This window comes from Spermophilus citellus, assembly GCF_964194105.1.
Source record: "Spermophilus citellus genome assembly, chromosome: 2".
NCBI classification, from domain to species: domain Eukaryota; kingdom Metazoa; phylum Chordata; class Mammalia; order Rodentia; family Sciuridae; genus Spermophilus; species Spermophilus citellus.
The window spans coordinates 140,907,143-140,978,265 of NC_138183.1; the positions used below are offsets into that span (position 1 = coordinate 140,907,143).

The window sequence follows — 71,123 nt, forward strand, 5'->3', positions numbered from 1 at the left end:
TGGTTTTCAGATGGTCTTTGGAACCACGCAGGGTGTGCTGAGCACGCTTATTTTCAACCCAGCCTCAGAGGATCTTGGTGATTGACATGGTTTGTCTGGCAGGGTCTGTGTTTAGGTCACTGTCCGTTGCTATAACAGAATGCCTGAGACTGGGTGATTTATAAGGAAAACTTGGGCTCACAGTCCTGGAGGTGGAGAGGTCCGAGAGGCAGCAGCTGCTTGGCTTCTGGCGGGGTCTCTTGCTGCTTCAACTCATGGCAGAGAGCAGGAGGGGGAACAAGGGCTTGCACAAGAGGGGACACGAGGGGCAGCCTTGCGTCATCACACCCAGATCTTGCACATTCAAACCACACAAGGAACCCTGGGCCGGACTCGGCTCTGACGCCCACCTGGCGCTTTCTTGGAGACACTGCGCCAGGAGTTAAGATGGGGACCTTCACAGCAGAGCAGGGCTCTCAGCCATCTTTTCCCCTTAAAGGGCCAGGAGGAGATCTCAGGCTTGCTGGCCACACTAGCTGTTGCAGATACCGGAAAGCAGCCGCGACCTGTTAGTGAACGGGCATCGTGTGTTCCAATAAAACTTCATTGATGGATGTGGAAATTTGAATTTCATATACTTTTCATGAATCTTGAAATGCTCTTCTGTTGATTCACTTTTTCCAATCATTTAAAGGTGTAAAATCTATTCGCAGCTCCTGGGCCATACAGACGGCGGCTGGTTGGATCTCGCCCATGCCTTGCCGACCCTTCTTTAGAGCCGGATCCGCCCTCTGCGGAGTGTGTAATCCAGCGGGTTACCTGCATGACCACGCTGGGGGCAGCCAGAGCCTCCTGCAGCGGGGACCTGGCATGCAGTGAGGTGACTGTCGCATTGCAGCCCTCAGGAGAAGGGAGGGTGGCGATTAGATGATGCTGAGTCCCGGGAAGTTGTTGGTCCTCCCCAAACACACCCCTGGGGCTCTAGGCTCTCCATCACCTCCCCAGCCTTACGTGCACCTCCTGAGGACGAGGACTGGGAACTGGGAAATCCTCCATCCCCAGCACCCCAAGGACTCAGTCCCAGGCCAAGACTCAAGTTCAGGGGGCTCAGACGGGCCTCGGGGGAGCCTGGGTGGGGAGCTGGGCGGTGCAGGTGCACAGGGAGCCGCCAGGAGTCCCGAGTGTGCCCACTCAGCATGGAGCCAGGCAGCGTGCCCACACCTGGCTGGTGGTGCTCCCCTCTCTGAAGCAGGAACGTGTGACGGTCACCTGTTCCTGACCCAATACCCAACCCCCTCAAGGTCCCACACCTGGAGCCCTGCAGCTTGCAGGCCCCGGTGAGAGGGGCTCTCAGGACCCAGAGACTGTCCCCCCTCCCGGCCTGCAGTTTCCTGCGGTCAGCTGAACCTTTGCACCTGCCCAGGGCACTGCTGGCGTCCTGAAGGGAGTGCTGAGTGCTGGGAGCCGAGGGTCGGCCTGGTCCTTGACCACCCCTCGGGACAGCCTCGGTGCCTGCCCACCTCCTCCTGGGCCCTGACGCTGCTCCCTCGCAGGCATGTGACCAGAAGCTGGGACACAGAGGACAGCAGACCGGCTCCTCCTGTTGTCCCGCCCCCTCTCCTGGGCCAGCCCTCGGGCTCCCAACCAGTCAGTCCAGCAGCAGCCCCCGCCCACTAAGCAAAGCTGCACAAACCACAGGTCAACCATGGTTTAACTTGCCGGGCAGTGGGACCCCCATGGCATGGTTGGAAGGTGGAGTCCGACTGAGGTTTACTGAGCCTGGCCAAGGGACTCCTAGTTTCTTATCAATATTCCCCTCTCTCCCTGAGAACGCCAGTTTTAACTGGAAATAATGCCACCCTTCCAATGGATTAAACTTCCCAACTGGCATAACCATGTGAGATAGGGTCAGGCCAGTGAGATGTTAGCTGAATCACTGAATAGGACTGTGGGAAAGGTTTTTTTTTTTTTTTTTTGAGTGTCCTTAACAAAGAATTCACATGTGATGACTGGAGCTCAAGCCACCATCTTGGACCATGAAGTGGGCACACGAAGCCTGGTGGGGTAGTGAGGTGGAAGTAGATGGGGGCTCTGATGATGGATGAAAGGTCCACGACCCCCCCCCCCGCCCCAGGGTCACACCCTCCCGACATGGTCTGGAAGAGGAAGATACGCGGCTATACACTAAACCATGGTTTTGAGTTTATCTGATCCAAAGGATTCAAGTCTCATCCAAGGGGTGACAGACAGTCTCGAGGATGGCCATGTGGTCCCTGCCCCTTTACACTCATGTTCTATGGGTTCCTGGAATAAGTGGTGGCACGAAGTCAAGAAAGGTGAGACCTGAGAGCCGTGGTCCGAAGATGTCTCCTGCAGTGACATGTTCATGCACTCTGTGACTTTATCGTCCCCTACTGCAGACGGGGAGATGGAGGGTCACGCTGCCTGCAGAGGGACATGCAGGGTGGGGTGGCTTGAGAATCCCGGCCCTGGCCTCCTCCCTGTAGCCCTGCACAGCAGTCCCACAGTGCACAGCAAGGCAGCACGCAGAGGGACTGCCACCCAACCGCAGGGCCCTCCGTTCCCAGCCAGGGTCTGTGCAGCAGTGCTGCCTCTCTTCACATGTGACCTTCATGTGGGGCGGGGCTCTGCAGGAGGCTTCCCAGTAGTGCTGTCCTGAGGGACAAGAGCACTGCAGGAAGCGGCAGGTCTCTCCACCTGCATTTCATTGGTAACATTTCCTTGGCCATAAGACTGGCCAAGATCCAGGGAGAGGGGACACAGACTCCCACCTTTGTAGGAGTGTCAGAATTTGTAGATGTGCTTAAAACCAGTCCCCATATCAGCCAGGCATGTATTCAGTAATGATCATCCAGCTGGTAGGGCTCCTGGGAAGAGATGGGACACAGACATGATGGCTGGAGCTCATGCAACCATCTTAGACCATGAAGAATCCACAGAGAGACACCAGGAGCCAACATCACGGCACCTATAACAGGGAACAGGTAAGTCCATCTTTCCAGACCTAACTGGTTGAATTCTGGAATCTGGGAAGCTCAGGAGGCCTGTGTTGCCCTGTGTGTAAGTACCAGTCATCAGAGCTGGCCGGGTCCCCTCCCTGTCTCTGAGGACCCTGTGGCTGCCAACATTGAGCCCCCTGACTTGGGAAGAGTGGAGGACGTGGCCCAGGGCAGGGGTCCCCAGGCACAGGGGTGAGGTCAGCCGTGGAGGCCCAGTGCCCCAGGGAGGAAAGCCATTAACCCAGGCGCTGCTGGGAGCTTTGGCACTGACCTCTGGGAAGGGAAGGCTTTCCGGCCGACTCGCCTTTCCAGGGTCCAGCCCACTGTCTGGAGGGAGTCCTGGAGGTCCCAAGAGCTGTGGGACAGCCTGGGTTCGGGGGACACAGGGCAGTGAGGCCGAGCTCCCAAGTCCCCCAGTGCTCCCTCCACCACTGCCCACCTCCCACGTCCCTCCCGGGACAGGAGCCATGGCCCAAGAAGGGTCAACGAATGGTCCAGGGGACAGTAAACGGGAGCACTGGGAGCATGTTCAGGGCCAGGAGGGCCAGGCGGTGTCACGTGGAACTGTTGAAGCGCCACGCCCACCTGCAGGGAAACAGTCTCCTCCTGCCTGGACATGAGGCAGTGGGTAGGACCGGAGTCCCCCTCCTCTCATCCTCTTGGTGAGGAGGGAGCCTTGGGCTGGAGGCTCTAGGACCCTGAGCGACAGCAGAGATCCCTTCTTGGCTGCCTTGCCCTTGAGGATCAGAGGCCAGGGACCCCAGGAGGGCGAGCTCCCAGGGCCACCTGCCCGCCCCTTGCTCCCCAGACCTGCCCTGGCCTTCCGGGCAGCGGGAAGGTGGCCCTAGAACCACGGAAGTGGGCGGTGAGTGCAGCTCCTCTCGTCTCTGCTTCTCCCACTGGCTTTAAACCGAGGACAAAGCGCTTTTCCTACGTTGAGCAAATGGTTGGTCCTTAATGGTTTCTTGGGGACCCTTAACCCCAAACTCACCCTGTGACCCGAGGACACGGCGGGGAGAGGTGGTCTGCCCCGGCCAGTTCCCTAACTAGGAAGGAGACCGACGGGCAGAGGCGCTACCTCCGCTGGGCTTTGCCCCAGGGCCCTGGCACCCAGCCCCGTGCCACTAAAAGCCACAGTCGGAGGGACCCCAACCTGACTTGAACCCCTGACTTGAACCCCGCGAGGCTCCTTGCAGCCTCCGCTGACCCCATTTGTGTGAATGATCATGTTTCTCTGCAGGAGCATCCACAGGTGCCCCAGGATGCTGTCCCCAGGGGGCTGCGTCCTGCTGTCCCTTCATCAAAACCCCCAAATCCAGAACGAGTATCAGACAGGGGAACCGCAGGCCGGCAGGAAGCACAGAGGTGACCCAGGGGCATGTCCTGGGCTCAGTCCCAGGATAAGGGCATGGGGGGGGGGGAGTGACAGGGAAGGGAGGGGCTCGGGAGGGGCCACGGGAGGGACAGGTGGGAGGAGCGCTCAGGCTGGACTCCAGACCCTTTCAGAGTCACACTCTGGCCACCCACAGGCGTCACCAACTCTAGGGTGCCATGGCAGCAACACCATCCCCCCGGCTTCTCTCCTGCCCAGGGTCAGGGGCTGGAGAGGGTCCCCAAGGGCAGGGCAGGGCTGGGGGAGCCGCTGACTGGACTTGGCTCCCTCCTCTGTGGTTGACATCTGTGTCTGTTTCTTGGGCTGAGTGACCAAGCTGCACACTCGGGGAATTCAGGGTCCTGGGGCTGGAGGCTCAGGCCAAGGTCAGCGGCTGCTTCCTTCCAGAGCTGCAAGAGCCTCTCCAGGCCCTCCCTCCCAGCGCCCTGTGGCCACAGCACCAGCTCCCGGGCCTCGACGCCCCCTCCCACAGCCGGCGTCTGTGCCCCAGTCTCCCTGTCTAGGAGGACATCAGTTGTTCTGGTCACCAGCGTGACCTCATCCTGATGATGACATCCGCAGTGACCCCACTTCCAAATCAGGCCACACTCGGGGGTCCCGAGGGTCAGGGCTTCCTCGTGTCCCGAGTGGGGGACCTAGTTCCACCCAGGCTCCAGTCTTCCCTCTGGTGACTCTGCCCGGGCAGCCGTGGTCAGGCCTGTGGTTCTGGAAGGGCAGATGGGGACAGAGTTCAGAGGAGGGAGGGCCAGGGTGACCTCCAGGTGAGGAGTGGCAAGGGCAGTGTCCCTGCCGTGGTGACAGGAGAAGGGATGAGGAGCCCACCAGAGCCTGGGGTCGGAAGTGCCTGGTGGGAGGGCGGCTGGGGCTCAGAAAGCCGGGCGGGGCCACCTGCAGGGGCTTTACCAACAACTGGACCACCTGCTGCAAAAAACTGAAACCAAAATGATTTCCCATCCTCCCATCATCAAGGAGTTTTGCATCTCATCTGAGTTGTTAATCTCAGGAAAAGTGACAGAGGACAGACAGACCCCGTCGCAGTGTGGATTAAGGTGTGGGTGTGAATGCTACCTTGGCCCCTTCTTACTGCGTGACCTTGGAGAAGTGACCTGCCTTCCTGGGCATCAGAGTCCTCTGCCCGAGAGGGTTGATAGCAAGCTGCGTCACCCGGCTGTGGAAGGACCCCGTGTGAGCCCAGAGGAAGGCCCTTGGCCCAGTGCCCGGCACCCGCGTGCTCCTGGGTCCACGTGGCTGTGTTCTGTGGAACGTGAGTGAGTGGGGAAGCCCAGAACAGGCCCTGGCCCCGGGCTTCTGGCTTCTCAGGCTCACCTTTGAGCAGGTGTCCAGGGACCTGGCTGGTGATCCTCAAGACCAAGAGGACGGAGTGTCTGGAGAGTTTAAACTAGTGCCACCCGGGGCTCAGCCAGCTTGCACCCGGGACACTGAAAAGCTGGCTGAGGGGCCACAGAACCACTGCCTGTGTCCCCTGAGGAACGTGAGCTGCCTGAGGGGGGAGGGCGCCAGGAACAGTGTCTTCCTCATTCTTTAGGGAAAAGGGTGAACTGCAGCATTCCCGGACGGGCATGTAACCATCCCTCAGGGAACGATCCCACGGCTTGGGCCCGTGTGGGAGAGAGGGGCAAGGACCCGCGCTCTAGGGGTCACTAGGAACCAGCCATCCCAAGCCGCTTCCCTCCCGTGATAGGGAGCAGATGCCAAAGACCCAGGGGAGGGCTGGGGATGTGGCTCCAGCGGTAGCGCGCTCACCTGGCATGTGGGTGGCCCAGGTTCGATCCTCAGCACCACATACAAAGATGTTGTGTCCGCTGAGAACTAAAAAATAAATATGAAAAAAAAAAATTCTCTCTCGCTCACTCTCTCTTTAAAAAAAAAAGACCTAGGGAACTTAATCGTGGGAGATGTTACTAGAGACCCTCACAACAGCCTTTGGGACAAAAAACAGCAATGTGATCTTCTCAGCTGGGCCATTCCCTCTTGGGTTGTAGCCAAAGAGTCTCACATGACAATCAGCCCGAGGGGAAGGTCCCCAGAGCTGACTCCCAGGCGCCAACTCTCCACTCACTGGGACACAGGCTCGCCTCCGCTGAATCGAAGATTCTCTTTCTCCGCTGCTCTGAATGCAGTTTCAAAGATTTTCCTGTTTGTTTTTGAAGCAGATTGAAATATTTACAACACATTTAGGATTGTTTCATATTTGCATTTAAAAAAATTTTCCCCCCGAGTGGTGACATATTTAATCAAAATTCGTTGGATGCTTCATGTCATACAGAAGCCTTCCTGGGCCTTGCTGATGAGGGGGGAAGCTAGCGGGCCACCAGGCATTATTTTCTGCTCTTGTTGTTTTAATAAATAAATAAACACTGCACATGTTAACTGCCCATGCGTGTGCACACACACACACACACACACACACGTTTTCTTGGTACCACCTATGTGTCAGGCAGTGTGCTAGGCACAAGGGGATTCACAGTCATGACATTGGACGGAAGCGACTTCTTGAGCCCAAGTGCAGAGGCATTTCCCGATAGCCCAGGAGCTGCGGGAGCATTTTCGTGCCAGCTCTTGCTATACATCCTCCAAGGTTTGCAGCCACCTTACCCTTTGTGCTGGGTTTCACTTTTGAAATAAAAGCTGATCTCCTGAGAGAGGCCATAAAGGCAAAATTGCAGTCCAGACACTTTTTTTTTTAAAGCAAGGAAGGATGTTCACAAAGGAAGTCCCGAAAGATCACATTGGGCCAAACACTGGGAAAAATCCAAATAACCTTCTCCCCTGCCCCCAACCACTGAAATGCCACCCGGCCCCCAGACAGGGCGTGCCAGCTCTCGCCCACCTGAGCCGGGCTGCTCCTGGCCCTTGCCACGGGGTGAGCTTGTGGGACCAGCTGGGTACCCTGTCCCTGAACATCACCAGGATGTTTGTTCTACATTGTAAGTGGAGTGAAACGGAGCACAGATCATGGCTGTTACAGGCTCAGCGCGGTTGTCCCACCCCCCCTCCCGAGTTGCCCGGCAGTGCCTCACGGCTCTCTAAAGGGTGTTTTCTGGACAGACAGACTGCATAAAACAGAGAGAGGAACCTCCTCTTCTTCCAGTCTGGCAGCTCGGCCCCCTCTCAGTCCACACCGCCATCCTCCAAGTCAGCCGCGGTCCCATCCGTCAGGGGTGACCAGAGTCACTCAAGTAATCCACGGAGGGTGTTCACGGAAACACAGGGTCGCTCTGAGCTGCCGGGAGTGTTTGGGAGGTCAGTGCCATGTGATTTTTGTACAATGGGTGAAACGACTGTCTAGAAATAAGAACCTCGCCCCCTGACCTGGCGCAGTGGACCTTGATCCTGGCAGCCTATTAGGAGGGAGCACCCTGAGATCTTTGAGAAGACACCAATGCGGGACCCCATGCACGACGGGTGACCCAAATCTCCAGGGGCTGGCCTGGGTCTCTGTGGTTCCTTAAAATCTTTCCGGGTGTTTCTGAACCATTGGGGTGTCAAGAGCTAGGGGTCCCACATCAGAGACCTGGGTATGCAAGTTGGTTGTACCACAGAGTTTTGAGGGAGCCCTGGGGGCACTGATTAAATTCTTTGAGTGGGGGTTAGAAACTACCTAAGTCAGATACCATCCATTAGTGCTTGGAATATAGTAGGTGCTCAGCAAATCCATCCATCCACAATTGTAGTCAATTCCTGGATGCTCTCTACACAGATTCTGTGTCTCTCTCCCTCTGCTTTCTCATCATGATGCCATGTGTCCCCTGTGTGCCCAGTGAGTCTCACCCCCCCTCCAGGTGACATTTCAAGAGCCCTCAAGAAAGCCTTCTGTGAACACCTGCTCCTCCTAATGCTAAAGGAGATGCATGCAGGTTGATAGCACCGTCAGGCGTCTCTTCCCTCGGGTGTCACCCCCTCCTGCACTATGATTGGGTTTCATACCATCGCTTCCACTTATTAACCCATGACCACCTACAGGGCAGGGCCTTCAGCTTCCATGTCTACATGAAGGTGGTGGTGAATTCATGTGTCATTTTGGCTGGGCCACGGTGCCCAGAAATTCGGTCAGACATCATTTTGAATATCTCTGCGGGTTATTTTTGTTTGAGATGAACTTGGATGTCAGCAGACTTCGAATCAAGCAAATTGTCCTCCATAGTAGGGGAGGGCCTTACCCAATCAGTCGAAGGCCTAACTAGAAGAGAAGCAACAAAAAAATTCTGACCTCCCCCAAACAAGAGGGAATCCTGCCAGCAGGTGGCCTTTGGACTCAAATGTGGCCTTAGCTCTTCCTGGGCCTCAGGTTGGCTTTATCCACCCCACAGTTTTGGGCTTGCTAACCTCTATAACTGAGTGCATCTCTTAAAGTAAACCTTTGCCTTTATATGAACACATTCTGTTGCTCTGTTTCCCTGGAGAACCGCAGCTAGTGCAGTCACCCCGCAGAGTGGCCGCAAGTCTTGTGAGGACATGAATGGTGCGGTCCGTCCTTTCCCGGGAGCTCCTGGAAGGATGTCTGGGTTCGTGCCTTGCAGAGAGCAAAGCTCTGCCCACATCATTGCTAGAAGTGCTCGCCCCCCCTCCCCCTGCATCGCCACCATGGTGGCAGCTGGTTCCAGGGCTTGTGCCACCGCTGGTCTGAAAGTGGCCTGCAGCTCTTCCTCCATGACTGCCTCTTCCCCGACCACCGAGTGCTGAGCTGACCCCTGCTGTCCGGGGCAGCCTCTGGGCCACGTGGTTTGCAGTCGTGCCTCATTGGGTGGAAGGAAGCCGTGGGGACGGGGACCAGGTGTTCCCTCTTCTTTTCTGTGAGCCCATCATGCAGCCACTCAGAAATGGCAGGCATTAGCAGGTCGAGGGGGTCTTTTTTTGCCCAGGTGCCGGGTGGTAGGAGAAAGCCAGTTTTCCAAATTAATGATGTTGCCAAGACATGTCCCCGTCTCTATGAGAGGCTCTGCTGAATGAGGACAGTTTCTGAACCAGTGACAAGCCCCAGAGGAGAAACTGCCCCGATTTACTGCAAGTCCAAACAGCTTGGCTTCCGCCAGAAGGTTGGCGCTGCATTTGAAGAACAGCTGGAGCTCAGTTTGGGTTTGGGTTATTAGTCATGAGTCGGGCTGGGAAGGGTGTCTTTGGGGAGATGGGGTCTTGGGCAGGGGACCCAAACTATGGTGAATAACCCTGACAGCCACGAGCATTGCTCAGCAGATTTAACTGCCTCAGCTGGGCCTGTCAGTCAGCCAGGGCTGTGCAGCCTCGGGAGACAAGAAGCACCGGCCAGCCCAGGGCCAGCAGCCAAGTCCCAGGCTGACATTGGGCCTGGATTGAGCTTCCTTGTTCCCTGGTGCCAGGCCATTCTCAGAGGCTCAGAGCTGGGCCAAGCAGGGAAGGCCACGGAGTCCTGCCGTGGTCAGAGCAGAGGAAGCCCAGGAGTCCTTCAGAGGGACAGCGTGGGCATCAGCACACCGCAGCAGCCATCGCAAATGACCCACAGGCCTCAGAGGCTCGCCATGGGCCAGCCCAGGCCCTCCACGAGCTCCGGTCCTCCTGGGCAGAGTCAGTAAAGCACCAGGGCTTCCCGAGGGCTGTTCTGCTTCCCAGGCCAGCGGCTGCTCGGGTGGGTCTTGATACGGTTTTGCTTTCCCCTCTTCTTCTCGGCCTCCAATCCCTCTGCAGACGAAGATGGGGTCTGGGAACTGGGGTCATGTCTTTCAGTACAGAAAGGTCCAAAGAAGATCAAACTCTCCATCCACCAGAAACGAGTCCTCTGAGCATCGTGACAGTGACACTCAGGAGAGCTGGCTCTACGTAGGTACTGTGTAGACGCTCTGGTGTAGTTCTACAGAATGAGGATTTTGCTGTTTCCCAATTTGCACTGTTTCGGAAAAAAAAAAAAATGTCCTTACTGATAAAGGTCACGGAAAAGCTGACAAGGGAAGAGAAGCACTAAACGTGGAGCTTGTTGTGTGATCGGCACGGGTTACCCATCCTGCCACCATCGCACCTGGCACAGAACAGGCAGTGGGTAGGCTGCAGAGAGGGGATCAGACGGCTCCTGGGTGCTCCACCTCGGGTGAATGTCCCGCCACGGCTCCGCGGAGTCCAGATGCTCCCTTTTCCCTTCAAATTTTAATGTTTCTGAAAGCCAAGTTCATCTTACAGCGAGCTGTACACTTAGTGAAGTGTATTTTTGTTGTTGTTGTTGTTGGTCCCTGAAAAGCGGTTAGGGGATCAATGGCGAGTCCTGCAATCAATGGCGTTTGCAATCGAGGGAATTGCATGTGTGGCCTGGGGTAAATCCTTTGCTTTCCTGAATCCTAACTTCCTTATCTACCAAAGGGGCAGGGGTGTTGTAAATATTGAGGATGTCCATGTGGCCTTAGCGTCGTGACAGGTACCTTGAATTTCTCCAGGGAAAGTCTGAGTTTCATAAAATATGAGTCAGATGGGTGTTTTGCTGGAATCGTCCCCACACCGTGTCCGCAGGGTCAGTCCCACATTTGGCTACTCATCCTTTCAGAGGAGAATCGAGAGAGGAGATTGGGGAGGCTCTGTCTTCTTGACATTTTAGTTGATGCTGCAGGAAACCTCTTCTTGTCTCTTGGGAAAAGCCTTCCCCAGCCCGGGGCGACGGGAGAGAGGCGCCTTCTAGCCCCCACCAGGGCGCATCCTGGGGCTCAGACGGCTCCTGCTCCCTTGGTAAAGACTACGAGCTTCTGCATGGGATGTTCCCCCTGCGTTAAAAATAGCAGGGAATTTGACTCATTTATGGAGCATCTGGCTTTTTTTTTTAAACCTAGGGCAGCGACTTGTTCTATTTCGACATCTAATGCTCTTTTTCCTGTTATTCTGGGTGCACATTAGTCAGTGCAGCTACGTTGCACTGAAAGTCTGTATTTGCTCTGAAGCGGTCACTGGGTACCATCTCGGCAAAGCTATCCAGAGCCTTCGCTGGGGTCACTGCCGGCTCCTCCACTGACTTGAGCCAGGGCCTGGGTCATGATGGAAATGATGCCTTCAGATAACACTGTGAAAAATCACGCCTTTATGAACAGCCTCTCTCCCCTTCACAGGCTCAGTGCAAGTCTCAGCCACGTTTAAGTCGGCAGGCTCACGCATACTATGAATAAGCTGGAAAACAGACATTTGGGTTAAAATGGAAAACCACGGCAGAGGTAGGTGCAGAAGTGTCAAGGAGATTGAGACATCTCCCAGGTCACAGGTCCAGGTCCCTTTCCTGCTGACGGGTGGAACACACCACAGCCTGCCTTGTCCAGGGACCAACTTTTGTGGATGTCAGCAAATGGTTTTTCATCTCTGCTTAAGCCACCGCAATAGGCCTTCCGCTATTTGCTGTGGGGCAAATGGCTTGTCTTTTAAGAGTTGATGTGACCTTTGAAAAAGCAAAAACTTGACCACGAGGTTGGGTAAATGAAGTGGGTGATGGAATTTGTGTGTGTGTGTGTGTGTGTGTGTGTGTGAGAGAGAGAGAGAGAGAGAGAGAGAGAGAGAGAGAAAGATTGATTTACTTCCTCTAACCACACACTTCCTGCCTATGGTTACCACCCAGTTAATCCATATCACTGTCTCCAGAGCAAGCAAGTAATTGTAGCAGGTTGGTGCTGTCTCTCTCTCCAAACGGTCTGCCTATGTCTTAGCGAGTGGAATCTGTAAATGGGACCTTATTGGACAAAAGGGGTCTTTGCAGATGTAATTAAGTTAAAGATCTTGAGATGAGTTCCTGCTGGATTACCCTGGTGGCCTTATATCCACCAGTGAGTGTCCCTACAGGAGGAAGGCAGAGGGAGGTTTGAGACCACAAAGAGCAGAAGGTCCTGTGAAGTCGGAAGAGGAGACTGAGGACCCAGCCACCAGCCCAGGAGCACGGGCAGCCGCCAGAGCCAGAGGTGGCGACGGAGGACTCTCCCCTGGAGCAGCCGGAGGGACACAGCCCTGCTGACACCTGGATTTTAGGCTTCTGGCCTACACTTCTGAGAGCATGCATTTCTGTGGTTTGAAGCTGCCACGTTTGTGGTGGTTTATTACAGCGAACACTTTCTTGGTTACTTTATTACAGTTGATTCTTTTTTTGTCTTGAAAACTTGGAACTAAGACAATTCCCAAAGAAACAAGAATTTCAGAACTAATTTCAGTGGTGACAGTTTCATTGAACTCAGTGTCTATTTTTCTCTAAAGCCTACTTAAAATAGTTCCTTATCAACTTCATCAATCAAGGCCCAACTGGGCATGTAGAAGCCACTTGAGGTATTTGTAGAGAGGAAATTTCATGCAGGAATTTGTCACGTTGGTGATGGAGGGGCTGAGAAGTCACTAGGCCACAGAGAGGTCACCCAGAAATTAGCAGCAACAGGAAGCCTTGCCACTCCCAGGGAGGAGGTGCTATTACCCGAGCCCAGGGGTAGGGCCACCTGCAGGGAGCTGGGAGCATGGTGGGCTTACGTGGGGGGACTGTGAAGCTGAGAGGACACCTGAGGTGGACAGGGGACGGGGGGGGGGGGATGCCAAGCTCTTCCTTCCTACACCTTCTGTCCCTTGCTAGTCCCTCTTGCTGTGACCCCAGCCAGCAGCTGCCCGACGAGCAGCCTCAGTCCCCAGAGGACAGAGCAGGGGAAGGTGAGGGGACCTTGGACTGAGCCACCCAGGACCTGGACAGTCTCCTGAGGACGCACTTCCAGAAAAGCTGCCCAGGATGCCAGGGCTGGGGTGGGGGCGGGACAGGGTGCTCTCCGCCTTCCCAGGAGACTCGGTCCCATTCCTCTTCATGTCCCTCATGGCAACAGGGGGATGCTCCCCGAAGAGGTCTGCCGCCCAGTCCCTGGACTCTGTGAGTACGAGGCCTTGATTGTCCAGATGTGATAAGTTAAGGATTCTGAGATGGGAACAAGAATTGCCCATTGTCCCAATGGACCACAGAGGGACCATAAGAGGGAGGCAGGGGCATCCCAGATGAAAAAGGAGAGGGACGACGAAGCAGGGGTTGGAGGTTAGGCTTTGAAGATGGAGGAAGGGGCCCCTGGCCAAGGAATGGGGGGCCCCTAGAAAGACAAGGAAATAGCCCCAGGAAGGAGCTTAGCCCCACCAGCAACCTGAGGCTAGTCCAGGGAGGCTGGCCAAGGGCTTCTGGCTTCCAGATCCCTGAGATGATACACAAGCGTGGGCTTAAAACAGTTTGTGGTGGTTTCAGTAGGAAAACATCCATGGGACCACTTCAAATGTTAGGGTGAAACACCCCGCCCCGTTCTGTGCCCAGCAGAGACTGCGATGGACCCAGTTCCTTTTTCACACGTTCCTCTGAGCCTCTCTTCGCCACGAGTGTTCAGGGCAAAGACAAACAGCCAAGCAGCTACTGGCTGCGGCTTGATGCCATCTGGGGGATTACAAACCACTCTTGGTCCTAAGTGGTGCTTGGATGGTTTGTGTGGAAGTGTGACCCACACCTACGGAGCAGGGGTTGGTCCTACGCCTGCACCAATCAGACAGTCCCACTGAGTCCCCACCACGCCCCTTTCCACCTGCCAGGTGTGATTGCTTGGCTCTGGTAGTTGGTCAGCATTGCTTTGGAGGCTATTGATTGAAGTTGTGAAAGTCTTCTGCTATTCCTGGAGAGTCTTCGTTAAATGAAGCAGGCTTGATTCAGGCAAATGAAGTGGGAAAGAATGTTTTCTAAAATGATAGCTCCTGTTGTTGCAAGATTTCTGTAATCTAATTAATGGCAGAGGCCTCAAGTTCCTGTCTCCATTCTAGATAAAAGGAAATAAAAAGAGGAAAGGAAAAGCACCAGGAACCCATTCCTTTTACTCCTAAAGACAACAGACTAAGAACAACAGCGGTGATAGGGACACAATGATTGATTTCACTGCAGAGAGCTTACCTTGAGAGCGGTCTTGCATATCCTTTTCTCGTCACTTAACGAGAGAGGTTGGATTGGCCAGGTTTTCATAGGAAGCAGTTAGGTGTTGGCAGGTCAAGTTCATGCAGGTGGGAAGCATTGGGCTGGAACTCTTGAATCAAATATTTTAAGTGCTATATTACTGTTGCTTGTATTTGGATCTGAGAGAACACCCAACTCAATAAACTAATTAAAACTAATTAAAATAATAATAGTAATAATAATAATAATAATTTACACCTGGCATACATTTGGTTTTTTTCAGATAATTTTTAATGATATTTATTTATGTATTTTTTTCTTTTTTTTAATCATTATTTTTTTTTATTGGTTGTTCACAACATTACAAAGCTCTTGACATATCATATTGGCATACATTTGTTAATGACTGATCCCAGTCAAATGTCATGAGTGAAAGTGGTCCACCCAGCCACAGCCCACCCCCAGGCTAGTGACTGCCACTCGTATTCCTGAGCGAGTGTTAGTTCCAAGAGGCGAAGCAGCTTCTGGTTTGGGAAAGAGCAAATGTCTTGGGCTCGTGGGTGGTGGGTTCGTTCGATCCTTCAGGCCTTTGCTGAGCAGTCATTGCTGAGGGCTCACCTTGAGCCAAGTACTGCACAGGGCAGAAGGAGTCACAGTCCCCTCTCTTAGCCGAGGTCATTGGCCTCTCCCTAGGGCCTGCCCCCACAGCCCACCCTGACAACTTGGGAAAGACCATAGGCTTACAAAGTCCAGACCCGAAGGGGACCTTGGAGGGTTATCTTTATGTGAAAGGGGGCCCGGCTGACCAGCTGGACTATGGCTAAGAGTCGCAGAGGTCTGAGTTCAAATTCCGGGTCGGTGCCTTCCTAGCCAGGCTCTCCTCGCTGTGCCTGCTGGGTTGGGGATGATACTCGTGTGTACCCCAGAAGGCAGGGGTGAAGTTTAAAGACGAGATAAAGCGATTCACTAAGGATCTGTCCATAGCAAGTGCTCGATACATATTCAAGCTCTGTATCACTGTCACGACCCTGCTCCTCCTCTCCATTACTGAATATTTAATGTTCGTGTGTCCAGTCCACAGGGCAGGTGCCTTCGGGATTGGTGAATATAGAACTGTGGTTGTATGTGCAGATCCCAGTCCTCCCCCTCCTGGTACCACGGCTGTCCAAGCCCCATCATGCCCTCCCAGTGCCCCAAGACCTGGCCTCCCCGCTCCCTGCTTGGTTGTGGGGTCCATCCTGTGAGCAGCATGTCCTGTGGATGCTGTGTGGTGGTCCTGTGACTCCCCCGCCCTGCCCGCTCCTGCTGCCCTGGACATCCAGCCTGCAGGTCCCCGTCTGCACCCCTCCGAGCCACCCCACAGCCTCCTTTCTGCTCCTTGAACACACCGGGTCCTCTCCTGCCCCAGGGCCTTTGGGCCTTCTGTTCCCTCTCTCCAGAATGACCTCCCCACTGTCCCTGGATTTGCCTGTCTCATCAAGGGCCACCTCCCCACATCCTTGCAGAGCACCTCCCGGTGTCTCCTTCTTTAGCAGGGAAGCTCCAAGAACATGCCAGCCCCCGGGGCCCGGAACAGAGCCTGGCGCAGGTCAGGTGCTCCATGAATACCTGGGAAGAAGGAATGAGTCCCTCGCAGCCGTGGTTTTCTAATAGGAGCTTGAAGAGACAAACTTTTATGATTCAATGACGTGGTGGATTCTAATTTTTAAATTGTACCTGCTTGAGCTAGAATCATTTATCCACAAATTTATCCATTGTCTCCAAAAAGCTAGGAGACAATGACCATCGCCCTTCCACAGACACGGGACACAGCAGTCGGAGGACCCTTTATGCCCAGTGGTCCCAATATGCTAGTGAGAAAGGGTCCTGCACCTGCAGCTGCCTTGGCAAGTCCAGGCAGATTGACCAACCCAGGGGGAGGCCAGTGCCAGGAAATTAGATCTCCAGCCAGAGAGGCAGGTTCGGTGACTCTACTAAGAAGTACAGTGTGTGCACATCCAACATGCCTGAGGACATGGCTCTGCAGTCTTCCTATCTGCCCTCCTGTCCCTGCACCCTTGAGGAAGGTGACCTGGGGGAGAGGGACCAGTGTGGCTCTCGGCACCAATGCTTGTGTTGGAAACAGATGGGAACCTGGCTTTGGTGGCTCATGTAGAAAAATGATGCAGATCTCAGTGGGAAAGCTGGTTTGAGGGTGGCAAAAATCCTACTGTTTTATGTATAAAGAACATTTAGATATTTGTACACATTATATGGGGGCAGGACTCAGGAGAAAATAAACATTTAGATGAGGCCTAAAGTTCACCTACCTAACAAACCCTTCGAGGGTGGACTTGGTTCACCACTTCCCAGTCGGGGAAACCGATCCTCCCGACAGGGTAGGCTGCACTCGAGTTCACCCAGCTGTAAGTTGGAGAGCAGAGAATAGAAGTGTCAAAGTTCCACGTAATTCCAGAAAAAAACTATTTCTCATAGAACTGTGGAAGGTGCCCAGGGCCAGTGAGTGCTGCTGGACACCCTGTGCATTAATAGAGAATACAGCAAAACTGGGAGTTCGGGCCTTCCAACTCTCCATCAGGAAGCCTCTGACTCCTGAGGATTCTGACCCCTGTACCTGGGGGAGGGGTCTCATAAACACACCTGAGACCTCCGGTGATGCCCCTACCATTCACCTGTCCTCATGTGAAAGCACAAGGCAACGAGGCAGGAGGAATCAGACAGACATCACCAAGCACTGCGGGGAGATGTGAGGAAAACAGGGAAGAACGCGACTGCAGAGAAACCACCAGGCTTCCAGGACGGGTCTCCATGATGATGAAGGATAATGCTCCAGCTTTGTCCCTTGAACACTGTGTGACCCAGACAAGTTGTCCAACCTCTCTGAGCCCCAGTTCCCTCACCTGGGAGAAGGCTGTGAGAACTAGTGAGATATTCTGAGAATGGGCCTTCCAGCCTCTGTTAACAGAGATGCCAGTGTCTCCATGACCATCCTTCCATACTCTAAGAGAGTTTCCTTCTCCTAAAAGTTCCGTCTTAGTTTGTTTTCTGTTGCTATAGCAAAATACCCGAGACCAGGTGATTTATAAAGAATAGAAGATTATTTGGCTCACGGTCATGGAGGCTGTAAAGTCCAAGAGCAGAGCACTGGGATCTGGTCATGGCCTTCCCGAGGCATCCCAACATGGCGGAGGACATCCCATGGCAAGACAGAGCAAGCCTGACACCTCAGGTCTCTCTTCCTCTTCTTATGAAGCCACTAATGCCACCACAAGGGACCCATCCTCATGACATCATCCAACCCTATTCACCTCCCCAAAGCCCCACCCCCAAAACACAGGAATTACCTTTCTCAGGTGTGGACTTTGAGGGGTGGTGGGGGACACAAACCACGGTGACTTTTCTGCTTCATTACAATGTTTCATTTGTCCCTAATGATGGGGTAGTGGGAGGGGACAGGAGCCCCTGAGCTCAGATGTAAGTGTTCGGATGGATCTGTCCTCTGTGGCCCCAGAGAACCAGCTGGACAAAGACCACGTCCAAAGAGGAGGGAGATGCTGTCAGACATACACTGTGTCAAGTGCCTTGCGGTTCAGCCACTGTGGGTACCTTGGGGTCATCTCTTCCTCCCCACTCCTGGGAGCCCAGCTCTGAAGTGTCTCTCAATGACCCTCTTTGTTTGTTTGTTTGTCTGTTTTTTAGTGGTGCTGGGGATTGAACCCATGGCCTTGTGCATGCGAGGCAAACACTCTACCAACCGAGCCATATCCCCAGCACCTCGACCCTCTTTGAATCTAGCTCTTTTCCCCCCAAGTGTTTGAATGTTCCATTTTTATTTTTTTTTACAGGAAATTAAAACGTCCTGTTACTCACAGTCAGTGTTTGTGGGTTGTCATTCTCTCCTCTGTGCCCTGTCCACAGGAGCCAGCGCAGACATGTGGCAATGCCACCCTCATTGGAGAAAGCAGGAAATGCAGGGGAGTCCCAGAGGCTGATGAACTTGTTACTTAAGTTCTCTGAGCCTCAGTTTCTTTATTGCTAAAACAGAAGCAGTGCTATTGCTTAGATATGAGGGTCCCCCGTCCCCCAAAAGCTCATTGTGAGAAATGCAAGAACATTCAGAGCCTAAGTGATTGGGTTATGAGAGCTTTAACCTAACCAGTGGATTAATCCACGGATATGGATTAACTGGGTGGTAACTGTAGGCAGGAGCGTGTGGTTAGAGGAGGTGAGTCCCTGAGGAAGTGCCTTGGGGTTTATACCTTGTCTCTGGGGAGCCCCCCACCCCACCCCCAGCTTCCTGTTGCCACGTCCTGAGCTGCTTCCCTCCACCATGTCCTTCTGCCACGCCTGACCTTAGGCCTAGAGCAATGGAGTTGGCCGTCTGTGGACTGAGACCTCTGGAACCGTGAGCCCCCAAATAAAACTCTACCTCTGTGTTGTTCTCATCAGGTCTTTTGGTCACAATGATGAAAAGGCTGACTAAACCAAACAGAGATTCCTGATGTGAGAATTAAATGACATTGGGTTTGCATTCTTAATAGTAAGTGGCAAATGGACAAAGTAAATTCTATATCCTGCAAATGTAGAATTCACTGGTTCAAGGAACAGCACAACCCAGGGACACACAACGTCAGATTCCACTGACAATGTCAGCAAAGGATGCTCCTTACACACTCAGGGGACAGAAAGGAGGCCACCCCAACCTGGGTTAGGTGCTGTTCCACCACTTAACTACACGACCCCTTGGAACTGAAGACCCACTGTGTGCTTACATTCCGTGCATATCAAAAGGAAATAATTCATTTAGTACTCATTGTTCCATTGTTGGAAAATTTTAAATGTTTTGAAATTTGGGGGTATATGATTTTTTTTTCCAACTGGAAAATTTATAAGGTACAAGGATAGAAGAAATAGCTATGATGAAAATTTTCTGCTATAAGTATGATTACAAGTATAAAAATATGCCACTCTATATCATGGTATAAGTATAAAATTCACTACCGTATTTCAAAGACGTGGTGTGAAGAAAATAAAATATTTCTGTAGTTTTTACATCAATGACAAGATGCAATGAAAACATCTCGAATCTCTTAGGGGTTGGAATTGTGTCCCCTCCAGGCCACGTGTTGAAGCTCTAACCCCAGCACCTTGGAATGTGACTATTTGGAAACAGTCGCTGTGGATGGAATTCGCTGAGATGAGGTCATTCCCAGCCCAACAGACTGGCGTCCTTATTAAAGAGCACCTAGTGAAGGGGCAGTGACCCACTCTCAGGGAAGACAATGTGAGACCCCATTCCTAAGCCTTGGAATGCCGCAGAGGGCCTGCCACCACAGAGGCTGGGGGAGAGGCCTGGAGCACATTGTCTGTCCCAGCCCTCGGACTGTGGGCAAGACATTTCTGGTGTTTCCACCACTCCGTTTGTGGTTCTCTGTTACAGTCCCCTTAGCAAGCTGACACATCTGGGCTAAATAAAATATATTATTAAGTCCCTTCTTTATTGACTTTCTAAAAATGTTAACAAAAGGTTTGAGATTATACACACATCATCCCATGTTGCTCTTCCATGTTTCTATCCCATGTTGCTTTTCCAGGAGTAAAGTCCAGATACTGTAGGACACAAGACAGGGGACTTGACCCTTGGGAGTGGGGTTGGAGAAGGGAGGCTTAGACTGAGTTGGGAGATTCATGAGGGCTTAATTAATGGAGAGAAGCAGGATGTGGAGGGCACAGAGCTAAGGGATGGTGTCTTCTCCTGAGCCACCTCCCCAGCCCCTCCACCCCAGGAACAATGTGGCCAAAGCTGACCAAACTGAAACACCCTCTGGCACAACGTCAGTGGATACCTGGGGGCAGTCACTGGCTGCATCCCCCTCCCCTGCTGCTGAGGGGCGCTGAGTGCAAGACCATGCTGTGGAGCTGGACAGAGAGAAAGAGGTCCACGGCTTCTGGGGGACGTCCCGTACCACTGAGAGCTTAGAGTTAATAACTCATCTAATTATTTACAGGTGTAAATGGTTCAGGCTCACTTGGAAGATGAGACGAGCTGTCACCACACTCAAAGATTTCAAGTTCCTAAAACATTCCCTGCTCATCGCTCAAGGGAAACAGCTCCACTCTACCCTGGGGAGCCAGTGGTGACTCTCAGGGTGTCCTTTCCTGGCCAAGATGGACCCGTTTTTTTATTGGATTATCAGAGATAGCAACCCCACAGGAAATTTCATACAGGACCCATTAGATTCCCATCTATGGCCAGAAGCGGCCTCCGTCCTCCATCCCAACACAGTGTGGACTGGGCAGTCTGAGACAGGAGCATGGACCCATTGTGCTCAAGAAGATGACCGAATGAGAGCGGGGGTGGTGGAGAGCAGACTCAGGTATTTATTTCCAAGCTAAGCCCTGCCACCTTCAAATATGTCTGATTCTTGTGAAAAAAATTCCCTAGCTGAGTGCAGTGGAGAATGCCTATAATCCCAGCAACCTGGGAGGCTGAGGCAGAAGGATTGCAGGTTCAAAGCCAGCCTCAGCAACTTGATGAGGCTCTGTCTCTAAATAAAAAAATTAACAAAGGGCTGGTGATATGGCTCAGTTGGTTAAGTGCCCCTGGGTTCAATTCCTGGCACAAAAATAAATAAATTCCTTTACATTTTGAAAAATGGACACATGGCTGGTTAACCCTGGAAGGACATCTCTGAGGTCATCTGATTTCCCAGTCATCGAATTCCCCTCCCTCTAGGCTCCATTGGAAGTCCCTACAGCAGGGTGCTCTCGTCCCTGCCTTCACTCCTTCCTGGAGCCATTTGGGGAGCCCAGAGAGCCCCGGAGGTGGTGAGGTTCACAGAGACAGTTAGTGCTGGCGTCTGTTTTGTCTGAAGCCTCCTTTCCTCTGATGGAAGCAGAATTAAACAGCTGACCTTCACAGGCTCCTCTCAGACCAGGGGTCCGAATGGCCCAGGGGCCTGGAGAACCTTCAATCCTCTCTTGTCTCTCTTTGGGTGGCTTCTCCTCTTCATCAGCCCTTGTGCCAGGTGCTCCAAGCCCTGTGGTCTTCAGGACACGTACGTCCTCAGTCCCGCTGGGGGAATGCCAGCCCGGACCTGGGTCCTCCCTTCATTCTTCCTCGTCACCATCCATCAGTCATCCCGGAGGCTGTCACGGGCACCGTGCTGGGCGATGCGGCTGGACCAGAGAACCCAACATGCTGGGCTCTGTGGGGCTCCTTTGGGAACACTGGGTCTCAGTGCCACCATCCTCCAACAGGGGCCATTTGAGGCTTTCAGGATTCAGCAGAGAGCAGGGTTCTGCCTCCAGGAGGCCACACCCTGGTGAGGAGCATGCATTCAACAAGCCAGGAAATGGACCCACACGAAGTGAAGCAGTGGGGACCCTCCCTAAGGAAACTGCATGAAGGGGGGTGGGGTGGGGGTGGGGGTGGGGGGTGACGGAGGGACCCTTGAGAGGGGTGGGCAGGGAAGGCCTGTCAGAGGATGAGACCTGCACCAAGCAGGGTAGGTGCTGCTGAGGGGGGACGGGCCGTGGGCATCACTCCTGCAGGGGGAAGCCCCGCGGAAGGAAGGCCTCTGTCCTCGGCCCTGTGTAGGGAGGGTTTGTCGGCAGGTGGGAGTCTTCCCGCTCGGTGTCCTGAGGCCCTGCCTGCGGGAGCTCAGGCTCCTCTGGGACGGCAGGCAGAGCGGTCTGCAGACTGCAGAGAGCCAGCTGAAGGAGGAGGCCCAGCACACAGCCCCCTCCATCTCACCTCCTGCAAGTCCTCCATCTGATCAGGAGGGGGAGTCGCACCGACCAGAACTGCTTGACCACAGCCTCATGGTCCCCGTAGCCATGAGTGTGAGCAGTGGGACTCCTGTCACCTGGCACTGGAAAAACGGGTCAGCAGCCAGGACAGAATGTGCCGCCCCCGAGAAGTGCCAGCAAGGGCCAGGGTGCCCACTCTGCTCGGTACAGACACGTGTACCCCGGGGTGAGTACTCCTGTGGCCAGCACCATACAAAGGGGATCGTGGCCACTTCCTCCCGAAACACGCTATGACAGTCCTTCTACGTTCCACACCAGCTCCAGCCCTCAGCTCCCCAGCCTCGGCCCTCCACAGCTCCGGGGCAGCCCCCTGCGGTACCCCCCTTGGCACCCAGGACAATGCAGCTCTTCTTTCTGCTCCTGTCTCCTGGCCCATTCTGAAGGGCCCACAGCTTCACCACAGGAAGGGCCCTGGGGCTGTGGGCTCTGGGGCTCCCTGCAGCACTGAGGCCTGAGGCGGAGCCCGACAGGTGCCTCAGGGCAGCATCAGGCCCGGCTCCCCCTTGGCTGGGGGCTGCCTCCATCCTCTCTCCACCTGCCTCTCCTTTCTCCTTCCCTGGGCTTCGTCCCCTCCGCAGCCTCTTTCGCAGTGGCCTTAAGCAAAGGCCCAGCCAGAGAGTCTGTGCTGGCCCAGCCAGGGCCTCCCCAGATTTGACTCAAGTCTTTGGCCCGTGAAGGGCCAGAGCCCTGCCGTGACTCCTGCAAATTAACCTGAGGAGGGAGCTTTGCTTATCTGTATCTGGGTGCTCAGGGTCCCTGTGCCAGACCCTTGTCAGGTACATGGTCAATGTCACCAGGTGAGGCCTCAGTGTGAAGGCTGCTTTGGCGACTTCCTCTCTCTCTCTCTCTCTCTCTCTCTCTCTCTCTCACACACACACACACACACACACACACACACACACACACACACACACACTTATTCCCTGTCCAGAGCATGAGTACTTTCTCAAATTTCCCCAGAGGCTGGGCAATCTTCACGGGGACTTCCTCCTCTCACTGGGTCTCTGTCCTTCTGTCCTTCCTATTTATTTCTCCAGCTCCCTGAATGAATAAACACATCCCTACCTCCCAACACCGATGACCTTTCTCCATCTCTCACCCAAACCCATTCCTTACCCCGGACTCGTGTTTGCATTTCAAATTCAAATTTCCAGCTAGTGCCCAGGGAATGCCCTCTCAGGTGGTCCAGCCAACCCAGTGGTGCCCCCTGCTCTTCTCCCTCCCAATATCCCCTCTTCCCTGTTCTCTGTGCGCTCTCCCTGGCCAATGGAGTCTTCAATCTCAAATTCACCCACCTTGGGAGACAGCATAGGGCTGGGACTGGGCTTTCAAGTCAGATGATCTGACTTTGTAAGCTGAGTCTATCACTACCTGTGCAAACTTAGAAAAATTACCTACCTCTCTGAGCCTCAGACTCTTAACCTGTAAATGGGGGATAGTATCACCTCCAGGCAGAGCTGTTTCAAGTCCTAAGATAAACTTACGTATAGTGCCCGGCACCTAACAGGCATTAGACAGTGTTCACTGTTGTTTTTACTGTTGTTATTAATTGGTGGCTTTATCCATTCCATTTCCTCCACGCACAATGTCCCTCCTCCATATCTGGTGGTTTAGAGCCTGTCCATCCTTCCTGACCCAGCTGCAAGGATAGAGCCTGGGAAGCCAGACTTGACCTTGCAGATTAGAAGGAAGCATTCCCTCTCTTCCTCTTTTTCTTTGTGTGTGTGGTGGGTGAAGCCTGACGTCCTACGCAAGCTGAGCAAAGGATCTAGCTCCGAGCCACACCTCCAGGGCTCTTTGCTGTCCTTGGGCCCTTTTGCTGTCCTTTGTTACCAACTCCTATAAAGTAGTGAATGTATAAGAAAATAATTGCTGCTCAAAGTCTCTTGGATAGACTTGAATTTTTCTGAAACAATCTTTACCAAGCTCCCCTTGTTTTAGTCACTGACCAAGTCCAGTTGTCTTTCTGAACCTCCACAGCCATTGTCCCCTCGCCGTCTTGCATTTCTTCAGGGACTCCTCTGCTGTACTTGTCTTATGCTGAAGAGCCCACTCTTTGGCTCTTTACAGACAGGGCTTGATCCTCATCCATCTTGGCAGCCTCGGCCCTTCGTCCAGTGTTCTCCCAACTCAAGCCGCTCAGTAGATCCATATATTGGGTAGATGGACTTGTCTGTAGATTGTTGTGGTTTGGCCGTGAGGTGCTCCCTAAACTCCGGCATTAATGCAGGAATGTTCTGAGGTGAGATGATCAGAGTGTGAGAGCTGTCACCCAGTCAGTCCACCCTCGTTAGAATGACCTGGCTGGGTGGTCACTGTGGCAGGTGGGCATGGTGGGAGGAGGCAGGTCACTGGGGATGTGCATGGAAAGGTGGGCCTTCCCTGGGCCACGCCCCTCCCCTGCTTCCTGATCCCACCATGACAGAGCAGCTTTCCTCTGCTGACCCCCACCACAGCATGCTGGGCTAACTCCCCTCGAGGCCCAGAGCCATGGGGTGGGCCCATGTGGACTGAGACCTCTGAAATGGTGGGCCCCAGATAAGCTTTTCTTCCTCTAAGTTGTTCTTGTCAGGTACTTTGGTCCAAGTGCTGAGAAGCTGACTAACACAGGAGTTGACCAGGGAACAATGACAGAATGAATCCCAAATCAGGAAGAGTCGTCAACTCCCAGGTGGCAGCAAATTTCTAAGAACTATCACCACTAATATTCTCTTGGCTCCAGAAGGATCTGGAGATGCGTCACACCTTTACTGAGCTCCTATTGGTTTACATCCACCCACCAACAAAATGTCCTTTTGACCCTTTGTGGCAGACCTGGAGCCTGGCAGCTCAGATTCTCCTCCGGAAGGGGCTGGCTGACCAGGGGCTGGCTGTGTGCTGAGGGGATGGGCTCCAGCTGTTAGTGCCTAGGGATCCTCCTTGACCAAGCTGGGCAGTGGTAGGAGGCTCAGCCATTTCCCCTAGAGGTAGCTCTCCTCTGGGGGGTCTCCCCCTGGGAGCGCCAGGTGGACAGGCAGAGACCTGGTATGTCTGCCTCGCTGGGCAGCCTGCTCCTCTAGCTGTCTGAGGTAGATGGCCACCCCTAGTAAGCCTTTTGCATTTGACTCCAGCTTCAGCCTCCGCTTCCCTGTGATCCCAAACAGCACACTCTGCAGACCCGAGTTCCAAGAGCCCCAAGAAAGAGCCCAAGGGCAGACCGACCCTGCACATTCACACCAGGAAAAGAGAGAGAAGGTGGGGCTGACCTGATGACACTCATTCTGGCCATACCTGGTCACTGGAAGCCTCTTCCAGTGGCCTCTCCATGTCCCAGGAAGGACCTGGGTCTTTTGTTTCTTTGGGGGAATTCAACTGTAACTACATTGTCCAAAATAGTACAGTAAAATCAATCAGAGGGAATGCTATTCTCATGGCAAATTTCCTGATTTCCCAAATGAGTCTAAAGCCAAAGACATTATTGATGAATCCTATTATTCCTCTTGGAGGATAAAAAATAAAGATAAATAGTGCTGTCTTGGATGGGCCCCCAGGGGACTGCGGCAGCTCTGGCTAGAGGGGAGGCTGGGGTGGGTGGGGGCCGGCTCGGCCCGCGGGCCCTTTCCTGGTCCAGAGGCTTCAGGAGTGATCTCTGCTCTCCCAGGGTGACTCTGCCGTCTCCTCTCTGTCCCCATCAACCCTCAGCAACTCTCTCTTGGTTCCTGGGGATTCTTGCGTCCAGCCAGGTCTCCTTTGCCTCAGTGTGGACTTGTTGAAGGTGTCTTCTCCAAGGGCTGAAAGAACAGTCATATTAATGTTGCTCTAACAGCAAAGAGATGCCTTCGAAAGCCTTGGGTTAAGATGAAGGAAGGCATGGTAGGTTCCAGCCTTCTAGAACCTTGTGGAAGGCATTGATACCATTTCCCCACTCGTCCTGATACCCTCCAGCAGGACTGTTGGTGGAGCAGTCTTTGACACGTGGACATTAGCTTCCTGATCATGGACAGGCCATTTGACCTCCAAACCTTGGTTTCCTCCTTTGAAAACGCCTGCTCCAGGGCAGCTGTGAGCCAGAGTCGAGGTTGAGATAACGGGGTGAGAAGGCCTGGTAAACCACGCAGCTGTGGCGTGAACGTCAGATGCCTCACTGAGCCTCCGAGTGCTACTTCTCTTCTTCCAGTGAAGGTCAGTATCTTACCAGTGCTCAGAGCTTGACATAGAAACTCCCAGAACTTTATATGTAACAGAGGGCAAACCTAGGTCCGACAGGAGCTAAGATGGCCTGCTGGGGACAGACGTGGGATTTACAACCATCCTCTCCTTAAAGCCAATGTTCCTGTGTGTCAGCACTTGGGCCAATGGACCTGACCCCTTGCCCTTCCTTAAGTGATGGATCACCCACTCTCCTGCCAAATGAGCAGTCCTCAGGAGCCACATCGATTCTGAGCTCCAATGTCAATGTGAAGATCAAGAACAAGGAGTCAGGAGGTTCCTTTAGGGATGAGAACTTATCTGGGTGCAGGGACAGGCCTGGTCTTTCCCTGGGGGAAGGACAGGATGTGAAAGTTTCCACTCTCTTGTCCCCTGGCTGGCCTTGGGGCACTGCTCAGTTGCCTGGGGGCTGCCAATCCAAGAGCAAGGTGTCCACCTGGATTTCCTCCATGTGCAGGGCAGGCTGGAGGCAGCAGGAGACATCTGCCCACCACCGGATGCCAGGGTCTAACACAAGGGCTGGTCCATGGGAGCCTCGGAAGGATTTGTTGAACAATTAAACCAAGCTTCTCAGCTTTCAGAGAAATGCACAGATTGTGTCTCCTGGGGCTGTTGAAAGAAGTTTTTGGGAAGAAGTAAGACCCTTTTGAGGTACTGACAGACTCCTCTGACAAAGAAGGGCCTTACTTCCTTGTATATATTTCAAGCTCTTTGAGGAGAATTATCCATGGCTAATAGCAACCATATCTATAACCTATTCCTAATCCACCTCCATCAATCCATTTCAAAACCCATATTCATAGTGATTTCTGGCTCAATAGGTAGAGACCAACTAGCTGAACACACAATGGACTAACTCATATGGCTTATAAACACTTTCCACATTCTTGAACTGATTTCAGTTCCCAGCAATCCAGGGTGATGTGCACTGTCTCCTTCCCTTGGCAGAACAGGAAATCGAGGCCAGAAAGATGAGTGGTGACTGAGGGGTTCAAATGAAGGACTCTGAGGGCACACTCCACGCTCCCTGCTGTGCCGACCTCTGGTACCAGATTCTGAAGAGCTCTGGAGAGGGAGGCCTGGGGAGGCTCGGAAGATAGCTGTCCTTGCTTTTCTTCTGAGCAGCCTTTCCTCTAAGACTAGAGGAGAGACCTAGGGGTGGGTCGGGGGAGCAGAGGAAACCATGGTCCACTTTCTGATTTCAGGAACTCTGCGTGGCATCACCCCCATGATGTTTAGCTTAAGTCTGAGAGCTATGTCAAATCAGTAACGTGCCAGAGACGGAGAGCCCTATAAATATGCAGCGCAGGCACTGCCAATACTGCCCAAGGAACACGTTTTGATGCGGGCTGGGGCAGGTCGAACAGAGGATATCTGATCACAGAATAACTCAGATGTGGTAGGACAGAAAAATTATAAGTCCCAAATATATTTGATTTAGCCTTGATTAAAGTTAAGTGGGGACCAAAGGTCAGACAGCCTTTAATAGTAAGAATCTTCAGATTCAATATTCAGAGTGCAAAGCACTGGATTAACCATGGTTTATGGATAAGAGAGGAGCTTAGAGGATATTTACAGATCTATTATTATACATTTAAGTTAAATCTCTAATTTTTTCTTAACTCCTACTTCTGAAAGAGAATTTCTGCTAAGACTCTTCACTAAGAAGAACAAAGAGATTTCCCGTACAGTTATTATGTTGACTAATAAACTCCAGTCCATGGAAATTTGTTATAAAGTGCACCCTGTTTGTTTTAGGAGATCTTTGCTCACAGACCCTCCACCTGCCTGTGATCTGTCCTCGCACAACCCAACTGAAAGGCTGGCACGTTCTCTTAGAACTAGGAACATAGCTGAGGCCTTCGGTCTTGTAAACATAAATAAAGTGCAAAACAAGTTACCTGTGAAATGCGGTGACTCGTGTGGTTAAGTGACTCTAACTGATTACGATTGGATTTCAGATGAAGTAGGAAAAAACAGATGGGAAGGTAACAGCGTAGCGAACTCAGCACAGAGAAAATTAACAAAGATGGAAACAAAATGTAGAGAACTAAGGTAGAAGAAAGAAAATCAACAGGGGCCTGACTTGGTTCCTTGAGTGAATTAATAAAATAGACTGATGCTATTATTCAAGAGAATAAAAACAAAACAAAACAAAAAAGTGTGCATGTGCAGGGGAGGCAGGATTTCAAAATTTCTTGAGCAGGGGGAAAGGAAAGGACATCATAAAATTGGGGCGGAGCACGTGGCGAGACAGTTGTGGTAGTTGCTTATCTCAGTCGCTGCATATGGCCTCTGTTCTTGGTGATAACTCAGTGGATTAGTTAGGATTTGTTTGGGTGCAATGGGCCAAAACCCAGATTCAGAGAAGTTAAGCATCAGAGAGCACGTGTTACCTCACATAACTGAAGAGTTGAAGGGTAGGCTTGATTTGAGACTCGAGCAACACCCCTGAGATCCCTCTCAGGTGGGGCCTCTCTCTGCATATGTGGATTCGCAGGCTCACGTCACACAGCTCCCAGGTCAGTGGCACAGAGAGACTCTGTTCCCAACATTTCAAGAAAAAATCCCAGTTAAGGGATTTTGCTAGCCCTGGTTAGCCCAGTTGGGTGGTGTATTCATATCTAAAACAGTCACTGTGGCTGGGGGATTGGAATGTTCTGGAATGCTATAGTCTAGCTGAGATGTACAGTGGAATATGGAAGTGTTGGTCAAGTGAGGCCCTTGGACTGGACACTGAGGAGGCTTGATTCCCTCCCAGGCAAGATGGCGTCCTGTCTCCATGAGAAGGTGCAGCTGGCATAAGCTAAGAGAAACCCACAGGAGTCCCTTATGCTGGTGGAGGAGGTGACAAAGGTCACTGGAACTGTGACCAGGGTCCCGAGGGCCTTTTAGTTGACTTAGGAGACTCAGGAAGAACGCATACTGGCAGCCCTTCAAGAACACAACTGAATTCAAGAGGCCCATCAGGGGCAGCTTCAAAACGAGCTCCAGCCTCTGACACCACCAAGTTCTGGAGAGGAAATGACGGGGAGCCAGGAACCACATCCACATTTGACCAGCAGCCAGCCCCAGAGTGGCCTATCAGGGTGATGTGGTCAGAGAGGGATTGGCAAACTCTGGATGTGGGGGAGGCTTTTAAATTTTTTTTTTAACCCCAGGGAATCTCGTCTGTATTCATTCAAACCAGGAAATACCTTTGAGGTTTGGATGAATAATTTTTATTCGGTTGTTACAGTAAGCATTGAAGCCAGAGGCACTGGGCGGTAGCAGAGGCCCTCTGAAGCTGAAGCTTACGGTCCTGGTGAGGGGACCAGGCCGGGGGTGGAGGTGGGATTTGGTTGGAAAGTAGGGGAGGGGGATTAACAGCCTGATGGAGTCTCGAAGGTTCTCACAAGATTCATAGTTTGGTTGAGGATTTGAAGATGATCTGTGATCTAAAAATAGATTTCCCAAACTGCAGTATTCTTAGATTCACCGCCTTCTGTAAAATTTCTGCCGTTCCTCGCTGCCTGTACCTGGGCTGGATCTTGTCCCTCATGTCTGGGATTTCTGAAATGTCACTTCTTCATTGCATCAGCCAACATTACAGCCAGGGCTTCCCGAGGAAGGACCACAGCTTCCCCTGGAGTGAACATTCCCATTATGCCAGCTCCTCTTTCCAGCCCTGAGCTCCACCTGGGCCTGTGGGTGCCTCGAGGTCACCTCAACTCAACCTCCGGACACCACATTCCCGATACCGCTCTCCCCCAACCCTCTGCTCTTCTAAGCTTCCTTGTCTTAAGAGATGGCTCCTCCAGCCACCCACTGGCTCTGGACCACACCCGAGGACATCTCACTCATCTTTTCCCCTAAATTCAGCCCAATGGCGAGTCCTGCTGATCTTCCCTCCAAGCTGCACCTTGAGCGCACACCACTCTGCATCTCCTCTGCTGCTCACTGTGCCCCAGCTGCACCATCTCTCTCCAGGAATCGTTCCTCCCATTCTGTACCTGATCATCTGGAATAACCACATTGAAGCACACGTGACATCATGCCTGTTTGATGGGAGGGGTGGACTCCCTATGGCATTTAGAACGACAGGCAGGCTCCTTGCTTGGCCTACAAGTCCTGCGTGATTTAGTTCCTCCCTACCTTTCAGATCTCATCTCACCTTCTCCCTCTCCCTCCTTCTCTGTGCACTGGCCACCCTGGCCTTCATTTGAATCCCTCCAAGCATGCATCTCTTCCTGGTCCTGGGCCTTTGCACATGCTCTGCTTTCTGAGGACACTGCCCCTTCCTCAGCCTCTGCCTCTCCCCTGGCTCCTTCTCCTCCTCATGCTCAGTGAAGTCCTCAGTCAGGCTTCCAGCCCCCCCTTCCCTCCACTCAACTAGGGTCTCCCCTTTTCTCTTCCTTCATGGGTCCTACCATCATTTATCATCACATGTGTCTCCCATGAAGGTGGGGACCATGTCTGTCTTTGCCATTGCTTCATATGGACGCCCAGCAAGCACCTAGCAACTTCTCAGTCTATACTGACCCCTGAACAGACCAGCAGCGGAATGTGAGTGTGCATGATTGGATGCTATTTCGAGCTACCATTTCATCCATATTCAAGGTAGCAACGTGCATTCATGTCACGGGGCTCCGCCTGAGTAAGTGTGCATCTAAATGAGGATTTCTACATCTACAAAAAACTTGCTATTTCCTGGAAACAGATTGTGTCTCTCTGATTGTCTATTAATTTTTTTTAAACTGCTGAAGATCTTGGAACCAAACCAAAGTCATCTCCATTTCCATTTTTATATCTTAATTTATAAACTGCGCCTTATAATTTACAAGCACTCGCTTACTGAGTGTCTTTAGCAGAGCCGAAACAAATACCAGCTCTGCCAGCTCCCTACTCCAGGCTTTTCTCCACACTGTGTTCTAGGATGAGCCAGAGCTGGCCTGAGTTGCCGAGAGTAAGGACAGTAATAATGATGACAAGTCACATTTATTTAGAGAAGAGAGAGAAGTCTTTTTATCCCCATGAAACAGGTGAGGGAAGAGCAGCAGGAGGTGGGAATGACATGAAGGAGGGTTTGCTTGTGAGAAGTGGAGCCCAGCCTGGAATCTGTGCCTCTAGAGTTCTCCAAGGATCTGTTAGGTCACTAGGCCACATGCTAGTGACATTGTGGGCCAGATCATTCTTTGCTGTGTACTCTAGGATGTTCAGCTGCATCCCTGCTTCTACCACCCCTCGGTGACAATCACAAATACATCCAGACATGGCCAAGTATCACCTGTATCATGCTCAATGGAAAACCAGGGTACTAGACTGTAACCCAGACCTTGATTAAAATGCAGGCTCAGGAGCCAGGAAAGCTCCCTTTTTCCAGGTGAGGAAACAGAGGACAGAGAGGGCCTAGCTTTCTCAGCATTACACAGTAGTACACGGCAGGCTGGGTGCCAAACCTAGGCCTGTCTGGTTCTGGGGCAGAGCCCACTTACCTCCCCGGACCTCCAGCAGGCTTCAATGCAGATCTTCTTGTCCTGGGTTGGCAGGAAGTGCTCCATTTGTGAAGCCTCATCTCTACCACTCTGTAAAGCAGCAGCCCCTCCTTTAGAAAGACACATGCATGATGTTGGGTCCCTGTATCTGTTGCTGTCCCTAGACCCAGCAGCCAATTTTGGAGTATAATCCTTCTGGCTGGGTCCTGAGTGACCTCGGGCAAGAAAAAAAAATCTTGACGCTCAATTTTCCTATCCATAAAATGGGAAGACTCACTTCCCAGGGCAGATGTGAGAATAAATGATAAATGTTGCTTGGTTTGCATGGATGCGAGGTGTCGGGTAAATGGTGGCCGCAATGAACGTCCAGCTCCCTCCATGAAGTTTCCTACAGTGAGTTCACCTTACATTTCTGAATCTCTTCTGGAAGGTCTGTGACCTCCATGTAGCCCTGTGCAGTTATTCCTTTAGGGCTACCTGCTGAGCTAGACTCAGGCTCCCTGAGGATAGGGCCTGCTCCTCTGTCCCCTCTCACAGACGCTGATGTGGTATTTTCCTGGGGGATGGTGCTATAAATAATTGTGAAGAAGTGATAGCCCTAAACTTTGGTGCTGGGCTTTTCTGGATATTGCTCCATATCAGAAGTGGTTTCCTTGGTCTGTAGCCTCAGGATGGGGCTCTCGACGCCCCCCCCCCCCACACACACACACATTCAGCAGTGTGGGCTACTGGCCACTGTTTGGGTTCTGCTTTGTGGTTTTCCTTGATTTCCCCAGCTGCGGGCTAACTCAAGATCACACGACAAACTCAAGGAGTGCCAAAGGGACTAAGTGGGGCCAGGTAACCAATCCCCATCCCAGGCCAAATCACTTAGACCACAGGCCTGCCTGCTGGCTCTTTCCTTATCAGCAAATCAATCTGCCTCAAACCATCAGCGAAGATTAAGTGGCAGTTCCTAGAAGCATCACGCCCTGGGTTCCCATCAGTTTGCATCCCCTGTTTAATGGGGTGGTGGGCTGCTGGGTAAGCAAGCTACCTTGTTGAGTGAGGGAAAACTTTTGCAGGCTTTTTGTCAAGCTCAGGCAGGGCCCAGAGTGACAGAGGCGCATACAGCGGTGGTGCCTTCCCTTTTCCACAAGCCTTCAGCTTGGGCGAGCGCCTGGCTCCAGTAACCAGATGCCGTGGAGCCAGAACCCAGTGCCCTCTCAGAAGACAAGCAAAGCCACCTTCGCTGAGCCCCAGGGCTCACTTCAAAATCACTAAAGGCTGCTCAAAAGGCAGGACTCTTCAAAGCTCCCAGGGCAGAGTCCCCTCCCCACAGATCACGCCAGTTCTCCCTGTCCCTACTTTTTGGGGCTCACATTGTGGCCAGGCTTTAAGGATTCAGATCTCCCCCACCTTCTTTGCAGCCCGTGGAGGGACTGCGGGCATCTGATCCTCTGCGGTTGGGCCAGACTCCCAAGGGGTCTCGGTCCGGGCTGGCCCCTCCCCGGAGGTCCCCCAACTTTTCCCTGTGGCCCTCCGGGGCGCCGCGGCCCCCTCCCCCGCGGGGCGGGCCTGGCCGTGCGCTACTCATTGGCCAGCGGGGCTGCGGGCGCGAGTGCTGATGTCAGGCGGGCGCGAGTGCGGCGGGCGCAGCGGCGGCCGCAGCGGCGGCGGCCGCCCAGCAGCCCCGGCTCGGGTGGGGGCGCCGAGTGGGGGTGGTGGCCAGCATGCTGCTCGGCTGCGGCTCGGCCTCCCACACCCGCGGCGCCCGCGTCCTCGCCAGCAGCGGCGGCGGCCCAGCAGCGAGCGGCTCCCGGGTCTGCAGCGGCGCCGGGTCCGAGCGCGCGGCGCGGCGGCGGGGGTCGGACCGGGCCGGGGACCGGGGACCCGGCATGGCGCTGCGGAGAGGCGGCGGTGGGGCGCTGGGGCTGCTGCTGCTGCTGCTGCTGAGCGCCGCGTGCCTGATCCCGCGGAGCGCGCAGGTGAGGCGGCTGGCGCGCTGCCCCGCCACTTGCAGCTGTACCAAGGAGTCCATCATCTTCGTGGGCTCTTCCTGGGTGCCCAGGATCGTGCCGGGCGACATCAGCTCCCTGTGAGTGGGACCCCTCCAGCCTCCACCCCGCCCCACCCTGTGCCCGCCGCCGCCAGGGAGTTGCCTCTGGCGCTGGGGCAGCGCGCCGGACCCCTCTCGCCAGTCCCTGTTTTGGCATTTGGGTGCGGGCGCTCTAGGGACGTGGGTGGAGGCTCGGTTCCCAGGAAGATGGAAGGACCCTGAGCTCTAGAGTCTGGAAACCCGGTCAGGTCCCCGTGACAGTATTTCTCAAAGTGTGGTCCGCGGTCCACCTGCATCAGTCCCACCTGGGGGATCTGGTGACAGTGAAGGATTGGGGCCCATGGAGTGGTAGGGTCTGTGGAGTGGAGCCTGAGGGTCGGCGTTTGGCGACCACTTGTGATTCTGGGTTGCAGCGTTAAACTTTGACAGGCTGTGTTTGTGCTTGTGGGGTGGTGGGTGTGTGGTTGCCAGAGGAGCAGCAGAACCCGACTGGATGGGGTGCAAACTAAGACTCGGTGAGCCTCGCTGCCCCACCTCACAGTGGGGCTGAGGTTGGCACTGTGGCCTCTTCCTCCCTCCACACTGCAGGTTGAGAAGAGCCTGGGAAGGCATGCAGCCTCTGGAAGTGGAGGCCACCCCACGTGGCCTGAAGAGGGGGCTCCGAGATCTTGGCGGAGCCACGGGATGTGGGTTGTCCAGCTCAGTGTCAAGGGCAGGAAGTCAGCCCAGTTCTTGTTTGAAGTCCAAGGGTCTTCTTGCCCTTCCTCCCCTCATATTGTGTTGCCTGCTTTTCCAGCTCTGGAGTGAATGACTAGGAAGGGCTTTGCACTGCTTGTTCCCCTGCTAAGTGAGGCTTTCAACTTGGGTCATACAGCCACTCAGGTCCAATGACTAGCTGTCCTAATGGCTGTGGAAGGGCTGTTGGGCCATATCTACTGCAGGCCCAGGTGCTGGGGTGCTCCCTGGGTTGTAGAAGAGGGAGTCCTGAGAGTGATGTTTCTGTGCTTGCTCACGTACAACATTCCCCTGCCTTTGTCCAAGGCCAGACCCGGGCCTGGACCTAGGAGCAGGGGCATCCTGTTTGCATTTATAGGAAGTCAGGAGAGTGTAGCTGGAAGAACAGAAGGCTTGTTTGATTCTTACTGTTGCCAAGTCAGGTGACATGGAGGATTCCAGAAATTAGAATTCCCCTTGTTAAATCCTTTAAACCAGCAGCTGCTTAATTGATCTGCATGTTAATGAAAATAAAGTATTGAGGTCCTGCTGTGGCCAGGAAGGGTAGGGAACCTGGGGGCAGAACTAGAGCCAAGCTTCTTGCCCCGGAGTTGACCGTTTCATCTGGCAGATGGCATTGCCTCCCCCGCACAGTCAAGTTCAGGTGTCTTTTGAGTTTTCCCTCAAGGCTTTCACGGTGCATTTAATCAGAAGTGCTCTGAGTGTCTTTCAGAGACATGCTCCCAAGGGGAATGCTTAATTCTACCCCAGAGTTTCATGGGCCAACATTAACTTTGTGTCTGCACACACAGAATCTTGGGCAGAGGTGAAGTAATTATCCATTTGCAGCCGGGGCCTCCTGTAGTTAAGCAAAGGAAGCCCGGGGATTGATTGGAGCTGGCTGCGCTAATGTCTCTAAAGGAAGCCAGACCGATGGTGCAGGTGTCTAGTATCCAGACTAGTTTTCATATTGATCAAATGCATTGGCAAGAGGCCCCACTCTTCCATTCCTACCCTGGGGAAGCTGATGGCCTCGTGTGGTAAGCCTCATTGAGAGGAAGAGTTTGAAGTGCAGGTGGAGGGTCAGGCGGATTGCCCACCCCGCCCCCACTTCCTGAAAGAACCCCAGCCTTCTTTTGTTCTTTTTTTTGCCTGTAGGAGCCTAGTAAATGGAACTTTTTCAGAAATCAAGGACCGAATGTTTTCCCATCTGCCTTCCCTGCAGCTGCTGTAAGTATGGAAAGTTCTCTTTGCAAAATAGGGTTCCCTGAAGTGTGGTCCTTGAAGGGTGGTCTCTGCCTCTTTGGTGTCAGTCCTTCCTGAAATCTCCTAGCTCCCTGAATGAATGGTGGCTGCCTCTTGGGGTGCACTGGCCCCGGGGTGTCTTAAACAAAGTATCAAGGCCCCTTGCTCCAGGTCCTCTCCCGACTTTGGTCCATGCTGTCTTCCAGGACTTTGTTGTAGATTCGACTTCCAGATTCAGCAACTGGGCAGGTGATTACATCAATCATGACCAGAATGAAGTGTTCCCCAAACATCTCACTTTAAAAGAAACTTACTTTTTAAGATCTTAATATTACCCTGGAAATAGGAGCATTTCTAGTTTATTCATTAAACAGGCAAGCACCATAGTATGCATTTATGTGCTTCATTATATCTCATGAACATAGCATCTCTCTGAAGAGGGTATTTTGATTTTCCCATTTGACAGATGAGGAAGCTGAGGTCAGAGAATTAAGTAACTTGCCAAAAAAAAAAAAAAATCACAGATTCTAACCCAAAACTCAAAGACCTCACTCATAACTACTCTTCGTCCCAGCACTTCTCGGTTAGCAATGCCCAGGTCACTGTGATAAGTGACGTGCAGTACACATAACCCAGGTCATCTAATGTTTGTTAGTGAAGATAAGTGTCCAAAAAGCAGTTTTCCAAAGCAGATCATTGCCAGAAAAAGTCAAGTACACAGCTCATTCTCTTTATCATATTAGTTTCTTAAATTTGAGATGAGATTGTAAACTAAAGCAAGCAATGAGCTACAGAAAGATATACAGAAATGTAGATCATTCCTCCTCCTAAATAAACGGACTGTGGATACTTTTTCTTGAAGTGTTATGTGTCTACTTACAACATTATGCTTTAAAAGCTGAATTCTCTTAGAATTGTAATGATATTAGAATGAACTTTCTCTACCATGGTAGGAGTATAAATATAAATTTAGGTATTTTAAGTGATTACTATAGACTATATAGACTTTTACCAAATAGAAAACTATGTAATGATGAAGAGTCTTCTGAAGACTTCTTAAACTTTTCTGACATTTTTCATGGGAATGTATAATGTAGTAAAAGGGACTTCCCCCCACCGCCAACTGTGTGACTTTGGTTAAATCACTAAACTTCTTTGGGTTTGGATTTCCCTAAAAATAAAGTTGGGTGAGATCCTTCTAGGTCTATGATTCCATGGTTTCTTGTGTATTATAAAGCATTCCCTAGCTGTTCAGCTGTGCCTCGCCTTAGAATTATCAGCTCATATTCACTAAGAAACCCAGGGGTGAGAGGTATAGAGTATTGGAAATGACCAGAAAATCTGGCCAAAAGGAACCCACTTCCTATTGCCTGTATCAGTAGTGTGGAAATGAGGCTGGGGACCTAATGGGCTGCTCTTGGGCTGAGAACAGCTCAGGTTTGCCTACAAATCAGAACACAGCAAAAGAAACAGAAAGGGCTGTATCATGTGACTCAGGCATTGTGTCTCTGCCTTGATATCTGTCTTATTTTCAGACTGCTGAATTCTAACTCATTCACCGTGATCCGTGACGATGCATTTGCTGGACTTTTCCATTTGGAATACCTGTAAGTGTGGTGATTTGTCTGCTCCCAGAGTGCTCTGTCTCTTGGTGGCTTGCTGGATTGTGTCCTAAGCTAGGACAGCGTCTCTAGTGGGTCTGCAAGTGAAGTAAACCTTATTTTCTTTTCTGCACGGACTTTTGAGAGTTTCCTTGCTTGTAAACACACTGGGGCAAGAGGAGGCTGGAGACAAAGAGTGGGGAAGCAAACAAAGAGGGAAAGACATTCATTCATTCTCTGGTGACATTTAATTTGTGGTGGAGTAAGCAAAATTGGAAACTGCGTTGGATATTTTTACCTCTCATAACCAGGTGTGGATTTGCTGATCAGTTAGAAATTGGGCTGAAGGGTTCTGAGGGTTACTTATTTTTAAACAAAGTTTCCCTATTTGGGGGTACAACTCTGTTCTTTATCCAGCTCTTCCATGTCCCGTATTCCACAGTATTTCCTGTGGATTCTGCTGAGTTGTATTTTCTTTTCCCCTCTATAAGAAAAAAAGGTAATTTCCCCCTCTCCAGATGTGTAGTTCTTATTTTTATTTTTCCTAGCTACAAGCTTTGCCTTGTTCTGGTTTCTGCACCAGGACACCATGTCTTTTTCCCTCCTAAATTCTTTCACTCTAGTATTCTGTAAATCTGTCATAAAGCTAATCCTGCCATCAGATAGGATTTCCTCACTTAGCATTCAGAGGGATTTTTAAGGCTTTCTTATTTTATGTCAACAGGTAGATGTTGGAATTCTAGACACATCTGGGTATAGGGAAACTTTCTGTTGACCTGGGGTCTTGGGGAATGAGGAATTCTTCCCCCAGAGTCGATGTGATTTGGATGTTGTGATCATGTGGTACTCTGGCTTGTACGTGATATGGAAAGAACGGCAGGACCCCGTTGCTAATTCCAGCCAACCTCAGTGCTAGCTCCAGCCAGCCTCTCTGAAGGCACACATTTGGTGAGGGAGGTACAAAGGGGAAGCTGTGAGTTTTCCCAGCAGGCAGTTCATCTCAGTGGCCAGGTCACTGGGGAGGAAGTGAGCTTGTCAGTTTATGCTGTAGTCTATTACTAGAGAAACCCCAGATTCTTTATTTTTTATTTTTTATTTTTTTAAGGCATCAGAAAGTTCTCAGTGTGAGGATCAAGACCCCGTTCACAGATCTAGCAAAGCCTCTTTCTTGGACCGTCTCATCAAAGGCCCCCTGACAGTTGACGTAATGCAAAGCCATAAACTAAAACTTAGTTCTCTGTGGCCCTAGGGAGTCGTCACAGTACATTCACGCCCTGTCTTCCCCACAGAGTTTAAAGCACCACCAGTGTGATGGTTGCAAGATTCTATGAGCAAGCCCTGCACCATTTTAGCACAGATAGAGAAAGCCAGCCCTGGTTCAACTTCAGCATACACCCTATTCCTCGTGGCACAGATCTGGAAGGGATCCCTGCCTCGTCACCCATTTGCTTGGAGGGTGGGACCTGAGGAGCTCACAGTTGCTGGGAAACAACCTTAGTGGAATTTTTCCTCCTCAAAAACTTTAATAGCACCATGTAAAACACTGGAGTCTCCTCAAGGGACTGTGATATTATCAGAAGAGCAGTAGCCAGGCACTGTGAAATGCAAGCAGAGCTGAGCTGGCTGGGGGCATGTCTGGAAGCTCTCCGGTCTTGCAGAGATGAGCATTTCTTGCCTTTGTCCCATGCACTCCCTACCCCACCCCAACACCCCAACTCTGAGTTTGAAGACTTCCGTGCTGTCCAGAAGGAGGGAGTGCAGACACGCTCGTGTGCCTTGCTCCCACATGGACTTCGCTGCAGCTAACTTAGTCTTCAGAGACGTTATGATTCATGAATGCTTCTAGATTTTACTCCCAAATCATACCAGGATCACTTTTTTAGACATTTTCAGAAGAGGAAATTCAGTTGAATTATGCGACTTTCCTCCCGTAGGTTCATCGAAGGGAACAAAATAGAAACCATTTCAAGAAATGCCTTCCGCGGCCTCCGGGATCTGACTCACCTGTAAGTCCTGTAGCAAATGTCACCTGTTCTTTAATGTGTGGAGTAGGACTGGCCCCTGGCGTATGTCTCTGCCTCCATAATTCTATACTGCAACGTCCCCCGAAGGAGACTCACCTCCTGGCTGCCCAGGTTTTCTGTTGTGGAGCAGACCTTGCTCTTTGTGGTTACCAACACTTGGCTTAATTACCTTCTCCATCCCCCTACGTCGCAGTTGGGGTCACGTGAAGTGAGGAGCCCTGAGCTGTGAGGGGCCTTGCGGCTGGATGGAGGAAACGGCAAGGGGGCTAACGTGCGTCCTGCACCTACTTGGTGTCAGTACAGGGCTGGGGGCCTATGAGCCTTCTCCTCTCTCTTCTGTGATAATCTGTGAGTCCCCCTTGTACAGATTTGAGAACTGAGGCATAAATAACTCCTTACAGAATGTCAGAGACGGGATCAGGGCATTGGAGTTGTGGCTCAGAGGTAGAGCATTCACCTAGCATGTGTGAGGCGCTGGGTTCGATCCTCAGCACCACATAAAAATAAAATAAAGGTATTGTGTCCACCTATAACTAAAAAAAAAAAAAAAATTTAAATATGTGATCAGAATTAGGACCAAGCAGAACAGAGACATCTTCATGGTTCTTTCATTTGAATGCAAATCACTTTTCCTTTTATGCTGGATTAATCTGCGGGTTCAGCTAAGCTCTCGGATTCCTTAATAGCTTTCTGGAGACAAATAAAAATATTAAATTGATTTGAATTGGCATATCAAAATGAAGCAAGTACACACATTGAGCAAATTTATAAAACTAGAAAAAAGTAGTGGCTGTATTTATGAAAATGCAAAAATAGTCCTTGTCTTGGTGAGGGTGATTTATTAGGCAGGAGCCAGGTTCTGTTGGCATGCTTGATATTTTGTCTGAGGAAGATGACAGGTCTCATCAGCACTGGGAAATCTGAAGGGCTTTGGGTGTGGACATTGGGCAGGGAGGGCAGTACCTTTGGGTGTGACCCTGACAGGTAATGGTCTTCGAGACAGCCATCACATCAAGCCGGTGGGGCTGGGGGTCTGTCTTGGGCACAGGGAGCCCTGTGTTTGGAGGGCTACCCAGCAGAGCTCTGCAGGGGGTTTCTGGAGCAGGGAGGTGGGGTGCCATGGTGAGAGACAGGACACCTGGATCTACCCGGCCATGCTGGAGAGCGGCAGGTTCTCTTTGACATTCTGCCTCCAGGTTTCCTTTTTTCCCTATAAAAGCCTTGACTTGTTTCCGATTCAGTCTAGACGCCAGATCCCCACAGTCTTGCAGAGGCTAAGATTATGGGCTTGGCGTTCCATAGACTTGGGCTCAAATCTCAAGGCCATCACTGATTCATATCACTTAACTTCTCTGAGTCCCAGTTCCTTATTCTTAATAAGAGGATGATAGTGCTGACTTCGTAGGGTTGCCGCAGGTAATGACGCTGGTGGCACCCAGCCCATTCCTCATGGGGAACGGTCAAGGTACGGTTGACCTCAACACCATCGTCAATAAACATGGTTCCCTTCTTCCACTCATTAAGTCTCAATTTCTCCACGGACTGCTAGGAATTGTTTCACGTGTTATCCTATGTGCATGCTTACAAGACATACCTCCTTCTCTGTGTGACATCCAGAGAACGCAAATTCAGAAAGAATGAGGGAATCCTCCAAATGGGTCCAGAGTATTCCAGATGCATTGGAGGGGGAGCAGGCTCATCTCAGCTGGGAGGGGGAAATCCCCAGGTCCCCCTCTAGCTCTCCAGCCTCAGTACCCTGGACATCCTGAGAACACGAGGCTCTCCGTGTGCCCCCGCATGCCCCGCTCATCTTATGACAGGGCTTTCCCTCACGCCCTTCCCTGTGCCTAAGATGCTACTTCTTCTGTCCTCAATTTCCTAGAAACGTCTTCTCCTTCAAAGTCTAAATCAAGTTCTGTCTCCCCCGTGAAGCGTTTCCTGATCTCCCGCGTTCCCCCTTCTGCTGGCTACACACACACACACACACACACACACACACACACACACTGTTATGCTCTACACCGGCCACCCTGGCTGAGGTTTCACGATGTTGGTCCTGGCTCCCCAGCAAGGGAGGAAGCCCCCTGAGGACAAGCCCTTACACATCTTCCACAAGCCCTCAGAGTCCCATTCAGGGCAAATCCTGTAGGAAACTTTTGGTGATTCGTTGGTTGAGCAATGGATTTCTTACGGAGCTGGATTTTTTAGTGTGTCCTCTACTTCCAGGCAAATCTGGTGACTTTAAAGTTGCTCCTCTAGGCTGCAGATGTATTTAGAAATTAATGCATTTAGTACAGTGTTTAATGAATGACCTGGTCCCCCTCCTTCCATTTTTATTAAACCTCTAATGAAGAGAAGACACCAGCTCTGAAGTTCACTTCTGTGCCCAGGACAATGTGGCTTGAAATTGGCCTGTTTAAATTAGAGATCTGATATCCCCCCCCCCTCCAGCACCTTCAGATGCACATTCACATGTAAGGAAACACAGATCAGGTTTCAGAGCATTGAGAAGTCACGCCAATCTGTAACTAAAATCTAGGACATTGGTTTTCAGCAGTCCTGTAAAGCCCAAGGGACAGAGAGCTGTTAAATAGTTTCAGAAATGAAGTAAGTGCCATGAATTTGTAGACAAAATGAAGTAGGGAGGGAGATGTTAAGCACTTAGTGTGAGTGGGGTGGATGACCATCTAAATAATTCTGCTTTCGGAGCTCTAAATTGCATTCTTGGAACGATCGCTGAACGCACTTTCTGTGGCTTTAGTATTCCATATGTTCTTACCCCTTCGATGCAAACTTTCTGTCAGCCAAAATTTTCAGCTCAATAATTAACCTTTAATTAGTCAAAACTCTTTTTTACTTTGCTTTCCAGAAAAAGCCATCATCCACTATAAAAAAAATGAAAACACCCCCTTTTTTAAAGTTCAAAAAGCTACTTCTGCACTGGGTTCAGTCTGATTACGTCTCCATTCTCTTTCCCAAAGCATTTAAAAATATAAATCATTTAGGAAAAAAAAATGTAAAATAGTACCTGCAACTGGATTTTAATCCATTTGTGATTACATGGATAGGAAGGGGTGCAATTTAGAAACTACAAATCTCCTCATATTGAAGCAAGACTATTTGGTTTAAGAATGGTTAAGCCAGATGCAGTGGTGCACACCTGTAATCCCAAGGGCTCAGGATACTGAGGCAGGAGGATCATGAGTTCAAAGCCAGCCTCAGCAAAAGCCAGGCACTAAGCAACTCAGTGAGACCTTGTCTCTGAATAAAATACAAAATAAGGCTGGGGATGTGGCTCAGTGGTTGAGTGTCCCTAAGTTCAATCCCCGGTACGTACCCCCCCACACCGCCCAAAAAAGAATGATCTTTAAAAAAAAACCCTAAGCAAACCAAATACAAACAAAAACACAATGGGCACATACTTTTGAGTCTAACTGACTCTAAGAAGCTAACTGACTCTAAGAAGAAACAACATGTCTTTAGTCCTCTTGGTGGGATGGGTCTTTAGGATGATATAAACAACTTATTTCAACTATATTTGTTTATTAATTATGTTTTGTCATTTATTCTTGAATTAATAAGAGAACACAAATGTAGGCATCAGTTTCTTAGCTGACTCCTATAAGCATATGGGGCCTGGGGAAACCAGACTTGATGGACAGCATTTGGATTCCCAGCATCTTTCCATGACAGCCCTGAATAATGGATGTCCACCTTCAGCAAGATGGTGGCAGGGCATTGCAGGATCCTGAATCCTCAGGAGGAGTTCATGTTTCCACGTAGGTCTACTTCTGGAGGTGGGGCATAGACCAGGGCATCTTGGGAAGATCTTCAACACTAAGGACAAACATGCACAACAGTTTCTCCTCAACCTTTGTTAACGAGAAAATGAAATTGAACATTAACAGTCATTCCCTAAACATTATGACTCACTGAGTTTTTATTATATTCTTCTTGAGTGTTAGAGCCGAGTGTCTTTATGTAAAAGAGTATTCATTGGGTCCTTTGTAGAGTCACAAGTGATAGAATTCACTTAGGTGGACTATTAGGGAACTTCCTGGGGCCAGACCATATCCATCTTCTGTCATCACTGTCATTTTTACTTGGGTGCTTAATTCATTCATTCAACAAAGAATTTATTGAGAATCCACCATGTGCTGGGCAATGTTCTAGGAACTGGGAATATAGCTAGGGACAGATAGACAATCATCTTTGTCTTCATGTTGCTTCTGTATGGGGAGGGTATATAGCCAATAAACTAATAATTAAAACAGATAATTAAAATATGGAGCATGCCAATGAGAATCTTCCAATGAAGATCAACAGAGTCGGGAAGAGAGATGTACCGAGGTCTGGGAGGGTGGGAAGAGTTCATTGCAGACCTCAGGAGGCAGAGTGAGCTGTGTCTATGTCTGGGGAAGAGTGGCCCAGACAGACCCACAGGTGCCCAGCCCTGGAGGCTGCTGGGGGAATCTCGTGGAGGCCACTCGACTGGAGCTGAGCAGTGTGAGATGTGCTCTCGTGGGTGAGCTGGGACAGTCCTGCATACCATCAAAGGGACTTTTCCAAGAAACAGAAAGCCATCTGAAGTTTAACAGATGTACATAAACAGCTTTATAAATGCTTATTTTAAAAGCAAACACAAGTTGGGTGCGGTGGTGCACGCCTGTAGTCCTAATGGCTCAAGAGTCTGAGGCAGGAGGATCATTAGTTCAAAGCCAGCCTCAGCAACTTAGCAAGGCCCTGTGTCTAAATAAAGTACAAAAAAGGGCTGGGGGATGTGGCTTAGTGGCTAAGTGACCCTAGGTTCAATTCCCAGTACTAATAATAAATAAATAACATACACAAAAAGGCTTCCCTGGTAATCTGACATCTACAACGTTTTCTTTGTGTAAGTGAGCTCATGTCTTTCTCCCAGTGCTGATGATCAAGGCCAGGAATTAAGCCACGCTGTGATGAGAAGGTTGAGAGCTATTTAAGTCATTAGCTATATTTACAGGGACTTCAGAGTGTCAGGGCGTGCAGATGATAACCACATCATAATGTGACTCTCTGTTTCTAGTTCTTTGGCCAATAACCACATTAAAGCGCTACCGAGGGACGTCTTCAGTGACTTAGACTCTCTGATTGAACTGTAAGTAATGAGATTAAGTCTGTGTACACTTGTCATGGGGTCCTGGTTAATCGTATCTTCCAATCCCCTCTGCTTCTTGCTGCATTTCTTTTACGTTGTCGTTAACAATCGATAGCAAGTAGTACATCCTGGGAAACCGTGTGCGGTTTGCCCTGTGCTGGATTTTGCCATTTGATAGTAGACTTGGTACCATTAGGCCAATGGTAAGTTAGGCCTGCTGGATGGGAGGACCCCACTCTCCCAAACAGCGAGTCCATCTGCTTTATTGTGTGGTGTTCGTCATGTCTTCCTGGACATGGTTTGATAGGATCTTAAGCTTCTTCCTCTAACATCCTGTTTTGTTTTGGGGAACCTACATTGTGGGTGTCCTTCTATTGTCCCTCCCCCATTTCCACATGGTGACAATTTCAAGAGGGTTGGAGAAAAGGTGACATGCCATCTGGGAACTGTCTATATGTTATACAGCTGGAAGTATGCCCCAAGAAGCACTAAAAAAGGACAATGATAAACAGAAGAGATAGGAAGCATGAAATGCCCTTTTAAAAAATTCTATGTTTAAGGAGTTTAAAATATGTCAGGCTGTTAATACACCTACGTCACTACCAAAGCATATCAAATCTCAGTGTCTCTCTCTCTCTCTCTCTTTTCCAGGGATTTAAGGGGTAATAAATTTGAATGTGACTGCAAAGCCAAGTGGTTGTATCTGTGGTTGAAGATGACCAATTCCACCGTCTCCGACGTGCTGTGCTCTGGCCCACCAGAATACCAGGAGAAGAAGCTGAACGAGGTGGCCAGCTTCAACTACGAGTGCACAACCACAGGTACCAGCGCCTGCCTTGCCAAAGGTGGACATTTAGAACAAGCCCTTCGTTTTCCTTGTAGGTTGTCAACAGGGTGCCGGGAAATGAGAATGTAGAGGTTTCCTACCAAAGCTAGAGAAAGTTCCAGCATTCTATAAGAAATGAGACCATGTGGTGGGCAAACTTTCTCAACTGTTTGGAAGGATTTTTGTTAACTGCACTGCTTTCATTTTGATTCTTGACAAAATTCAAAGTTCTCTAAAGTTTTCTTTCTTTCTCTTTTAAGATCAAAATATAAACTCAGGAGTTTTGCATGAGAACATCTTTCAAGTCTGTCTCTGTTTCATGGGAAATCAGTCACACACCTGAATTATTTTGTCTTTCGATTTCTCCTGATTCACTGAGACAATGTTTATTGGAAGTTGAATACCAGACTTCTAAATCTATAAAATGCTCTTGTAGTTCCAAGTAAGAAGAGCTCACTAGGTATATTATAATAAGTAGCAAAGAAGAAAATGTAAGTTATCCAAAGAAAAATAATATAAGTTATCAAAAGAAACAAAATCATTGAGAGAAAAATGTAAAGTTCAGTTTTGTTTTTCTAGGCCTGGCTTCAGGGTGTTAGTTTAAACATTTTTCAGGTTATAGAATAGAATTAAAATACCAACTGGCTCAACTGTCACAGCAGGCAGAGAGCAGGTGAGCATCTCCATGTGAAAGGCGCAGGCACAGTTTCTACCACTTCTAAAGCCAGTTTTTAAAGGAGAGAGGATCAATCCACAGCATGAAACCTGCTTTCTAGATGTTTGTAAAAATAAACATTTAGGCTGAGAGTTGGTATCTACAAAGCCCCTAGGCATGTCAGCAGAAGCAGCAGGAATGAGAACTCAGAAAATAGTTGCAGAAACTCAAAAGACACCCAAATTCCATGAAGAAAATATCACCTTGAGGCCAGAACCTGCTTACACCCTCCCCACAGATAAACAAAATTCCACAAAGTGAAAATTCTTTCTAGATGCCTTTGTTTGTAAATAAGGGGCCCTACAAGTTCTCTCTTTTGATTGAAAGCCTGAAGTCTCATGGAAGTGCCCTGTCCTTCATCATTGACTGGGGACTTATTCAGCTGTGTAATTGGCAGGTGCCCTTTAGCCAGCTGAGGCCACCAAGAGGTTATTTATTGTACTGTGGGGCCAGAACAATAAATCAGAGGTCATAGTCAATGACATTTGCACCAAAAGGTGGCATTTGAGATCATTTAGTATGAAATGCTAAACCAGAGCTCGCTGGGGCTCCTTTCTGCCTCTTGTCTAGTTTTTCAGGGGGGTTCTCTAATTCCCAAGGTGAAGGTAGCATCTCCCATTGTTCTGTTCTTACTGAACTGGCCCTCGTGGGGGAAAACTGGTCAGTTTCTGAGAGGATTGACATGGACCACAGAGGACCTTGGGAGTAGGGATTCATTCATACAAGAAAACACGATTTCTGACTTTAGGACCATCTAGATGGTTATAAAAATGACCCAGGTACTGAGAATGATTATTGGAAAGGAGATGGTTTGGAACCAAGGCCGCCAGGTCCTGAAACAGAACCCTGTAGGGCTGTGTCTGTCTTGTGTGTATTTGTCTTTGCTAGCAAGCTTCCTGCCCCGCTTTGGAAAGCCAGCATAGGGCTTTCTGGGAAAGAGAGAGGACAGTGCTATCTTTGTTGTTTTTTTGAGACTCAAGGACACATTAGCTCTTACAGTTTCTCCCATCTGGAAAAGGTGGCACCACAATGTGTAAACTGTCCCCAAATGTAGTCTCTGCGATACAGGAAGGAGTTGAGTGAATTGTGGAGGTCTGGGGTTCGTGCCTTCTGCTCAGCTCAAGCCCGCGTCTCTGGTGCTTCACCAAAGGCTGGGGAGCAAACGAGGACGGATGGAAGAATCAAAGCCCATGGGCAGCTCAGGGTATGGCTGCTGTCTCCTTGCTAGAGGTTGGGGAAGAAGCAGATTTCCCAGAGCCTTGTTTTCCTCTTAGCTCAGCTTTTCAGGAAAGGAGACAATGTCCTCTAGTAGATCTCCCCATTTGGCCCAGAGAGAGGAAGGCACCATTACTGCTCTGTTTCTTGGCAAAGGGGACTAATTAACATGAGGCAGCTACCACTGGGTGCTCCAGCTCTTCCGATTAATCACAGTTCTTCCAAAGCCTCCCCTTCAAGTATATTTTTAACTACTCAAAAATGTCCGCTACCTACCTATGATGGCCCGTGTTAGGTGGATAATTCTCCAAATTCCTTAGAGGGAGTGAACTTTGCATCCTAATTGTCCTAGGAGCTTCCCCATTTGGGGGCTGATGAAAACGCAAAGAGAAATAATGCATTAATGTGCTAGGCTCAGCATCATGTATAATTTATTTTCTGCCAGTGCTATAAATAGCCTCGTACAAATCTGTTGATTTTCCAGGGGGAGAAAGGCCTAAATTGTCAGAGACCCCCTGACATCCTGAACTTAATCCAGTGTGAATGGCCGAGAGTGCCATTAATATTTCAACACCCGTAAATTGATGTCATGTCAGGATGTGTGTTCTTTGAGTTGACTCCACAAGAACTCTGCTTTGCGGCTTGGGAAAGGTAAATTAAGATGGAGGTGGGAGAAGATATTTGAATGCTTCTCAGCTGCGGCTCTGATGCGCACAGACGCACACATCCACGAGCTTCCTTTGCCCTTTCCTCTTTCTCTGCCTTCTGTCTTCTCCTTTTATGGCCGGGCTGCTGCTGGTGTCTTCTACTAAGAAGTAGCTTTGTCATTCAAGGGACTTAACAGTCTGTGTTGTGCTGGTTAATATAGAGAAAATATGAGGAAACCACTGTTTTGGAAAAATAAATGGAACCGGGGCTGCTAAAGGGTAGATCTGGAGAATGCTCGCTCTCCTGGCTGCCTCTTTTCATCCTGGGATTCTTCAATAAAAATGGAAACTTTTCTGGTCTGCACTTTAAACAGCCTGCATTTGAAAGCCAATGCTCGTGTTTCTGAGAACTGAGAGCGCAGTTGGGAGACTAATGGGAAGGCGGAGCATGAGTTATGGCCATCAAGGGAGTGTTTAGAACCTCTGGCAGGCTCCGATGAGCCCGCTGCAACCAGAGATGAGCAGAGGAGTTTACAGCCGTCCTGGCTGTAATTAAAAGAACTTGCTGCATTTGGAATCCTTTTATATCCCTAGAAAAGGCGCACCCGGAGCACCTCATACCTCTCTTTCCTTTATCTATGCGTGAATACAGAAGCCAGCAAAGCCTGTGAGGTCAAGCAGGCTTGGTGGCTCCTGCACTGGCTTTGCTGGTGCCTGCAGGGGTGGCTCTGTTCTTAGCCTTTGATGGAACTGCACTATGATCTTTAGGAGTGGGCGGGGCAGGGCCTGGAGAGGCTGGGACTCTTCCCTCCATCTTCCAGCAGCATCCAGGTGCTGCGGTGGTTGCGTCTAGAAAGCTCAGGAGCAGCCTCCGAAGGCCCGCGCTGGGCGCAGCCTTGGCAAGTTGGCGTCCTCTCATTTTATCGTGAGGAACCTGAGGCTCCGTCTTCTTGCTCAAGGTCACACAGCTAACCTTGAGCAGAGGAGACTCTGAAGTCCAGTCTGTCTTCACCAAGATGCTCTGCTCGCTTGCTGCTGGGGTGGGAGCTACCCTGTCCACTAGGGTCACTCGTCCCTCCACTGTCCATCACCTCCTGCCTGTCGGGCTGCGGAGGCAGCTCCCTCTTGGTTCCCAGGGATGCGGCCCACCTCCCACCTCCCTCTTTCCTGCACCGGCACCGTCCTCTGCCGCAAGCGCTCTGCGGTAGTCTTTACGACGGTCCTTACGACTGTCCTTGGGGCCAGCCAGACCACCCCACCCTCATTAAGCAGAAAAGAGTTTATCACACACCCACTGTGCATCCGGAGTTGGGGGGGGCACTTCTTCAAGTTAACTTGCTGAAGTTCACTTTGTGCTAGGTAAGGGCAGGGCAATCCAGAAAACTGAGGCAGAGATGGGTTGAGCCATTTGTTCAAGGTCATTCTGCAAGGAGGTGGTGGTTCAGTGCCAGCATCTTACTTTAGATGTCATTAAAGTAGACACTGCCTCGCTTGGGCCAGGTCTGCCTTAGAAGCTTGCTCTCTCATCTTGGACCTCAGTAACACATTTATTAACCTGTGGGGCGCTAAGATAGGCATTTCCACCACATGGCCTGACCTATCCTGCCGTTTCGCTTGGGAGGTCCACGTCCTTGCCCCATGTTGTTCATGAGACCTGGGGGTTGATTCAAGTGCATGAGACCTGGGGGTGATGTGGGTCTTTGGTAGCTTCAGATCATGGGCCTTCAGGACCAGTGTGCTTTCTGGTGCCCATGGCCCCGCCCCTCAGCCCTGGCGCTTTCCTCCACCTGCCCTTCCTGTGCCTGATCCATGGCGCCCACCTCAGCCTGCCCAGCTGCTGCTGTCTCCTTTCCTTCCTCTGCTCCTCCTTTGCTCACTACTGAGCGGCCCCTTGGTGCCTTTCTTGAGTGACATCTCTGATGAGGCTTCCTAATCGGTGGTTATTTCTTGAGTGGCCACCGTGGGCTTGAGCTGTGGGGGGCTCAGAGTAGGACCCAGGCCTGACTTCTGGGAGCCCTAGGTTCAGGAGACACATCGATCTGGCTCTGTGGCCAAGGCTAGGTGCTCACCCTCTCTGGGCACTCTAAAATGCTCAAGGCTCTTTCCCTTATCTCCAGACTAGACTGTGATGTTATTTGAAGTCATGGTAAATAATAAGATTTAAACGATCGTGCCTAGGGTCAGCAGCATGAGTTTCATGGATGGGGCTGCTTAGGGAAGGCCTGGCAGAGTACAGGGCACTGGAATGGGATGGTTAAGCACTGGGTGAGAAGGAGCTGGGAAACGCCATGATTTCCTCCTAGGGATGACTTGGCCCCATGTTATTAAAGAGTGGCACACACTAAAGCACCTCTGGCCAAAAATGTAACTCAAACTTTATTTCACAACCTTTATTAGTGTGTGTGTGTCTTAAGCAGACTCCTTCTCCTCTACATTTCCGAAGCTACTCTGCACACCAGCTAGCCTTGCTCCCAAGCACATGCTTGCTCCATTCCTTGGCAATTCTATGTCCTTCCCCAGTCAGGTATAATACAGAAAGTCTGCTGCAGCTCAGGGCAGCCACACAGACGGGGATCCTCGACTCACCATGAAATACCAGGAGAATGTGTGCCAGGGTCCAGACCCCAGGACAGCACCTGTAGTTTCACTTCCCCCTTGGCTGGGAAACCTCTGGGACTGCAGGGGAGGGCTTGGTTTGGTTTCCAGATGGCGCCTGCCCTCTGGAGTGCAGTGTCAGTTCTGAACAGCGGGGGCACTGTTGGGGTGCGTCCAACCAGAGGGGATCTCCAGGTAAGTCTCAGAAGCAGGCTGCTTTCCTGCAGGGCTGTGCTGGGAGGGCTGGAAGTGGACCACAGCACCCCCTGGTCACAGAGCAATCTGTGTGCCAGCTTTGAGACTCTCAGCAGCCTCCTCTTGGCCTTGGCTTGTTGAAAGCCAGGTCTCACCAGTTTTGTTTAACGTGTTATCTTTTGCCAAACCCATGAGGCTGTTTATCCACAGGAAGCAGCATGAGAAGCTGATGGTCCTCTGCAATCTCCAGAGTAAAACCCACCAGAACTCGTTGCTTGGCTCCCACACTCCTGCTCCCTCCTCAGGCCTCTGGAACCTGTGATGGGAAGGAGAGAAGGGCAGGGGCGGTTGGTGAATCCCACGGGAGAGTTTGCAGATCTCATGAACTGTTTTTAATGCCCGTCCCCAGATTTTGTTGTCCACCAGACTTTGCCCTACCAGTCCGTGTCGGTGGACACGTTCAACTCCAAGAACGACGTGTACGTGGCCATCGCGCAGCCCAGCATGGAGAACTGCATGGTTCTGGAGTGGGACCACATCGAGATGAACTTCCGGAGCTATGACAATATCACAGGTGCGTTGTGGCTGAGTTGGGCCCCTGAGTAATGTCAAGGGAGGACTTGGCACTCTAACACAGTCGGAGGTGGCACCATGGCAGCCCACCCTGGTCCTTCCTGTGTCTTATCTGTGTGGTCAGTTATTGGACAGAGCAGAGACCACAGGTGGAGAGCCCGCTGACAGGGGGCAGGGGCCAGGGCTGCATGTGGGAAGCAGAAAGCATTGTGTGGTGGCAGAAGTGTCCCCCCCCCCCGCCCCGGGACCTGTGTTGCTATAGCAGCCTGTCTGCTCAGCTTCTTAACAGCTCCGTAATAGCTCGAACTTGCGAACTAACACGCCCCACACCCACCCACGCCCCTCCCGCACCTTCCTCCCACACTGCTCTCCTTTAATAGGAACATACAAAATAAGAACCAACAGATAGCTCAACTCAGGCCTTTGGGATTTGGCTTAGTTAAGGCTTCTGTTATGGGATCCCAGGGTTTTAGATCTAAAAAATGACTGTCTGCTTGCTTTTGAAATAAGTGGATACAATTGAAATTAAAAAAAAAAAAAAAAAAGGCTTTCAGGAACTTCTCCAGGATCAAGTGCAGTCTGCTGTGGTGCTGACTTTACCAACAGCCCCCCACCCCCACAGGGCTTCCTCTCCAGGCCCCTGTTTGGTGTAGAGCAGCTTTCCCTTTAACCTGCGCAGCTGGAGTGTAGGAGGTAGAACATCGGGGTTGGGAGGCTCTAGGGGTCGCTCATGGTGGCCTTGCAGCAGGTGAGGAGCGCGGTGTCACCCTGGGGAGGCACTGCTCATGGGCCTGCAGATGGCATTTCAGAGGAGCCGCTTGCTGTCGATGGGCCATCTGGCCTCTGGGTGCTGAGCTCACCTTCCTGAGCAGCAGCTGGAGGTGCAGGCTCAGCGCAGGGCAGCCCAGGTGCAGCCACCAAGTGAGGGGGGGGGGTGGAAGGCCTCCGAAGCCCAGTGTTTCCTGCTTCCCTCTTTTTCTGGACTTGGGAGAGGGGAAGGATGAACGGGCTGCCAGGTCTTTTCTCCTCCTGCCCCAGGACAGGAGACAGGAGCGGCCTGAAGCTTTGCTCTGGTCCAGGGCTGCTGCGGCCTGGGGGGGGGGGGGGGCCCTGGCTGCTCTCCTGGGCAACTCACATCAGCCCCTTACTCAGTGGCCCTGGGCTGCCTGCCCACAGGGAGGGACTGAAGCCCTCTTTCCAAGAGAGACCTGGGATATCGACCTCAGAGCTGAGGGTTTGACCAGTGGTGAGCGTTGGTGCCTGTTGGGTGCTGGGAAGTTGGTGTGCCTCTGAGGCAGCTGTCCTCGGTGAATGGGGAGGACATGTGTCCCCGGGATGTGGGAGGATTCCACACATCAAGTCCTTCCATGTTCATTCAGGGACAAGCCTGGGACCTGTCCCAGTGGCACCCTATTCCTTCTCTGACCCAAGCTGATGTTGGTGGGAGGGGACGGCACTGCCCACCCCCTACCCTGGGGACATATGGCAGATGGTGGCATCCCCAAATGCATTCATTCTTCCTTCATTCATTTATTCCCAAACATTTCGTGAGTACTTTCTCTGGGCCAGGCATGTTGTAGGTGCTGGGGACACAGCCGTGACTAAGCGAGATGAAAACCTCTGCCCTAGAGGAGTTCAGATTATAATGGAGGAGAAAGAGACAGAGAGAGAGACAGAGATGGGGGAGAGAGATAGAGAGATGTGGAGAGATGGGGGGAGAGAGAGAGAGTTCAGAGCTCTACACTCTGGGGAAAGGGGTTCAAAGGTGCAAGCGAAGCAACTCCCCAAGGAGCTCCTACAGGGACTCGGGCCTGGGGCAGCCATGGGGGCCTGGACTGACGGAGCTGCAGTGGTGGTGGGTGAGTGTCAGTGTCCTGGAGTGGCTGTGGCCAGGGGCAGACCTCAGGCTAGACCTTGCTCATTACCAGGGTTCCTCCAGCCCTTGGTCTCCAAGCCTGAGTCCTCGGAGCTGGGTCCCCCTGGACCCCCTTGTCACAGCACTGTGGTAGTTGAACTTGGGAGCCCCGACATAAGGCTGGTTTTTGGTCATTCTGGCTCCAGCTCTTTCCATCAGGGACAGTGGCCCTTTCACCTATGAAATGGGCATTTGATGACTTTTCATCTGTAAAATGGCTCAGCAGGGTTTGGACTCGGGGACTCTGGTTAGGATTCATGGGGAATGGGTGTGTGACAGCTCAGTGCCTGGCATGGAGTGACACCACAACAAGCTGGGGACAAAATAGGACCTCTTCCCCCCACCCCAGACCCTAACTGTCTACTTTAATTAAAGCTTCCCTATGGCTGTACCCAGCACAGGGAGCAGCTGGGACCACCTGAGGGAGGCGGGGCAGGGGGGGGGACAGACAGGGCAGATCCCCTGGCTGGGAGAGGGAGCGTCACTGTTGGTAGCTGGAAATGAGCCTGGAAGATCCCACAGCACAGGTGGACATGCAGGGGCACAGGATCAAGGTGGATGTGGATGTCCCCCTCCCCCACTCCTCAGACCAGGTCCCCTCATGTCATTTTGGGTGGCTGTGAGGTGATCCCTGAGTCAGCAAGGGCTAGGCAGGATTTTCTCAGTCTGTGTAAGAGTGGGGCTCCAAGGACTCAGAGGGGTACCCGCTTCCCCCTTTGGGTTCCTGGTAACCTCGGTGCCAATGGGGTAGCTCCAGCTGTCTGTCTGTCCCCAAGGAGAGGGAGGAACCAGGGTCATGATCACACCAGTGTCTGCTCCTTCTCATTCTCTCTACATCTCAGCTCTCCTGCTTTTGGTTTAGGGGTTTGTTTGCTTTGTGGTGTCAGAAGCCATGTGTGTTCCCACCTGTTATCTCTCTCCCTGCACACACACACACACACACACTCTGCTGCTACTGACAACTCCATAGAGACTAAAAGTGTTTACAGAACTGTGAGGCAGCCTCTCCAAGAAACTGTCTCATGGGTCCCCTTGGCTGTGACAGGCAGACCTCTAGGACTCCTCTGGGCAGTGGGGCCTGCACAGCCAGGCCGCTCAGAAGGAGACAGGAGTGTGCACTATCAGTGTTGGGAGGGTGGAAATTGATGCACCTTTTGGAGAGCAGTTTGACAGTTGAAGCCCCAAAGCCTTAAAAACATTCACAATATTTGCCCCAGCAATTCCTGTATTTATGAACATTGCCAGATGGTTCCAAAACAAGTTATTTAACAATATGTTAAAAGAAACATGTTATTTGACAATAATGAAAAATAAGAAATAACTGCTATGTCCAACAGCAGGGGATTAGCTAAATAAAATATGGTGCATCCATGCCGTGGAATACTGTGTAGTATTTTAAAAAATCAAATTGTAGAAATGTTTACATACAACAGAGAAGTCAAGAGAAAAAGGTAGATTCTAGAAAGTATGTGTGTAATATAAATCTCAATATTTTAAAATAAGCATATTTGAATTTGTGTATGGACTAAAGAAATTTCTCATTGTATGTTTGTAGTACAAGTGGTTTTTATTTTCTTCTTCATGCCTTTGGGTACTTAGGAGTCACAGACTACTGGATTAAACCCCAGACTCCACGACATACTAGCTGTGTGACTTTGTGTAAATTGGTGAACTTCACTGTCTGTTTCATCCTCTGTAAAATGGGGATGTTGATGACAAGAATTGTACCTTCCTCAGATGGTAATTGTGAAAATCAAATAAGTAAATACACACAAAAGTGCTTAGAATGTAGTGCCTGGTTGTAAATACCCACTTTGTTAGTTCTACTAATTATTATTTTTTATATTTTGTTTTGGTGAACATTTAACACTTTTTATTCAGAAAAAAAATGCCCTAGTTTTAAACAGAGAAAAGGGGTCAGGCTCTTGGATGGAGTGTAGAACAGTGAAAGAGAAAAGTGAATACCACTCTATTACCCACTGTCGGCCCTCAGAGTTAATCCTCAGGATGGACGTTGGGTAATTAATTCTTATAATTTATAAACAAAATTCATCTGAGTCCAAATTACCTAGCAAATTAAGGGAAAGAAAGAACTCAATTTTTTTTTTTTTTTTTTTGGTACTGGGGGTTGAAGCCAGGGGCACTCACCACTGAGCTTTATCCCCAGTCCCTTTTATTTCTATTTATTTTCAGACAGGGTCTTGCTAAGTTGTTGAGGGTCTCTCTAAGTTGCAGAGACGGACCTCAAACTTGAGATCCTCCTGCCTCTGTCTCCCCAGTCATGAACCATGGGCCTGGGCCATCACCACATCTTCCAGGAAATGGCTTCATGGAATGATGAGACAGAGGGTGGGAAACCCTTGAGATTTGTTGGTCCTCCTGCTGGTTGGCTTCTGGATGGGGAAGTGGGGAGGTCCAGGTACAGTGGGGAACAGGACCGCCGGTGAGACCCAGAGAAGAGAGTCCCTGTGGAGCATGGCCCCCTTTTCCATCAAACGCCTGACCTTGACCCCGGGGACCTTGCCCATTCTGTGGGTGTCTGCACAGTGCCCACTGTGGGCGAGCACTGGGGGTAGGGTCTTTTGACCACCAAGAAGTTTGCTTCTGTTGTAGGGTGAAGATGGTACCAGTTGTGACACCCCTTCATGATGCCCTGCTGTGCTAACACTCAGGGTGAGGTGTCCTCTAGTTCTCAAGGTCAGCTCCGTGGCTGCCTTCCTCTCTGTGTACCCATGAGGGCTGGAGCCCCAGAGCTGAGTTCCCTGGCCCAGCGTTGGACCCTACCGCCTTGTGCCTGGGGTTTGAACCCAAGGCCATCTGCTGTGGAGGCTGAGGTCTAACACCCACCGCCTCCCTGGTCTTCTAGAACCCTCCAGAGTCTGCATGGCTTCCAGAGCCCTGGGAACGTCTGCTTTCAGGCCTGACCCCTGCTTTTCACCCTGCCTTACTACCCAGGGGAGCCCTTGCCCACTCTGCCAGTTGAGAAAGACTTTTTCTTCTTAAGTATAAAATATGTATGTATAAAATATGTATATATATATATATATGCATATGTATATGTGTATACATATATTTATTTTAAATATTATTTAAATATATATTTATTTTGAATATTTTTTATTGACAGATAAAAATTGTAAATATTCATCATATATGAGATATTTGGAAATATGCATTCACTGTGGACTAGTCCCATTAAGCTAATTAACGTACAATTATTGACTAACACCAAGACACTTCTCCCATGTGCTAGTGAATTTCCTGAGTCGGATGCCTGCCTCTACAGACTGGCAGGCCCTAACCACCTCACATGCCCATTTCCATGGTGGCACATTTTTAAAAGATTTTTAAAAATTCTTTTTGTCTTTTTAGTCTGAGGTGGTGGTGCATGCTGGTAATTTTGGTAACTGGGGTTGGGGGAGCTGAGGCAGAAGGATTGATTGCAAGTTCGAGGCCAGCCTCAGCAACTTAGTGAGGCCCTAAGGATTTCATGAGACCTTATCTCAAAATAAAACATAAAAGAAGGACTGGGGGTGTTGCTCAGTGGTCAGGCTACCTTGGGTTCATTCCTTGGTACCAAAAAAAAAAAAAAATTTTTAATTGTGGCAAAATACACATAACATAAAATTTACCATCTTAACCCTTTTAGTGTACTTATTTCATAGGGTCAGATACATTCCAGTGATCCCTAGAACTCTTTTCACCTGTACCCACCAAAGAGCGACTTTGATTCGTCAGCCACCCTTCCCTCTCCCTCTCCTCGTCTTGGCTGCTCTGAGCACCTCCTATGTGGAGTCAAGCAGCATCTGTCCTTCCATGCCTGGCTGTTTTCACTTAGCACATAGTCTTCAAGGTGCATGTGGTAGAATGTGTCAGAATTCCCCTCCTTTTTAGGGCTGAGTAGTATTCCATTGTATGTGTCAGCCACACCTTGTCTGTCCCTTCATCCATCATGGACACTGGAGCTGCTTCTGCTTTTCCGCTGTCATGTAGAATGACACTGTGAGCATGGGTGTCTGGGATGGGGCTGCTCAACAGGAATTTTTTGTCACAGTTTGGGAGGCTGAGGCATCCAGGATGAAGGTCCTGGCAGACTCTGTGTCATAGTAGATAGTCCGATTGCTGTACCCTCACATGGTGGGAGGCCAGAAGAAGTTCTCTGGGCCTCTTTTATGGGGGTGCTACTCACCTCCCCCAAACCCCACTTTCTAACACCATCGCCTTGGAGATAGGACCCAACACAGGAATGTGGGGGACACCAATAGCTTTGGTGCAGCTCCCTCTGAGGACTTGCTTCCATTCTTGGGGTGTGTGTCAGGAGGAGGAATTGCGGGGTCCCGTGGTAATTCTGCGTAAGTCTCCAGGGGGAGCTGTCGAGCTGCTTGCCACAGTGGCTGTCCACAGGTCCCGCGGTCATCTGGAGGTGCCAGGCTAACCTGTCCGTCTCCCTCCCTCTCTCGGGGCGCAGGCCAGTCCATCGTGGGCTGCAAGGCCATCCTGATCGAGGACCAGGTCTTCGTGGTGGTGGCCCAGCTCTTCGGCAGCTCCCACATTTACAAATACGACGAGAGCTGGACCAAGTTCGTCAAGTTCCAGGACATAGAGGTGTCACGCATCTCCAAGCCCAACGACATCGAGCTGTTCCAGATCGACGCGGAGACGTTCTTCATCATCGCGGACAGCTCCAAGGCCGGCCTGTCCACCGTGTACAAGTGGAACAGCAAGGGCTTCTACTCCTACCAGTCGGTGCATGAGTGGTTCCGCGACACGGACGCCGAGTTCGTGGACATCGATGGCAAGTCATACCTCATCCTGTCCAGCCGCTCCCAGCTCCAAGAAGTTCGTCCCCCACGGTGACATCCCCAACATGGAGGACGTGCTGGCTGTGAAGAGCTTCAGGATGCAGAACACACTCTACCTGTCCCTCACCCGCTTCATCGGGGACTCCCGGGTCATGAGGTGGAACAGCAAGCAGTTCGTGGAGATCCAGGCGCTCCCCTCCCGGGGGGCCATGACCCTGCAACCCTTCTCCTTTAAAGAGAACCACTACCTGGCGCTGGGCAGCGACTACACCTTTTCACAGATCTACCAGTGGGATAAGGAGAAGCAGCTGTTCAAAAAGTTCAAGGAGATCTACGTGCAGGCCCCTCGTTCCTTCACTGCCGTCTCCACCGACAGGAGGGATTTCTTTTTTGCATCCAGTTTCAAAGGGAAAACAAAGATTTTTGAACACATCATTGTCGACTTAAGTTTGTGAAGGGTGACAGGTAGGTTTAAAAGACTTGTGGCATTAGCCCTAAGAAGAGAGGACCAGGAAGAAATAATAAAATACAATAAGCCAGGCTCAGAATTCTGATATGACAATCTCAATTGCACTGGGGAAATAGTTAGAAGTTTTCCAACTTTTAGGACTCACATTTTACTCAGGGATTGCATTTATTGGCTAACCGCATGAGATGCCCATTCTACCATTTAAAAAGACATCTCAAAACCTGTAATTTCTGAGAGTACAGCATTTCCTCTTGCCATCTAGAAAGTAATGTGCTTTTATTTTCTTTCTTTTTAATGAGGAAGGAGAAAATTGAACAAGACAGGATAGCTCTTATAGCAAAATAAAAAAAAAGAGAGAGAAAAAGAAAACCAAACTCATGGACCCTTCTCATTTCATTTCAGCAATCTTTTTGGTAAGAACTGTTAAAGCCAAAGTCAGCTGAAAAGATTTGCTGATGATTAGTTTAAAAATCTTAAACCACTCAGCAGTGCTATTTTGAGCCATCCTAGTTTCCTGAAAGGATTACCCAGCCTTCCTGAGTCCTCCTGCATTCCAGAACCTTGGCTCTTTGTTGGCTTATACCGCGGGATATTTGTCCTGGGTGTGTTCACAGTGTAAAGCTGGACATTGCTTGCTCTGCCGCAGAGACAACGTCTGGCGACACCTGTCCAAGCCCAGCATGGGCTTTGGGCCCTGCAGTGAGACAAAGGACTTCCTCCCTCCCCTGGCGTGGTTCAAAGCTGACCCTTGTGGTGGCCGGAGCAATAATGCTTGCTTGATGTGCTCTGTGACTCCTCTGCTTCCCCGACCCCTCCTTTGTGTTTGTGGGTAACTAGCAGACAGGCCAAAGAATGAAAGGTGCTTTTTACTCTGTCCTTTAGCGGGACGGAGCAGCTATTGCCATCTGATGTGCGTTTGGTAGAGTTTTTGAAGTGAGAATTTATGGAGTCCAAGGGGACTTTACACAGATCTCGTTGTGCTTTGAAACTCAGAGGTGGACCTTTGGTTTGTGCATGTCTTTGCCCTTTGGGTAACTTAATATTTCAAGTGATTGAGTAGCAGCCTGCCTACCTGCCCCCAGCCTACCTCCATCCTCCTAAGACAGTCCTGCCCTGTTGAGTTGCTGGTCTCACTGCTGCTTGAGCAGCCCTGTTGAAGGTGCTGCAGCCATCAAATCACCAGCTGGGCATTTATAACAGGGACACACCCTCTTCTCCTAGTGCTTTAGCAAGGAGACCCCAGGAGCCCCACACTCAGCAGAGGGCCTCGTTGGTGGTGGGACGTCATGGACAGGCAGGACTTCCAGGCTGAGCAGGAGAGAGCAGCTAGAGCCAGACTAGCTGAATCCCATAGACAGGTCTGTGCTCCGGGACCAGATGGCCTGTCTCAAACTGGCTTCTGGTGTGGACATTGGGGAAGCACAGGGGTCTGCTTTTGTGGGAGTGTCCTAGGGAATGTTCTGCCTGGGTGGCTGCTTCTCTTCAGAGGGTACGAGGTGGATGCTTTAGTCGGAGATTTGCAAAGAGTACCCCAGCAACTTCTTCCAGCCCTGAAATTTGCAATTGCAGGGTGGGATTAGGTTTTAATGATTATTGGCCACATCATGAGTAGGTGGATGTCTTGCCCCAAATGTGAATGTGTTTGTTGTTTTTTGACTTTGAGCAACGCAGACTGAGCAGTCAATGGCACTCAGAGAATGAGACGCTGGTGTTGCATCAGCATTCTTGGGAACATTCTGGAACCGCAGGCCAAGGCTGAGCTCCTCCCCTTTGAATCAAGTTACTTGTAGGGTTTTAATTTTGCTCACAGATTTCTTGGTGCTCCTCTCATCAAGAGGTGGAGGCCAATTTCCCACCCCTGGAGTGTGAGCCGTGCTTGGTGACTCCCTGCGAAGGTGAAGCAGAAGGCAGAAGTGCAGGGCTGAGCCTTCCTGGAATAGCCCTCAGAAGGCATTTGGGCTGGGCATGGTGATGCATGCCTGTAATCCCAACAGCTCAAGAGACTGAGGCAGGAGGATCTTGAGTTCAAAGCCAGCCTCAGCAATGGCAAGGTGCTGAGCAACTCAATGAGACCCTATCTCTAAATAAAATACAAAATAGGACTGGTGTTGGGAGTCTTCAGTAGGTGAGTTCCCCTATCAGGTATCCAACTTCAGACGGGCTACGCAGGGGCTTTGACCTGGAGGAGAGATCACACCCCACCACAACCTTCACGGTCACGGTGGACTCTCTGGAACCTGGTTCATGAGCGAGAGGTACTGAGGGGTGGAAGAACAGGCACTCCCCTTCCCACCCCCCCTCTTAACCACCCTTGTCCCTCTCCTGACCTATGGGGGACTCTTCTTCCCTCTCTTCAGACTCCCCCTTATTAAATTCTGCACACAAGATTGGCCTTACTATCAATTAGACAATCAAAGTCAATGGCCCCCAGGAGGATCCCTAGATCCCACAATTCTCAGAGATCTGTTTAACTTCTTTGAGCGCTCAAAAAAGTGGAAGGAGATCCCCTATGTTGAAGCTTTTTCTCTTCTTTGTTCTCACCCCTACCTATCCGGCAGATGATCCCCCTCCCTAACGACCTACCCCGTCGGCTCCGTCCAGCCCCTCAGGTGCTCCCCCTGACTCAGCTGACACCTTTAGTTCCCCCCAAACTAGGTCCTGCCCCTAGTCCCACAAACCATGGCCCCTTTATGAGAGGTTGCCTGACCTGAGGGCATTATCCGGGTACATATCCCATTCTCTATGAATGACCTCAAGGTTGGGCTCATTCACCACAGAAGAGAGTTTCAGTGGGTCCTCCAGGCTTATAACCCCACTTATGTGTTATTGGCTAACACCCTCCTTCTTGAGGAATGTACCAGAGTCTGGGAACTTGCCAGAGCCCATGCAGATGAAACTCATGGAGTTAATCCCAATCACCCTCCGGGGCCACTTGCTGCCCCAGATCAAACTCCTGACTGGGATTATAATACCCAAGCTGGCATACAGAGTAGGGACCGATTCTCCGCATGTATTATTGCTGGGCTCAAAACAGCGGCACGTAAGGCTGTCAATTTCCAAAAATTATAAGAGACCCCATTGGAATTTCTGAATCGGCTTATGAAAGCCCTTCAGCACTAACCTAGATCCCCAAATCCCAGATGGCCGTCATGTCCTTATGACATATTTCCTCTCGAAGAGCTACCCTGACATCTGGGCCAAACTAGAAAATCTCCAACAAGGCCCTGCCACCCCCAGACAGAGCTCTTGGCGGTAGCCTTTAAGGTTTTTATGCTGGCCCAGGCCCTGCAGGGTGCTTCCTTGGGTCGCCGCCCATCACCAAAACCCCCTCTGGGTGCCTGCTTCAAGTGTGGCAAGGGGACATTGGACCAGGGCATGCCCCACACCACGCACTCCGCGAACCCCATGCCATAAATGTCAACAACAAGGTCACTGGGGCTCTGACTGTCCTAGATCCTGTAGGAGGCCTATGGCCAGGGAACCCTCCGACCTTCTGGGCCTGGCAATCGAAGATTGATGGTGCCTTGGGTCTTTGTCCCCAGCTGTAACAATCAATAGACAGGAACCCAAGATTCAGATTCAGGTGGATAGGTACAAGGTTGACTTTCTCCTTTACATGGGGGCTACCTTCTCAGTCCTGACAGAATTCTGGGGGCAAACAGTGCCGTCCACCTCTCCTATTGATGGGGTAGGAGGAAAGACCATCTATCCAAGAAAGACTCCCCTATTACTCTGTTCCATAGACAACTTCCCATCCTCTCAGACATTCCTAGTTATGCCCCAATGTCCAGTTCCTTTGCTCGGCCGAGATATTCTCTCTAAATTCAATACAACAATCAACATTCAGGCTCCTGGCATCAGTCAGGCCCCAGAATCAGCCTGTTCATCTTTTCTGGCCCTTTTGGCAGAAGAATGGCCATTCTGCTCCATTTGTGAGGCTGACATGAAATACCATACTAACCTGGTTGACCCGATTGTATGGGATATCCACACCCCCTCCACCGTTTCCTGCCCACCATTTAACATTCATCTCAAAGATCCCAACACCTTCCCCAATCAGGCTCAATACCCCCTGTCCACAAAAGCTCTTCTGGGCCTACAACCTATTATTCAGGACCTTCTTAGCAAGGGGTACCTCCGAACTGCTCATTCCCCTTACAATACTCCCATACTGGTGTTAAAAAAGTCCAATGGGTCCGATCGCTTAGTTCAGGACCTACGACTCATCAACACCTCCGTTAGGCCCATACATCCTTTGGTTCCCAACCCATACACCCTGCTGTCTCAGGTCCCCCACACTGCCACACACTTCTTGGTCATAGATTTAAAGGATGCTTTCTTCTCCATTCCCCTTGCCCCCAAATCACAAGATCTTTTTGCCTTTACCTGGACAGATCCCACCATCAGACAGTCTCGATAACTAACCTGGACTGTCCTTCCTCAGGGATTCCGAGATAGTCCGCACCTCTTTGGACAAACCTTGGCCTACAACCTCCAATCTTTTCACCCCCAGTGCCCCGAATCCACCCTCTTGCAATATGTTGATTAAAGCACCCCACCACAGCCTTTAAGGCTACGGTGGCCCTCAGGGACTCCTTCCTTGGGCAGATTCGAAAGTACTAGTCCTCTCACCTTTAAGACTCGGCTGCTAGAGAGACGCTTACCCTCCCCTTCCTCTCCCCTCTTTCTGGCCCTGGGAGTATCCGGCCTCTCCAGGAGGGGTCCCGAAAAGCCTTGGCCAAGGTCTCCCATGGCTCCGGCTCTGTCTAGGACAAGAGCTTCAACTGTCAGGATTCGGTGATGACCAATCTCTGCAGTTTGAACCTGCTACTTAGGCACTCCTGATTTTTTGGCTCTAGCAGGGATGCTCCTTTTGCCAATAAATTAGTTTCCTCCTTCTCTGCGTCCTCTTCCCTCCTCCTTACATGGGTAATGTGTCCTCTCTGCCAGTTGACTCTCCCCTACAATGCCTCTTGGATCAAATACAGCACCCAGGCCTGGCCAACTTATCCCTTAGACAACCAAAGCAGATGGCCCCTTTTGGGTCCCTGGATCCCTCCATTCTAAGGGATCTCTACAATTCCTGTGAGCATTCAAAAAATGGGTAGAGATCGCTTATGTCCAGGCTTTCTTCTTGCTCCGATCCAATCCTGCTCTCTGCACCTCTTGCAAACCTCTACAAATTCTTCTAGCCTGTCCAAAGGGCGCTCAACAGATGACACAGTTCTCCTACTTAATTTCTTGGCCTTAAAGGGATATCGGGCCTCTCCACAAAAAGCCCAAATAGCATGTATCTAGGGTTCTCTATCTCTCAAGGGAAAAAGTCCATTACAGTGACAGAAAACAGCTTATTGTGTCTATACCTACACCAAAGACCAAAGATGACTCTCCTTCTTGGGTTTGGCTGGGTACTTCAGGGCCTGGATTACTTTTTAATTTCTCCCTCCTCGCCAGGCTGCCTTATAATCTAGCCAAGGGCCCCCAAGATGAACCCCTACCCTCAGCAGTAGGGAAGCCCTTTACAAAAAGACCCTCCTCTGTGCACCCGCCCTGCATCTCCCTGACCTCTCCCGACCCTTCACCCTTATGTACATGAAAAACAGGGACAAAGTCTGGGCGCTCTGGGTCAGGAATATGGCCCCACATTTGCACCAGTGGCCTACCTATCCAAACAGTTCGACCCCACCATCAGGGGATGTCCCCCATGCCTCAGAGCTCTAGCAGTGGCCCATGACCTCCAGAAAGAAGCACACAAGCTTACCTTTGCCTCCACACTAACCATCTCATCTCCTCACCATCTAAAGGATTTCCTCACTTACAAGGGGCTACAGTCACTTCCTCCTTCCAGGGTTCTATCCCTCCTTGTCTCATTCCTTGAAAATCCCTCCATCTCTTTTCAGTCCTGCTCCCATCTTCTCCCTCACAAGATCCCGTCCACAAATGCCTGGAGGCATTAGAGACGATTTTACCCTGCCCTGCCACCATTTCTGAGGGACCCCTGCCCTCTTCAGACCTCGTCTGGTTCTCAGATGGTAGCTCCTTTATACATGAAGAGGTTAAAGTGGCGGGGTATGCTGTCATTTCCCTCTCATCCATCATGGAGGCGAAACCTCTCCCACCCAATACCACCAACCAACAAGCTGAACTCATAGCTGCCACAAGGGCATGCAAGCTAGCAGAGGGAAAAACCCTCTCCCTATATACAGATTCCAAATACGTCTTCCATAACCTGATCTTCCATGCAGCCATTTGGAAAGAAAGGGGAATACTGACCACCAGAGTGATGGCAGTCATTAATTCCACACACTTATTTCTGGCCTACTACAAGCCTTCAGGCTGCCTTCCCAACTGGGAATAATCCATTGCAAAGCCCACCAAACTGACTGCTCCCTTAATACTATGGGGAATTCCAAGGCCGATCAAGTGGCTCCATCAGCCGCCCTACAGAGCTTTACCTACTCTCCGCTTCTCTTTGTTACCACCAGGGATCAGCCCAAAGATCCCCAACAACTCTTCCAGTTTCTTCACTCTCTATTCCATTCTAGTCCACAGAGTCTCACTACTTTCTTTCACTCCTTTTTCACCCTTTCCCCACATGATAAGACCCTCCTACAACAGATCACTTCCGCTTGTCAGATCTACCAGAGAACCAATACCAATACTCCATTAAAACCTAATCCCTTTCCTTCTCATCAGGCCAGCGGTCATACCCCAGCTGCAGACTGGCAGATTGATTTCACCAACATGCCCCGAGTAAAAAACATAAAATATCTTCTTGTATTGGTAGATACTTTTTCGGAATGGGTTGAAGCCTTTCCCACTTCTAACAAACGGGCCTCTATGGTAGTTGATCTGTTGCTTATTCACATAATACCCCATTTTGGGATGCCCACTTCTATCCAATCAGACAATGGCCCAGAATTCACCTCGCAGATAACTCAGGGACTGGCTCACACGCTATCACTCCCTAGGCATTTCCATTGCCCTTACTGCCCCCAGGAAAGGTTGAAAAGGACCATTTGGTCCCTTAAAGAGACCCTCACCAAGCTCACCATGGAATTAGCCTGGACTGGGTCAAGATGCTCCCCTTGGCTTTATTGCACATTAGGGCCTTGCCAAAGAAGCCTTCTAATCTCTCACCTTACGAAGTCATGGATGGCCGTCCTCTCGCTCCTTCCAGATTGCCTACAGAACCCCTACCCATCTCCAAAACCTATGCCCTGCCCCTCCTCTTCCATCTACGCTCTGAACTCTGGGGCTATCAAGACTGGCTCCTTCCTGACCCCAGTCTCTTTCAAAACCCTACCTCCTCAACACCTGGTCAACTTGTTTACTATTGCCCACCAGGGGAAAAGCCCTCCTCTAAAACCAAACTGTAAGGGTCCTGCTCAGTGATTATGTGCACTCCCTTGGCAGCCAAACTCAAGCCGTCCTATAACCAACTTACCCATGGTTTCACATTTCCAGGCTTAAGCCTGGCACTCCTACACCTTCATCAGAAGAGCCAACGATCGTCACCTGTCATTAAGTACTTTTGTCAATGTTCCCCCCCCCATTTCTGGCCCCTCTTGGGTCCTCTCTTCGCCCAATGTCTGAAGATTCAAGGCAAGTGACCCTAAGGGCCCCCTCCAGCCAGACACTCCCCTACTTGCTTGAATCTGGCTGGTAGTGGGACCATTGTGTGTTGTCCTTCTGACAAACCACTTAGGAGTCCAGAGCATGGTGACCCCTGAATAAATGTGACCATAAGAGAGCACTTTACCAGTTGCCTTCTGGGCCTAAGGAGGAACATGTGTGTTTTGTTTACCCTCCCAGTTTTGTAAGAATTTCAAGTATCAGTATTTAAAGTTGAGGTGTTTCACATAAAACCTGGAGAGATCTGACTGCTCTCAAAGGGAAATATGGTAACAATGGGCCACCATCCTCCCTTGGCTGCCTTCGAGAAAGGCAAAGAGAGAAGCAAGCTGGTACACCCAGGTAGGAGAAAGTTTGAAGAGCAGCCTTAACAGAGAGGGGAGGGAGCTAGATTGGACTAGGAATGAAGAGTGGAATTGAGGGTGTTAGGTACAGGACAGGCTGGTCTGCAGGGCCTGCAGGGCATGCCAAACAAAGTCAGCTGCAGAATGACCTGGCTTCTCAAACCCTCTGTCTGCTTCTATATCACCTGTTTGCTTCAAGCCCAAACACCCAACCCCCCCCCCTCAGGGTTGAACACTTAACCCCCCTTGGGCCGACAAGGCAGCTTGCAGACCCAGAGACCCCATTGGATTTGGGCTATAAAAACAAAAACTCCCTGTGCCTGTTCCTTCCCCCTATCATAAAGTTCATTCAGACTCAGGTGGGTAAAATTTCTAGTCAAGCTTTTAACCAGCTTCTCCTCAGGAATTACCAACTCCTGGCTATTGATGGTACCTCCAGTCGAGACCTATGCCCAATGGACTGACATCATCATGGAATTGGCGGGGGCAGGGGAATGTCATCACCTGGACTTCCTTTATCACTCCCGGGAGAAATTTTTAGTGACAACAGGGTCTTCTAACCTGTCCCTTGTGGGATGTGGCCGTTCCAGGGAAGACAAAGATGCTCTGAAGACATGTGCCACACCTCAGAGACACCTCTGCCAACCCCTGGATTGGCGGTCACAGCTGCCGTCTCTGTGGGAACATCACAGCCCTTGAGGAGCAGGGAAGGGGCCCGAGCAGCACCTTCAGTCCTGAGGCGGGTTGTCCCCTGTGGTTTCCCAAAGCAGAACCAGTCCCAGGGGGACAGTAAGGAGCAGAGGAAGCGCTCACCCTCTGTCCTCTGCCCTCTGCGGGTGGAGCAAGAGGGCGGCTGGCTTCAGAGCACCCCCTGGCCTGGTCCTCTGTCACCCGGGTGTCAGGACCTCTCACATGGTCAGAGCTGGCGACAAGAGAACCAGGAGGACGTCCTGGGGGCGGAACTCCCTCCTCCTGCAAGTGGAAGGAACCCTCCGGAGCAGGCGAAGAGCTCCCTGCACGTGTCCGCTGTTCAGGACCAGGGGACGCTTCTTCATCCCGGGGTGGCTCTGGGGGCCCCAGCTCCCTGCCTCCTCACTCTATTTGCAGGTTGTGTCCAGAGACCAAGGGAGTATATTTCAACCACTTGGAAAAGATCTTTTTGATGTGAAATAGCACATCCCCCCCCCAAAAAAAAAAAAAAAGAAAAGAAAAGAAGTCAGGCGGCGGGAAGAGGGGCTGCGTGGTTCTCTGACGCCCCAGCTCCAGCTCCTGCTCCCCACTTCCTACGTTTCCGTTTGCTGTTTTATCAGCGTTGCATAGGGCACAGCCTCAGTGAGTGAATATAATGTCGTTCTGGGGTCCGGAAGGAAGAAGCAGGTCAATTTTACGTTCCTTTCAGTAACTTGGAAAGTCAGGACAATTTTCTGGTATTTCGTTTTTTCAGCCAAATGGAGTATCTGCTCCACTTACTAAAGACGAGCCCCGCCCCCATCCACATTTACCTCCCACAGGGTGCTGAGGCAGAGCTTCCTCCCTGGGGTGGCCTGCCACAGCATTTGCATTTTTCTGTCACAATAGTAACCCCATAAAACACCTCATTTCTCCTTAGGATTCTTGTAGGGAGCAGAGCTCTCCTGCGCCCACCTGACAGACAGGAACATGCGGGCGCCAGGAGGTTCAGGGCTTCACGGACCCACACAGCTGAGGCTGGCAAAGCCAGGAAAAGGTGGCCCCACGTAGTAAGGTAACCTGCTCAAGTCTGTACCTGAAACACAAACACAGTGAGTTTTATCTCCAGAATAAGGTGGCCAAATGCAGGACGTCCGTTAAATTGGAATTTTAGATAAACTACTAATATACAACATATATATAGTCTCAAGATGTCTCAAATATTGCATAAGTCATTCTTACACACACACACACACACACACACACACACACACACGTCTATTGTTTTTCTGAAATTTGGATTTAACAGTCTTTTAATTTTCTGCCACCTCTGACAGTCCTCCAGAGCCCACACTTTTTTTTTTAAGTTTTAAAATTTGTTCTTTTTAGATATACATGACAGTAGAGTGTATTTTGACAGGTCATAAATACATGGAGTATAACTTCCCATTCTTGTGTTTGTACATGATGTGGAATTACACTGATGGTGTATTCATGTGAACACAGGAAAGTTGGGTCCAATTCATTCTACTGTCCTTTCTGTCCTCACGACCCCCATCCCTTTGTCTAATCCAATGAGCTTCCATTCTTCTTTCCCCCTCCCTTATTGTGTGTTAGCACCCACATATCAGAACACTCAGCTTTTGGTGTTTTGGGATTGGCTTATTTCACTTAACATAAAAGTGAAGAAAATTTCACCAGTTTAATCCATTTACTGGGGAAATGCCATAATTTCATTCTTCTTTAAGGCTAGTGATACTCCATTGTGATATATACCACATTTTTCTTTATCCATTCATCTGCTGAAGTACACCTAGGTTGGTTCCATAGTTTAGCTACTGTGACTTGAGCTGCTATAAACATTGATGTGGCTGTGTCTCTATAGTATGTTAATTTTAAGTACTTTGGATCTATGCCCAGGAGTGGGATAACTGTAACAGATGGTGGTTCCATTCCAAGTTTTCTGAGCAATCTCCATCCTGCTTTCCATAGTGGTTGCACCAATTTGCAGTCCCACCAGCAATGAATGAGTGTGCCTTTTCCCCCACATCTCACCAACACTTATTGTTACTTGTATTTTTGATAACTGCCATTCTGACTGGAGTGAGATGGAATCTCAGTGTAGTTTTAATTTGCATTTCTCTAATTGCCAGAGTTGTTGAACATTTTTTTCATAAGTTTATTGACTGATCATATTTCTTCTTCTGTAAAGTGCCTCCTTAGTTCCTTAGACCACTTATTGACTGCAGAACCCCCACTTTTAACTGTCTTCAAAGTGCTCAATGCGCATTTGGACACAGGGACCCTATGCCACCCAGGCTGTCTGCCTGTAGAGCTTGCCCCACATGTAAAAGTTTGCAACTAATTCTTACAAGCACAGATAAGGTTAATGATTATCAACTCATTTTACAGATGAAGAAGTTGAAACCCACATAGCTCATGTCACTTGTCCAAGGTGACACAGAAAATAATAATCATATCTAACCCTCCTTTGGCCCTTGCCCATACCAGGTATGACTTGAATTCCTTTTTGTGTATTATATTAGTTGGTCTTCACAAATTCTGTGAGGCAGGCCCAATCATCCCATTTTACTGATGAATCACAGGTGAACAGACAGGTGAGGGAATTTGTGTGGAGCTATATATCCAATCGGTGAGAGCCTGAGTTTGAACTTGGGAAAACTGACCAGGGTGCAGGAGTGGGGAATCTGCTCGTGTGGCTGTGATACACTTCCCTTTTTAAACCCACACATGCACAAAAAGATTTGCCCTACAGGTGCGAAGTGCTGATCCAGGTGTGTCTGGCTCTGAAGACCATGTTTTCTTCTGTGATCTTGTTCAAAGGGGAGCACCTGGATGTGGTAGTGGGTGGGAGAACACGGTCTTGGCTCTGTGGGTGATCTGAGGAGCTGGAGAGGTCCCCCTTGGCCAAGGGTTCCCCAAGGCCAGCCTGGTCTGCTGTCCACCACTCTCTCTTGTACCCACTTACCATTGGTCACCCATGTGGGCCTCTCCCCTGTGCCAGCATATCCTTTAGTGCCCAGGACTTGGCAGACAGGGCCTGAGTGCAGAATCCCGGTTTCTGGGGCCTACAATGCTCGGAGCCTCCAGCTGCACCACCTGGCGTTCCAGGCAGGAAGCTGAGGTCCTGGGATGAGTGTCTGGCCCAGGGGTCACAGGCCAGCAGCTTCCTGCTGTGCTTCACAGAAGGTGACATGACACCCCCTTGCCATGGGCAGCTTTAACCGGCTCTATTCCTAGTCCAGGTGGTTCAAGTCCATGGCCAGGTGAGACAGTGAGGCCAGGTGGCTCTCCTAGCTGGGAATGGGCCAGCCTGGGCCAGTACCTCTGTCTCGCCCTCTCTGCAGCGGGAACTCTAAATTGGAATGTGCATGTCAAGAGGGTGACACAGAGATTTCCTTCTGGCAGACTCTGTGGACTGCAATGTGCTTTCTTGCATTTTTGCATTTTGTAGGCCAAACTCCTTCCCTCCCTCCCTTTCCCTTCCTTCCTGCCTCCCTTTCCCTTCCTCCCTTCCTTCCACAAATATGTGTGAAGGGCCTGCGGGGTGCTGGCCCTGTGCTGAGCACTGAGTCTTCAGTGCCTGACAAAAGACCTGCAGTCCCTGCTCCTGTGGAGCTCTTTCTAGGAGGATACTCAGAAACTAAGTGGTTTCCAGAGGTTTCTTGGGCAGATCCCAAATATGACCTGCCACACAGTGATTTGCAATTTTGTGGAGGATCAGCTTTTGATTAACTGGACAAAGCCACAAACTTTCTCAGCAGGAAAAAAATAAATAAAGTATTTAACAAAAAATGACCATCTCCACTCTGGTCCAAGTCACTGTTGTCTCTGACTTTGACTACGGCCTGGCTACCTCGCGTTGGCCCCGGTGCCTCCCCGACTCCCCCTATGTCTCTATTCTGCATCCGTCTCCTTTCCTGAGTCACCTTGGGCTCCAGGGCCAGCAGTTCTGCTGGAGGAACAGCTCGTGATGAGTTAA

At 50.7% G+C, this 71,123-nt stretch overlaps 1 long non-coding RNA gene and 1 pseudogene across 2 annotated transcripts; one reads left to right on the forward strand and one right to left on the reverse strand.

Moving 5' to 3' along the window:
• Positions 1-29,599: 29,599 nt before the first annotated feature.
• On the reverse strand, positions 29,600-33,297 carry LOC308635962. The gene is made up of 3 exons (XR_014019308.1): positions 33,163-33,297; positions 31,765-31,874; positions 29,600-29,915 (listed from the first exon to the last, which is right to left on the reverse strand). It is a non-coding gene; the product is annotated as an uncharacterized lncRNA (long non-coding RNA).
• A 73-nt stretch (positions 33,298-33,370) lies between these two features.
• LOC308635831 (leucine-rich repeat LGI family member 2-like) lies at positions 33,371-58,458 on the forward strand (annotated as a pseudogene). Its single transcript, XR_014024387.1, has 8 exons — positions 33,371-33,841; positions 35,675-35,746; positions 37,297-37,368; positions 39,297-39,368; positions 44,449-44,520; positions 45,172-45,341; positions 51,123-51,287; positions 57,670-58,458. The product of XR_014024387.1 is annotated as a leucine-rich repeat LGI family member 2-like (transcript).
• The last annotated feature ends 12,665 nt before the right edge of the window (positions 58,459-71,123 follow it).